Source organism: Spermophilus citellus, assembly GCF_964194105.1.
Source record: "Spermophilus citellus genome assembly, chromosome: 2".
Taxonomy (NCBI): domain Eukaryota; kingdom Metazoa; phylum Chordata; class Mammalia; order Rodentia; family Sciuridae; genus Spermophilus; species Spermophilus citellus.
In genome coordinates this window covers 77,493,168-77,565,256 of record NC_138183.1, presented here as the reverse complement: position 1 = coordinate 77,565,256, position 72,089 = coordinate 77,493,168, and positions in this window count along the sequence as shown.

Genomic DNA, 72,089 nt, shown 5'->3' with positions numbered 1-72,089 from the left:
ATCTATGCTAAGCCTCAGGCTAGCATCATTCTGAATGGAGAAAAATTGAAGGCATTCCCTCTAAGATCTGGAACAAGACAGGGATGCCCCCTATCACCACTTCTATTCAATATAGTTCTCGAAACACTGGCCATAGCAATTAGACAGACGAAAGAAATTAAAGGCATAAAAATAGGAAAAGAAGAACTTAAATCATCACTATTTGCGGATGACATGATTCTATACCTAGAAGACCCAAAAGGGTCTACAAAAAAACTACTAGAACTAATAAATGAATTCAGCAAAGTGGCAGGATATAAAATCAACACACATAAATCAAAGGCATTTCTGTATATCAGCGACAAAACTTCTGAAACACAAATGAGGAAAAACACTCCATTCACAATATCCTCAAAAAAATAAAATACTTGGGAATCAACCTAACAAAAGAGGTGAAAGACCTATACAATGAAAACTACAGAACCCTAAAGAGAGAAATAGAAGAGGATCTTAGAAGATGGAAAAATATACCTTGTTCATGGATAGGCAGAACTAACATCATCAAAATGGCGATATTACCAAAAGTTCTCTATAGGTTTAATGCAATGCCAATCAAAATCCCAATGGCATTTCTTGTAGAAATAGATAAAGCAATCGTGAAATTCATATGGAAAAATAAAAGACCCAGAATAGCAAAAACAATTCTAAGCAGGAAGTGTGAATCAGGTGGTATAGCGATACCAGATTTCAAACTATATTACAGAGCAATAGTAATAAAAACAGCATGGTACTGGTACCAGAACAGGCGGGTGGACCAATGGTACAGAATAGAGGACACAGAGACTAACCCACAAAGCTACAACTATCTTATATTTGATAAAGGAGCTAAAAACATGCAATGGAGAAAGGATAGCATCTTCAACAAATGGTGTTGGGAAAACTGGAAATCCATATGCAACAAAATGAAACTGAATCCCCTCCTCTCGCCATGCACAAAAGTCAACTCAAAGTGGATCAAGGAGCTAGATATCAAACCAGAGACTCTCCGTCTGATAGAAGAAAAAGTTGGCTCCGATCTACAGATTGTGGGGTCGGGCTCAAAATTCCTTAATAGGACACCCATAGCACAAGAGTTAATAACAAGAATCAACAAATGGGACTTTCTTAAACTGAAAAGTTTTTTTCACAGCAAGAGAAACAATAAGAGAGGTAAATAGGGAGCCTACATCCTGGGAACAAATTTTTACTCCTCACACTTCAGATAGAGCCCTAATATCCAGAGTATACAAAGAACTCAAAAAATTAGACAATAAGAAAACAAATAACCCAATCAACAAATGGGCCAAGGACATGAACAAACACTTCACAGAGGAGGACATACAATCAATCAACAAGTACATGAAAAAATGCTCACCATCTCTAGCAGTCAAGGAAATGCAAATCAAAACCACCCTAAGATACCACCTCACCCCAGTAAGATTGGCAGCCATGATGAAGTCAAGCAACAACAAGTGCTGGCGAGGATGTGGGGAAAAGGGTACTCTTGTACATTGCTGGTGGGACTGCAAACGGGTGCAGCCAATTTGGAAAGCAGTATGGAGATTCCTGGGAAAGCTGGGAATGGAACCACCATTTGACCCAGCTATTGCCCTTCTCGGACTATTTCCTGAAGACCTTAAAAGAGCACACTACAGGGATACTGCCACAAAGATGTTCATAGCAGCACAATTCACAATTGCTAGACTGTGGAATCAACCCAGATGCCTTTCAATAGATGAATGGATAAAAAAAAAATGTGGCATTTATATACCATGGAGTATTACGCAGCACTAAAAAATGACAAAATCATGGAATTTGCAGGGAAATGGATGGCACTAGAGCAGATCATGCTTAGTGAAGCTAGCCAATCCCTAAAAAACAAATACCAAATGTCTTCTTTGATATAATGAGAGCAACTAAGAACAGAACAGGGAGGAAGAGCAGGAAGAAAAGATTAACATTAAACAGAGACATGAGGTGGGAGGGAAAGGGAGAAAAAAAAGGGAAATCACATGGAAATGGAGGGAGACCCTCATTGTTATACAAATTTACTTATAAGAGGTTGTGAGGGGAATGGGATAACAAACATGGAGGGAAATGAATTACAGTAGATGGGGTAGAGAGAGAAAATGGGAGGGGAGGGGAGGGGGGATAGTAGAGGATAGGAAAGGTAGCAGAATACAAGAGTCACTAATATGGCAGTATGTAAAAATGTGATGTGTAACTGATGTGATTCTGCAATCTGTATTTGGGGTAAAAATGGGAGTTCATAACCCACTTGATTCTAATGTATGAAATATGATATGTCAAGAGCTTTGTAATGTTGTGAACAACCAATAAAAAATAAATAAATAAATAAATAAAGATTTGTTAGATGATTCTTTCACATTAATAGACAATTTCTGTTTGAAAATATAAACTTGAAAATGAAACGTTTTGGCATGAGGGACCACAACTACAAAACAAGGTAATTGCCCTCTTTAATTGCAATCTCTGGACAGCAGCCCAGAGAGGAACACATTCCACAGGGCCAGAGCTACAAATCAATTTACAGTCCTGGTGGTCTGGATGGCACAATAGATTTCCTACTTGCTACACAGTCTGTGAAAGCCAGACAGTCTTAATTTAAAGATACACTCTACTGAAAATCATTCCAATAGACTAACTCCTGTGATCCCAAGTGAAATGAATGTAGAAGTTGCTGAGAAAATGTTTGTGAAAGACTATGATAATTAAACACCTGATGAAAATGAGATATGCTTACTGTTTTCTGTAGCATGTGGAAGAAAGGCACATTTATCTTGGTCTGTTTGGTAAATAATTATTTGGCTATGATACTTCATTTTGAAGATTTTACAGGGCATCTTAGAAACTTATAACTGAAATAATAGAATCTGCATTAGCAAAGATATATTTTCAAGCCTTTAACATTCATCTAACTCAGGATAGGTGAGTTCAGACCACTAAGTTTTACTTTATGTTCATCACTAAATTCTGGCCACTACTTTTAATGTGAAACTTGCTTTCCACACCACCAGGGGTCTAATTCCTTGAATAGGTTTTCTTTGGGGTAAGATAAGATTACTTCAATTGGATGTTACCAGATATTCTCAGACTTGTCCTGGTGCCATTACCCTGGTGATGCCAATTTTCATATTATTCAATAGAATTCACGGGAGCATGTGAGAAAAATGGTACAATGAAGAGATGCCCTCATCAGCCCACGTTCTTTAGAATATGATATTGGCAGTTTCCATGAGTTAGATACAGATTTTTATCCACAACAGGAATTTATTAAGAGAGAACAGGATAAAAAGGAAATCGCCTACTGTATTGACTGCATTATTCTGAACCAAGGGAAAAAAGAATTTGAGCTTCTGTCCTGGGTAAAATAAGATTCATCTTTTTGAGGAAGAATGCTGAACTCTCAGTGTGGGAACCACATTTCCTAGTGGGAACTGACAATCTAACCCAAAGAGGAAAGCTGCCAACCACCCATTAGCCATAGTTCACCAGGAGCCAGACAAAAATTGGCTTTATTTTACTCCCATCCTCCCCAAGACACATCCCCATTTAAAACTAAAATTGACCTTCCTTTGATTGTGCTTAAAAAATTTCAGTCTTGTGGATTTAACCAGTCCAGCATGCTGGCAGGAAACAGTTCTCAGAAGGTTGCCCCCCAAATAACAGAAATTACAAGTTACTTGTGAGGAGTTTCAATAAGTCTCATGTTGACAGGCTACACAGAGATTGCAATAGATATCAGCGTCCTGCTATACCACCTGTTATTAAGAGTCTTCTATGTGCCAGTCATTTAGAAGTTGCTACACAAGCATACATACTTCCTGCCTTCAAAAAGTTGGTAGAATACAGACAAGTAAGCAACTAATTACAGTGCAATAGACGAACAATATAATGCAAGCAGATTAATATGTACCATTTTGAAACTCTCCAAACTACATCTCATGTGCAACAAGGACAACCAAACCCTTGCTACTCAAAGTGTTTTGCCCAAGCCAGGAGCACTGGAACCATCTAGAAGCATGTTAGAATGCAGAGTATCAAGTCCTACTTACTGACCCAGAGTCTATACAATATCCCCGGGAGTTCTACATTAGTTTTGAGGCTTGCTGCTTAAGAATAGTGTTATTCAAATTTTGGTACACTTCAGATTCACCTGAAAGGCTCACTAAAACACAGACTGTTCAGTGCCAACCCCAGAATTTTTGGTTCATTAGGTCTGCATCTAGAATTTGCCTGCATAACCACTTTCCCAGTAATGCTGATGTTTCTTGTCTAAGAACCATTTTTGAGAACCCCAGTTGTTCCATCTTCTGGAACTTGAGTCCAGAGAAAGAAGGAATTCATGACTACCATCCAGGATTGGGCTCTGAAATGTCTTATTGAGGCGATTAGGAAGACCACCCTTGGACTCTGATAACTTATACCTCCAGGTGCTTGTCAGTAGATGAAGCTTCCACCCTGTTCACCCTACCCCAGATTACAAGATATGGAAAGGGAGAGTATATTTCTTCAGTTCTTCACTTAATTCCAGTTCTGAAAACAGTGTAGGTGCTACTTAATATCATTATACTTTTTTTCTTTAGAAGAGCACAGTAGATCTCAGTCTTTAAAAGTCTGTGCATCCTTGTCTACGAATGGCAGAGTGAACACTGAGTCTCCTGGATTAGGCCACATGCACCAGCACAACTTGCCAGAAAAGGCTTGCAATGAGAAGGCATTGAACACTTGCCTAGCTACTAGTAAAATAACACTGCTACAGCAGAGTGGGGAGCTGAAGCTCTAAACCACGGTTCTTATGTGCAGATGAAAGAAAATTTAAAGCCAGACACAAAAAGTCAAGCAAGACAATTTTATTATGAGTGAAAATAAAGTAAGGCTCAAGTAGAGAACAACCAAAGAAACAATGTGGCTTCCAAACTTATTGTTGTTTGATGTTTGTCAGGAGAACTGGGGTCTAGTCTACCTTCTGCAGTATTCACCAATCAGATGTTTATCTTCTCCTTCACAACGGGGAGGAGATTTTTGACCCGAGTTGGTCCTCTATAGAACTGTCATGGCAACCATCAATTGGAATCACATCTAGAAGTCAATTCTAGCTTGGTCTGGCATTCCGAAAATGTTTATTTTGATTACTATTTAACAAGTTCAATTCATTATGTATAATGTAATATGATTTATGGCACATTAAGTGCCGGTTCTTAGAATGCATTTATCCTAATAGTTAAAAGTATGTGAAAATAAGAATAAGAAAAGAATATTTTTTACCTATATGAAGCAACTCTGTTCATCTAAGTATTATAAGTATGTTATGGTTTGGATTTTATTAGGCAATGCAGCATGGTCAGAGCAGAAAAGATTGAGCTATGAGAGCTTTAGCCTCATCAGTGGATTAATCCATTTGATGGATTATTAATTTGAGCTCACTACTACATGGTAACTGTAGGCAGGTGGGGTGGCTTGGAGAAAATAAGTTCCTGGAGACTTGTCCTTGGGGACCATAGCTTGTTTCTGGATTCTTGCTGTTTCTGTCTTAGAACCATGTAATGAATGCTCTGGAAGTTGTGAGCCAAAATCTTTCCTCCTCTAAGCACACACACAAAAAATGAACAAACAAAATACCAAAAACCAGTCTCAAAATAAAATAAGGGCTCAATCCCCAGTATCACACATACACACACAAAAAAAAGAAAAAAAAAGAAAAAATGTGTTTTTTTTTCCTTAAAATATTCTAGAATTGTCAGTTAAAGTGCTAAACCTCTAAAGTTTAAGAAGTGAAGGAGCTATGAACTCTGTTAATACATGTTTATTCAAACTCACTTGCAAAGATGATGTACTTTCTCACTTATGTACTTATAATCATTTATCTTATCAAGCTTTTGGAATCACTATCTTTGAAAAGATGAGTGTTGTCTATCCCTGTCTATATTCATATCTCTTTCTCTATATCTATCTATCTATCTCAAGAAATATGGATCTTTGTGCCAAGAAAAAAGCTCAGAACTAACACATCTCTCTCTCTCTCTCTCTCTCTCTCTCTCTCTCTCTCTCTCTCTCTCCCCCCCCCCACTCCCCTTAAAGGAACAAAACAAGGCCAAGGGAGAAAGGTTTTATATTATTTGCATAATTGCCTGCCTATGCCCTCTTCATTCTGCCTAAGCAGAACAAGCCCTATGTAAGACTAAAGGCTGAAACCGGCCCTTAAAGCTTCAATTAGTATCACATTGTTAGAAGTTGCAGCTGGTTGTTAAATGTTACTGCACTTTCCTTCTACCACTTTCTTTTCTACCACTGCTAATTGCCTTGATAAGTTTTCTCTAAAGATGCACCTTTGTCCTTCATCTTACTCAACAGCATGAAAAAGATAAGGTAAATCATTGAAAACAGGTAAGGAGTTATACAGGGAACTTTAATAGTATAAATTACTGTCATTTCAATTCTCTGGTGACCTTTGTATGTTTTATGCAAAGAATAATGAACAAAAATATCTTGGAGAAATTGTCTGAATTTGTCCCATATACATAGAAATTTTACAATGATACTATTAAGGGATTGGAGAGGGTGGTAAAGAGCAAGAGAGGACTAATTTCTGGAAAATCTTCTTATAACAAGTCCATTTGGCAACTTAGCAAGTAAATTTTTTTTTTTCACTCAGATGCCAAAAGAATCTGGATTTTAGCAAATTCTATGCTGTGGGTAGAATATTAGAATGAGTTGCCTCAGTATGTTCTTTTTACACAAGTCAATAAACTTAAATCAGAGACTGAGCAAACTCTAATGTTTCCTGGACTCCTTGTCCTAGGAGCTACCTATTTTCTCTGACTATAGTATTAGCTTTTGGGCTATCTATCCTTAGTTATGAAAAAACTGTCCACAAAATTTACAGCCTTATTTGCTTTGTGCTGTCCCAATGTGGGTAGAAGACCTAAGAAAGATTTAGAAGGATTGAGTGTTGTCTGAAAGAGAATAGGATGAATTTTGTAAGAGTTGACCCCCAAACCACACCCTCCTTCAAAGTAGCAAGTGATGTGTAGAAAGAAGAGAGGGGACAGGTTCCAATTCTCTATCCCAAACTTGGTTTTTAATCTCAGACCTCTTGTTATGTCAGTGAACCCAGTATGCTATAAGAAACCAGGGCAAGGGCAGTGAGTCTCAAGTCCCTTTAACTATTTATTAATTGGTTGGCTAATTGGATGGCTGATGATGCCCTAAATGATCCTCTCTTCATCTGTAAATGAAAATTAATATTACCTACCTCAACTGGTTGTAGGGGTCACACTTCTCTATGAATGTAAATATATCACTCATGGTGATCACTCTCAGTGCGTTGAAGTAAGTTTTGGGAATGCAGAGATTTGCAAAGATTTCCTTATTGCCCTGAGACTTTCTTAGAGAAAATAAAAGTAGATAATAAATGCATTGTGTTCAGTAGCAATAAAGCAGACCTTCAATAAAATCGCCTTTTATTGCTGTACAAGCTATTCTGGGCTAACTGTATTCTTAAAATCTACAAACACAAGAATTCATAGAGGGAAAAAAAAGTCAACTTTGGATCCCAGCATACATATTACTTTTGAAATGTAAAAGGCCTATGAAATTTTAAGGCAGTGATTTATGGCACATAAGGATTCTCAAAGCACTTAGAGTCCTAAGATCTCTCTCTGGATCTTACACTCATTAATTACCAAGAATATGACATTCCATCCCATAATAACCACTCTGGATATGCCTTTATTTGATGCGTGAAGAAGAAAAATCATCATTGATAAAAGTTTCATCTGTCCATTTCTTCTCATGTAAGGCAGCCCCTGAGTGGATCTCATAATACCCTTTTGCATCTTATTTATGCCTTATTAAAAAAGTGAATTTGGGCAATGTGATGTGTGTGTTGAGCAAAATGATAAAACCATAAGCTCTGTATAATAATTCCTGTAGTCTAAGGAATAGATATATCAAGGCATTTTGCTTCTGTGAATTATAATGCCAAGGTTCCCCCATGTGGCTTTTCCTTTTTTGTAGTAGGCTTGTTGATAAAGCCTAAACTGTTTGTGTTTTCCAGGGGGAGGAGATGAATAAGTTATTAGAACTGTATGGGCAAATCTTCACTCTCAGCAAAAAGTAGCCTATTTATGGGACAATCTTAAAGGGCAAGATATTTTTTCATTCTGACCTTTAATGGCACAGGAAAAAAAAAAAGCATAGAAAGTATCATGAAGAAAAGTGTAGATTTCACTTTGGTGCCAATTTGGACTTGTATTTGCATCTTTTCTCATTAGATTGAGTTAGGGATAATGAGTGCCTGGTTTCACCTTTGCCATGTTCTTACCTTTTTCCTCAATTCCTTTTAACAGGAGGTATCACTCAATGTGCATTGAGATCTTCTTGATGTGAACACAGCCCAGGTCTTTAGAGGGCACTGGGCCACGGTCACTCAGGTCAGAACACAATGTACCAGTTTCTAATGGCAACAGGAAGCTAAGAAAACTGTTTCTGTTTGGAACCGAATCAGAAACCTGAGGGAGTGCTCACTAAACATAATGACTGCATAATTCTCTCAGATCAAACAGTGCTGAGACTGAATTTTGGTGGGGAGAAGGAAAAAAGCCTGCCTGACATAAGCTAGAAGATTCATTTTTTTAAATTATTAATGCATATATTGTTATTTCTAAAATAAATTATACTTCAGTTTACAAGCATAATAAAAATAAATAAATCCACACTCAGATATCATTGTATTCTGGTGAATTAATTCAACTATTTAAAAATAGGTATTTGTTATTGTGGGTGAGACTGTGGGGAAAATGTCATGCTCATTCATTGCCATGGCAGCAGCCTTTGGGACAGATATATAAGCTTTTTCACTAAATCTGGACAGTTATACTATGGAAGTAATTCAAATTGAGGCATAAAGCTATAAACATTAAAATATTTATTGCTATATGACCTGTGACTATAAAATTTAAATGAACTTGTGAATCCAACAATAGGTGAATAGTTAAATCAATTTGGTAGGTTAACTGCGTAGGGTATTACAAAGTCATTAAAACTAATTATGAATACTATGTAACAGCATGGAAAATATTTATGATAGACTTAATTGAATAAAGCAGAATATAAAATTATTATGATTGCTGTAATTCCAACAACATTCAAAGACTGAAAGTGGATATAGAAAAATGATTTTAAAAATTTATGGCAGTTGGATTAAAAGTACAATTTTTTCAACATTATATTTATTTGAGTTCCCTTAAAATTATTAAAACTTTTTGGAGAGGTGGGAGAGATTCAAATTAGCTAAAAGCTTGAATGAAGTCAGTTACTTGATCTAAAAAAAATGCTCTTTTTCTTTGCAACATTTCAGTGTCAGGAGCAAGATATGTCTGCATTCAAACTATAATCGATATGTCTAGCTAAGAAATATTGGGCTAGTATTCCAACCTCAGTTTCCCATCTTAAATGGAGATGATAATCATACCTAATCTTTATAGCCTTACTGTGAAGATTAACACAAGTGAAGAGCATACTTAGTAACTGCTCAATATAGGTTAACTATTAATATAATTTCAATAAAGCAAAAGCATGAATGCCATTGGGAATTTGGAACTAAGGTTACTGCAGGAAACTGCTTAATTCAATTTTAAATTGCCAAAGTTCCTTAATTTAGAGTGGTGGGATGCAGTAGGAAACAGAGGGTAATTAAATGGAGGTGTCGATTGTAAAATGTCAGCAGTTTCCTACACATTTGTAAACCAAAGATAATGTTGACGAACTAAAATAGTCAAGAAAACTTTTTGCAAGGCTAATTTAACCAAAAGCATGATCTATGACAAGATAAACAAAAACGGAAATCTCTTTATACTCCATCTGGGAGTTGCTGAATAAAATTACAGATGCAAATTAAGCTCACAGTTTGAAAATGCACCCGATCCATTTTGGTTTCTTCCCACACTGCCTCTCCTTTCTCAAATCACCATAACATGTGTGGCCTTTTGTGATGACATTGATTAACCTCACCTGAAAAATGTATGGCTCTGTTGCTAGACACAGATTCATGTAAGACATTTACAGGTCAAAGCCCCTGGACAACGTTGCAGAATTGGGAACTGGAGATGCTTCTTTCTCAGTGATTTACATATAGTCTGAAGCTTGGGTTCCCACCACCAGATGGATGTTTATTTCTTCCTGGGTTTTAGGACACAGTGCTCAGGTCTCTACATGATTTGGATACATCATGTCATTCATCCCCCAGTCTCCAAAGTGTAGGCTTCAGACAGGCTTCTTGTTTTTCATGTCAGAGTAAGACATTAAATTATCGTAGACTAGTAACCTATTGCACTTATTTAGAAATCTTTAGTGAACAAAGAGTGTGTGCGCACAAAGGAGTGAGTAGGAGAAAGGGAAGTGTGATATTGAGAAAACAAGCAATTGTATACATATGTATTTGTAGAGACTTTTACCTCTTGGTTAGACAGAAATCTAAGAAATTTAATGACATTTGGTTGGCAAGGCTATGGGGAGAGAGGCACTTAGATAGTTCTGATGTAACTGAAAATTGATACAACCTACATGGAGGGAATTTGGGCAATAGCCATGAAAATTACAAATACGGATTGCCTTCCAGTCCACAGGCAGCCCCGGTTGATTGAGCTTTTCTCGTCACGTGGTGTCAGGTACCAATCACTCTGCCTGCCTGATGCAACCTTATGCATGGGTTGGGATCACACATATTCTTGCTCCACCCCTTACTCCCATCACATTCGGCACAAGCTCGCTTCTATTCATTCACCAGAGGCTTCTCTCTGGGCTTCAGTGCAAGCAGGCATGTGGAAGCTTCTGGGCTCCACTTCTGTGATACCCAGGAGCACTGGAAATAAGAGTTATCCTGAGAGGAAAGGGGCTGATTCTTGAACTGCTCCAGGGACATTGCCATTATTCAGTGTAGAGTGGAGTTTAGGATCAAAAAATGACAGGAGGTGGTTGTTTCTCATTGCAGACACTATCTTGCTCCAGAAAAATTTACACTTGCCATAGGATCATCTAACAATGTAGTAATTCCTGTCCATATTCTGTAGAGGAGATTCCAGATGGACGTAAAGGTAACATTCTCCTGTCAACTTCTAGAACATTCTGGATATTCTGGTCTCAGGGCACTAAACAAGTTGCGGGTACTTCTTATTCATCCTTTCCATGTTCTATTATAGTAAAGCAATTAGCTGGATGTCCTAAGGTGGGATAAATAGAGTCAGGTGAAGGGTTGCTGGGCTGAAAGAAGTGATGATTCCTAAGGTTGACTCCAGGGGCTGCAGTGATGTGGAGATGGGTCTCATAGATGGGAGAGGCTTCAGGAGACCACAGAGCTTCTAACAAATTAAGCAGATTTGTGTGTGTGTGTGTGTGTGTGTGTGTGTGTATGTTAAATGAGCTGAACAATATCATATCTTCCCCAAGTTAAGTGCAGTCTCATTTCTTGTGCTCCAGGAAGGTACATTTGGTAAGCCTTTGAGAGTCCCCAGGGAGCAAGGAATTCTACTTCTGAGGGGTTCTGAGACCTCTTTACCTTTGCCAGCCCTTCCCCAGTAGGTCATTGCACTGAGCTCACAGGTAGTCATTACCTGAGGATATAGACAAACCTACCACATGCAGTCTTAGGGGAAGCTCTGAGGTTCCTGTGGGTGTCTCTCCAGGGTAAAACTGCCTATGGGTAGATTGGCATTGGGAAGAACAAGCTCGTTCAGTTTGTGGGTTTTGGATTATTTTATTTCTTTCTTCTTTTTTTTCATAAGATATTTTTGGAGTAACTGTGGAATACCAGGCCCTGATGTTGGGATCAAGGCCAGCTACCTAAGTGGCAGGACCCAATGTAAATTGAGAATATGGAAATTCTTGTTCAAAAACAAATAAAAAGTTCTAATAATACTAAAATATACAACTTTTCCTTTCTTCTGCAGTCTCTCGACTTCTAAAGTCTTTAATTTGCTACTTAATGCTCTAGGTAAATACATATTTCATTTTAAGTTTTAGTATGAATTTTGTCATTTAGCACTTTATTTTGCAATTCCAGCTTTAAGGGCAAACATAAGAGCATTTAACTTGTATGTGGAAATCACCAAAATTATACTATCTGCATTCCATACTTGTGTATACATATGTACTCCATTTTTACCAGAAGAGTAGAAAATGTTTCACAAAAACAACTCAACTGCTTTTATTTTATTCTTGACATGTTTGTATTCTTAGAACACTACCCTCAGCTTATGGATGAGGAAGGAAGAACTGAAATTAAAAGGACTTTGGAGTTGTCCTACTTTTTTCTTTTCTTTATTCACCATTGTCAAAACAAGTAGTTGCCTAATATGAGAACATGAGTAAGAAAGGATATGATAAGGTTTATAGTTGTGTTTTATGGCTGCTGTAACAAATTAACCCAAATTTGTTGGCTTAAAATAATAAATTGATTATTATACAGTTCTAGAGGTCTGAAGTCTGAAATGGGTCTCACTGGGCTAAGGTCACGACATTGGCAGGTCTGCCTTCCTTCTGGAGGTTCTAGGGACAAATCCACTCCCTGTCCTTCTCCAGGACTTCTTCTTTCAGAGCAAGCTTCCATTTCGTTTCATTGGCATCTTGGGTGACCGCTTGCATCTGGCAGGGTCCCCACTTATTCAGTTATACACTTGCTTGTACCCACTTCTAGTCTCATGCAACTCTCATGAGTGGGTCCACCACAATTCTGTACTCGGGGGCACGCAGACACTCTGTGCAAATGAGGTGTCTAGGAATTGGGAAACCACATGTCACATGCATCTCTTTTACTCACACGCATGCTCCATGTCCCAGAACACTCTATGGAACAACACAAATACAAAGATAAAAATATTAAAAATGTCAAGATAATGACAGAAAAACTTAAAACCACACTGAGAACCCTTTGGAGGATGGGCTCTGTGAGACTGCACAGTTTCAGGTGCCTGTGAAGCCAGCCCTGCAGCATTGAAACCAAAGGCATCTTTCAAAAAGGTAATATCAGAAAACAGTAAGACAGGCATAAGTCAACAATGGAAACAGAATCGTGACTTTCACAAATACCTAATCATCCATTTTCACAAATCAACAAAAACATACACATACCTTCCCATACTGGTTGTTCATATTTACCATAATTCCCTCAAATATGGCTAAAAAGGAGCAATAAATGGTTTCCATGGTATTCTATGAGGGTCTTTTTTCAAGTGAAATTTGGACCAGTTGTTTGTTGATTAAGAAACAAGAAAAAAGCCTTAAACTGGAAAAATAATTTTCCATTTTATTAAATTTTAAAAAATTGAGGTAGAGTATGATAATTTGATTTATATTTACAAAGTATAATGATTAAATAAATAAGGCAATTAGCAATTACATCTTTTTAAACACTTATCATTTTTTGTGTGTAGGGAAACTTCAAACTCCTTTTTTCTAGTTCTTCATAAAATATAATAAAGTGGGGTACAGAGGCCACATGCCTATAATTCCAGCTACTTAGGAGACTGGAGCAGGAGGATCACAAGTTTGATCACATCCTGAGAAACATAGTGAGACCCCATCTGAAAAATAAAAAATGAAAAAAAATAATAACTGTTTTAAACTACAGTCACATTACTGTACTTACTATAGAATGATAGTACTTACTGCTGTTATATAACTATATGGAAGTTACTTTTAAATAGATAAATACCATAAAGTAAATTATGTAAGTTTCCATTCATTGGCAATCTTTTGATACAGGCTCATGGTTATTCCTTTGTGTATAGAAACTCTGATTGGCAGTCCAGATATTTCTCATATAAATCACACCCATGATGCATAATTTATGATTTCCAGTTCCAGTTGCTTGAAATGATCCAAGACACTTTAAAGACGTTAATGAACACTTACATACAATATTGGTGCAATCTGAGTTCAGAATCCAGTTTTACAATCTCCTCCCCAAGATTTTATAGTTACCCACACATAATTCAACAAAATATTTTATTTTGTAACTGGCATTTAGGGAGTCTTTTCAAAGTATTCAAGTGTATTTTCAAAGGGATAATAATTTTTTTTAAATTTACATCACATTGCTTTATATAATAGTTAATTAAAGTCCTAATTACCAAAATATGGCTGGCATAAATATTTCATTGAATAATCTGGTAAATACAAATACTATATAAAGTTTGAGAACCAAGAGAACTGACTTTGGTAGGTACATGTCTTCAGTGGGAAGAGTGAAACTCTGCAGAATGGCAGATATTCATTGAATAGCCATGAACTCTCAGAACTGTGCTAACATCATGTCTTATGTGAAGAGTGTCAGTTCTTCATGTCTTATACAGAGCATGGAAAACATTATTTTATTTGGACATGTGGTTGTGGGAAAATTGCTTTAAAATACTTCTATTTAAAATGAGTGTCTTTGACAGATTCCATTTTCTTAATTTTTTTTTATATAAAATTCAAGGTTACTAGTGAAGACTCTGTTTGTTCAATGTTGTTTTTAGGTGTCATTTTTTCTGTAACTACCTCCCTGCCCCCTGTGGACAGAGTTACTCCCTCGACTCTGACCTCTTATACCATCTGACATAGCATTGATTGTGTAATATTGAATTATCTGCCTTTCTGCCTCACTTGTATTTAGAAGATGTTCCATAAATATTCTATGGGCTTTTTTAAACACAAAATGGAGTTGTGCTCTGAGTCTCTCCTTTCCTAGTTATGTAACCTTACTATTTTGAATAACTTGATTATATCACCTATCTTTATTTGTATTGAGTCTTCATTCTTTTGCTAAGTGAAATTACCAGATCTTTCAGTGTAGACACAGTGCTTAGAGCCTAGAACATGGAAGATTCTTTATGTATTTGCTATTATCATTTCTTCATCTATATATATAAACTTTCATCTTAAATGTTATTTTGGATATATTCTCACTTCCAATCATTTTTTTTCTGTGTCTTTAGGGGCTGATTTGTAAGCATAAAGCAGATTGTTAGCCTGCTATTACTCTAAGCCCTCAATCGTTACTTCTGTAACTTATCTCAGTAATAAGTTTTTCAAAAATTTTGATAATAAATGACCATTTCAATGATCATTTTTATACTATGGTGAGAAAGGTACAAAAAGTAATAGTGTCAACTGGAAAAAAATTGAAGGGAAATAGCATGTTCCATTTATTGAAAAGTATAATGAATTTAAATATGCAGACTGAATAAAGTTCCAAGTGATCTATTCATTAAGTTTTGATTTCCACAGGATTAAATCTTTCCTTGATATTAAGTAAAACAAAGAAAAAGGCAGATGAACTCCTTAATTTCGGTGCTAATATTATGAGAAGAGCTGACAAATTTAATTTGAGCCATGGCCCTAGTCTAGAATTATCTATCTCACTAATTGCCTCTCACAGCATTAAGGTTCAAGGCACACTTCATCCTCATACACATCTATGTCAATCAGCTTTCCATCACTGCACAAACACCTGAGATCATCAGCTTATATGCAGGAAAGGTTTATTTTGACTTATAGTTTTAGAAACTTCAATTCATGATTGGTTGGTCCCATTGCTTTAGAACCTAGGCAGGAACTTACGGTGAATCAAAGCTGCTCAATGGCCCAGAAGCAAATGAGAGAAAGAAAAAGAGGTGAGGAGTCTTAGGATCCCCTTTGAGGGCATTCCTCCAGTGACTTAAAGACCTTCACCAGGCCCCACCTCGTAAAGGTTCTACCACCTCCCAGTGGCACTTTCCTGGGGACTAAGCCTTGTTAACACATGGTGGACATTCAAGATCCAAATTATGGCAACATCCTTGACACACTGAGCCTGGAACCACACTCCAACCTGTTTTTGAACATTACCCAGGCTGATTCTTTACTCTCCTGGCATTACCCTCTGGTTTAATTTACTCTTCCATCTTGAATATATTTCAGGTTTCTCAGCATGGTAACTTCTTACTTAGCTTATTTCCAAATTGATCTAGTTAATCATAAAGTCTAGCCACTACACAGTCTTATGAGGCAAAAATGTGCATTATAATTTCCATGCTGCATGACCATCAGGGTTAAGCATGGTAGAGTGTCCATGGTGGCTACAGCCAACTGCACAATTCTTGTGCTTTCTGTGGAACCCAGCAATGCTGATATTGGTCTGGTCACTGTTACCTGCAAGCACTCCTGGATGATTTTTAAGTCTTAGCTTATGACATTGCCATTAGCTAAGAAGCCAGACTGTATGATAAGAAGTCATAGGGAAGGGAGACAAGAGATGACCATGACCAGATTAAGTGAGTGGGAAGAAGCCATGGGAGTCAAGAGAAAAAACATTTTCTAAAGAAGGTGAAGCACCACCAGGACACTTGTGCGGTTCATGATTTTGCCACAGACTAATGCTACTTTGGTATTTAGGTTAGTCACAATCTCCATATTCTCAAACCCCCAAACTCAGGGTTTGAAATATATAAGTCAAACAAATCGTGTGATGGAGTATTTAAATCATGTTTGGTCCACAAAACCTAAGGGCCATACATTTAGACAGTATAATTAACTGTAGGGCAAAACAAACAGTGAATGAAAATAGCTCATTCCTCATTTGCATGTTGGTAGCAACCATCTCCTTACTTTTTGTCTATCCTGAGTGACAATTTTGTCTATTTTGAGTGTGAATTACCTTATGTTGCCAAAATAAGTTTTAAAAGACTAAAGATGCACAAATAGACCTCCGTAGGAGATTCTTCTCTGAGTGCTATAGGTTTCATATGAGCAAAAACTGTTTTAAGATCCTTGTTTTGAGAGGGCAAAAGAAATACAGTCCTGACACATAACAGGGCAACATTATGTTCCTAGATATAAAGCACTTAACAGAGCCAGGTGGGTGTGGTGGCCTGTAATTATAGCAAATCAGGAAGCTCAGGTAGGAGGATCACAAGTTTGAGATCAGCTGGGCAATTTTGCAAAACCCTGTCTCAAAACAAAATTTTTACCAAAAGGATTATAAGAGAAAAAGCTCAGTGGCAGAGTGCTCGCTTATCATGTGCAAGGCCCTGGATTCAATCCCTAGAACTGCAAAGTTAATAAATAAGTTATAAAGTACTCAAGTATAAAGTGTGATGAGGTGGGGGATGAAATAGAGGATGGGAGGACGGCAACAAACCCTTTGTTTTCCTCAGTACTTTGATAAAAAGTTGTCCTTCTGCCTGAATACTGGCAGAGTTCTATCACAGTTGCTTTGAGCCTCATGCTGTATCATCTTTGTAGGATATCTATACAATTCCCAGATATTTTCATTATACCTCCTTCATCAAAATCCAAACCCTTTTTAATACTCTTATTACATTACTAATCTCAACTTTCCTTTCCTGAGTAATTGGAAAAAAATAACTGTTGGAAATAAGGTGACTGTTATGTTTTAGATATTAAGTGTTCCCCAAAAGCTCATGCAAAGCTAATGCAAGAAAGTTTAGAGGTGAAATGTTTGAGTTATAACAGCCTTAACCTAATCAGTGCATTAATTCCCTGATGGTGAACTGGATGGTAACTATAGGCAGGTAGGTTGTGGCTGGAGTAGGTGGGTCCCTGAAGGTGTGCCTTTGGGGTATCCTTGTTTAGTGGTGATATCTCTCTTCCTTTCTCTCTGCCTCTCTCTGCCTCTCTCCTCCTTCCTGAAGCTGCTTTCCTTCACCACTCTCATCTGTCATGGTGTTCTGCCTCATCCTGGGCTCAGAGCAAAGGAGTCGGCTGTCTATGGACTGAGACCTCTAAAACCATAAGACCCCAAAAAAACAAGTATGCCTCTGAAACTGCTCTTGTTGAGTCTTTTGATCCAGATGCAAATCAGCATTTTTGCTGATTAAAACAGGTGAAAAATTATTTCTATTTGACAGGACACAGAGCTTTCAGTGCTATACCTAGAACAGTCCTGTGCAAGAAGGAATGAATTAGTCATCCTACATGAAAAATAAAAGGACCTCAAATTGAGATGGTAGGTGAGGTCTTCCTCTCACTAAATTCCATGAAATGTCAAGAAGGATATTTTTAAATGACAGTAAATTTGTAACTTGTTCAGGAAAACAAAATAAAGAGGAAAGAAATCCTGAAGGCAGCCAAGATCTAATATGAACAAAAATAGCTTAGAAATCTTTAAAAATCGGCTTAGAAGGAAAAGCCTGTAAGGGACAGAAAAAGCTGAGGACAATCTGAACTCAAAATTAAATGAAGATAAGAAGGTAGAAGAAGTTCCAAGGCAGTAATCAAGGTGTATAGTTAGAGATGAATACTCAAAAGAGCACAGCTATTTGCCCCTTCTATACCTTCACAAATCTATATTAAACACTGAGCAGCAGTCATGTGGCAACAGGCCACAGCAACTAATATGGGCACTGAGGCCAAGGAGAGAGGGCTGAGCCTCAAGAAGCAACTGAAGAAAAACTCACCTACCAAGACAAGTGCTAAAATCAATCTTAAGACAAGTGTATGTTCACACACACACATTCACACACACACACACACACACACCTGCACACATATAACTTTTTTTCATTCATCCACATAAATACATGCACACATATCCTGAATCAAGTACAGTTATTAATTAGGATACATTGGAAATATTCAAACCAAGATCAGGGACAAGGTAAGGTACACACTGATTCCATGACTACTTAGTATCATGCTGGAGTTGTCCATTAATCGAATAAATGAGGTAAAACAATTGTAGCTATTAGAAGAAATAAGTTATTTTTCTCAGATAGGATAGAATGCCTACAAAATGGTAGGTAATCAATCATAAAACTAATTCAAACAATAAAAGCTAAGTATAAAATTAACATAAAAATCAGTATGTTACATATACTAAATGATATATAAATAGAAGAACTAATAGGGGAAAAAACTCAATTTATAATAACAATGAAATCAATTCAACAAGAAATAAACCATGAAAACTGAGAACTAAACAAATGGCGTTCATGGCCTACATAACCTGTAAAATGCCTTCCTTCCCTCCTTGTTCTATTATGGACATCTCAACATCATCAAAATACCAATTCTCCCTAAGTTATCAATCTTAAGATAAATGTGTATCCACGCATACACATTCACACTCACATGCATACACATAAAATTAAAGTATCAAGAAGCTTTATTCTAGTTCTGACAACTTGATAATTAAGTCCATATTGAATAATAATAAAGATGCGACTATGAATATTCTGGGGAAAAATCTGTGAAGAGGCCTGGCCCTACTATAGTAAAATCCCATAAAGCCATAATAATTAAAACAGTGTAATGGTGCATGAGGAAATGACTAAACCAATAGTATGGAAAGTTTAGAAGGACAATCAGCATTGAATGCATATCTAGTGAAAATGAAAATGAAATATCAAAACATTGGATGATATTGGGACAATTGGCTAGCCACTTGAAAAAGATAAAATTAGATTCATTTCTCAGACCATATGCAAAAATAGAATCAAATTAATCAAAGATCTAAATGTAAAAAAGAAAAGTCTATAAATAACAAAAGAAAGCACAAGTATATTCCTGTATAATTTTGGTGCAGAAACTTTCTTACCATGATTCAAAATGTAGCTGCAATAAAAGATTGACAAATTAACTACATTGTTTTTGCATGTATGGCAAAACAAACAAATAAAAATCCTGCGAGAAAATCAAAAGGAAAATGGAAAATTTAAGAAAAATACTTGAAGCATACATCATAAATATGATGACACACCTAGTATATAAAATGTAAATGTTAAGAAATAAAAAATCAGCCAGTGCCTTGGGATACTCCTATAATCCCAGCGGTGGGGGAGGCTGAGACAGGAGGACCACAACTTCAAAGCCAGCCTCAGCAGCAGCAAGGTGCTAAGCAACTCAGTGAGATCTGTCTCTAAATAAAATACAAAATAGGGTTGAAGATGTGGCTCAGTGGTTGAGTGCCCCTGAGTTCAATCCCCAATACCAAAAAATAAAATAAAAATCATATAAATATGGTCCATAGACATACAAGACAACAAAATGACCTTTAAACCTGTGAAAAAATATTCAACTTTACTCACAATTAAGAAAGTCAAATACAAACTCTATTCACATAGCATATCTCATCCAAGAGATTGGCAAAATTTAAAAATTTTTATAATGTATTCTGTCGGAGAGACTATGAATGAATAAAAGATTTTATACACCGGTTATTGGTAGAAAAGAAAAATGGGACAATTCCTGTAGAAAGAATATGACAAAAACTACATACACATTTACCTTTTGACCTAGAAATTTTACTTCTTAGAATTTACTCTGAAGATACCCTTTAAACAATATGAAAACACATATGTGCATGGTCATTCATTCATTCAGCACAGCATGATTTGTAATTGAAAAGTATTGGAAGGAACCCAAATACCCAAACAGGAGGTGAGTTGAATCAACTGTGATATACACACATTGACATACTATGAAGCTATCAATAAAATAGAAACTTCTCTACAAATTGATACTGAGTGCCTTCTGTTAACTGAGAAAAAGCAAAGTGAAAAAAAATTGAAGAAGGGGTACAGGAAGGGAGGAATTGGGAAAGGCTGATCAATGGGTACAGTTAGGAGTAAGAAGTTCTGGTGTGCTAACGCACAGTGGGGTCACTATAAACAGCAACTATGTACTGTATGTTTCAAAAAGTTGGAAGAAAGGTCTGCAAACATTTTCACCATAAATTGATGGTAAATGTCTCTGGGATGGATAAGTGTAAATTGATTCAAACAGTGCACCATGTACATCTGTATTAAAACATCACATGACACCCCACTAATAAGTACAATTGTTTTGTTTTTATGTGCCAGTTAAAAATAAATTTAAATTGAGAATATAAACCCCTTCACCTGTTAATATTAATAACTTTTGGAATGAAAATAATATTATCTATAACAACAAAAAATTAGAAGAGAGCCATTGTTTTACATTTCTTCAAATCTCTTCAATGTCTCTGTTGATGAAAGGAAGCTGGCATCTCAAATCTTCTGTAGTCAATCTGTTTCCATATGTTGTTTTGGTTGAAGTATTTGGAGAACCCAAACTCACATGGAAATGTAGTTGAAAAAAGAAGGGGTATTTTAATAGCTTTTTCGGATAATTCTGGAAATTCTTCTACACCAAAATAAGTGGTAGCTCCTGAAAGATTAGTTGCAATGTGAAATCTGAAACTATATTAATGAGAGGTTTGTGGTTTTACATTAAAATCACATGGAGACAAGTACAGAGGGTAGATGATGTTAAAAAGGGGGGGGAGGAGGAGGAAGAGAAGGAGGAGAAGGAGTAGGAGGAAGGGGAAGGGGTAGGAAAAGAGGAAGAAGAAGAGGGAGGAGGAGGAGAAGGAGGAGGAGGAGGAAGGAGAAGGGGAAGGGGAAGGAGAAGAGAAAGGAGAAGAGGAAAGAGGAGGAGGAAGAGGAGGAGAAGAAAGATGACCATCTATAAGCCAGGGAGAAGCTCCTAAAACAGATCTTTCCTTCAGAAGAAATAAACCCTGCAGACACCTTGAATATAGACTCTTAGCCTCATTATCTGACAATACATTTCTGTTCCTTAAATCACTCAGTCTTTTATACTTCGTTAGAGCAACCCTAGCAAACCAGTACAATGAGGATAGTGAGGGGAGGGTGGCAGGGTATATTTGGGGTTATCTACCACTATTTAATGAGCTATGTTGGTCAGCTTCAGCTTTCCATATCTACAGTAAACACCTGAGATAATCAAGTTATGAAGATAAAGGTGTTTACTTTGGATCAAGTTCTGGAGGATTCAGGCCATGGTTGGTCAACAGTGTTGCTTTTAGGTCTCTAGTTAAGGAAGTACCTATTCACTTGATGGCTGTGTATGAAACAGAGACAGGAAGGGGAAGAGACCATGTTCCCACAATCCTCTTTGAGGGTGCTACCACAGTGATGGAAGGTTTCTCACTGGGTCCCACCTCTTAAGTATTTCACACCCTTCCAGAGGCACCAAGCTGGGGACAAAGCCTTTACAACATGGGCCTTTGAGGGACATTCCAGATCCAAACTATGGCACAAACCATGCCAAAATAAGCAGAGTAATAAAACTTTAAGTTTTTCTGGGTCAGGAATTCTGACAGGGCACAGTGGCAGTAATTGACCTGTGCTCCACCACCTCTGAAGTCTCAGTTGAGGTGCAATGAATGGTTGGAGGACTGGGACAACTTAACTGAAGCAACATGCTCAGGTATTTTTCAGATGCCATCTGTGGGAGCAGATGTGTCCAAGATGCTTCTTCATGCACATGTTTGGTACCTGAGGGTGGATGCTGGAGTATCTAAGGACTGGCATCATTATTCTTTCTATATACAGTTAGTTCTGGGCTTCCTTACAACATGGAGATTTGAGGTAGTTGAACTTATTATACACGTGTGGGCTTCTTTCAGAATATGCATTTCAAGAGACAGGAAATGGAAGAGCAAAACTGACCCCAACATCACTGCTACCATATTATTTACTTTGGTCTGGGAAGTCACAGGGCCAACCTTGATTCAAGGGGGTAGAGAGGTATATTCTACCTCCTGATGAAGAAGTAGCAAAACTTCATTGTGGAAAAGTATGTGGATAGAATATGTTATAATCATCTTTGGAAAATATAACGAGCCACAGGTAGAAGAGACAGGACAAGGAGTAACATTTCTCTAAAAATACCTTTTCTTTTAATGTAGTTTTTGTCTTTGGGAAGTATTTTAGTGATCTATTACATGGGTCAGCAAACAACAGCCCACAGACAGAATACAGCTTGCTACGTTTTCTTGTAAATAAAATTTTATTGGAACCCAGCCATGCACATTTGTTTATGTATAGTCTGTAGGTATTTTCATGCAAAACAAGAAAAGTTGAGTAGTAGCAACAGAGACCATGTGTTCCACAAAATCTGAAATATTTACTAGCTGACCTTCCACAGAAAAATATTTTTTACTGGTCCCTGTTCTACAAAGTAAAAATTAATTAATTAACTAAATCTACAGAGCTAGGAGGGGAAAAGCACTAAAAAGTTGCAAGCAAATAGTGACAAATAACCTACTTGTAATTCAAATGAATAACATTAACTACACTGAAATGGAGAAAAACAACTAAAGTAACTATTTGACTTAGTATGTGACTGTACCCCTTCAGTCTAGGGAGAAAGGAACATTGCAGATTAGTCTTGAACTCTCTTGTGGTGTGTGTGTGTGTGTGTGTGTGTGTGTGTGTGTGTGTGTTGATATTCGTGTAAAAAAATTCGGAACTTTGAGAATTGCAGAATTGAGAAAAAATGAATAAATGACTGGGAAAGTGTTGGTGACATGGAAAGTGCCGGACATCATTGTAGGAAAAGGAGGCTACAAAATGGAAGGGAAAAGGCTTGGGAAGAGCCTGTTGGGTTGTGCTGAAGTTGGAGGTGTCCATGCGAATCTCTATCTACCTGCACATCTACATATAACCTCAATCTCCTGTTGATATGCCTAGGATCACTTGACACCCAGTACCAATAAGTCTATTTAGAGCCCAAATAGCATTTTTTATTAAACATATCAGAGACTCCTGGGAGAAAGGGCAAATTCTAGAACTAAAGTAGGGAATAAGAAAAGCCTGAAATATCTTCTTGTGCCAGAAAATAAGGAAGTTCTCAACAAATAAGTAAATAAACAAACTTATCAAAAGGATGCAGGACAGTACTTTTCAAAACTATCAAATTTATCAAAAGCAGGGAAAGTCTGAGAAATTGTCAGACCAGAAGAGGTTAAAGAAACATAATGGTTAAATGCAGTGTGGTATCCTGAATGGGATTCTGGAACCAAAAAAGGACATTCGGAAGATTAGCGAAATTCAAATAAAGTATGGAGTTGAGTAAATGTATCTATATTGGCTTCTTAGTTATTACACAAAACTATAAAAATGTAAGGTGTTAATAATAGGGAAAATAAATGTGGGGTATGCAATAACTGTTATTTTTTCTGCTTTTCTGCAAAATTATTCTAAATTTAAAATATTTTAAAAGCACCTCAAAAAAATATGCTGGTTTGAAGAGACTTTCATTGACCAAATCCAGAATGAGATAAGAATGGATTATAGTCCAATTCATAAAATAGGAATCCACGAGTCCATACTAATGATTGATATTTTTAGTGACAAAGGAAGAACTTTTTCTCTCAGTGAAACTCCAATTGACAAGTGTGAAGGAAGAGTGAATTGGAAATTCACTACTTTCTACCCATTAGAGATATGACTGCTTCAGAGGAGAATCATCAGTAGGTGATAAATCTATTGGGGTTAGAGTTTGATGAAGACTGGCATTTGCATGGTCTTCAGTGTCTTCCTGGAGATTGCATGCTGTTTGCAATTGTGCAAAATTTTATAATGAAAAAAATTCAAGAAATATCTTAGATGGGTGATCAAACTTTGCATCTATGATGAGGGACAAAAGGACATACAGTGTGCATGCATACAGATAAAATAACCTGATTAGGACACATGAGCTTATGTAGCATTCCAACCAGGGAGAAAAGGATATATAATAATGCAGAAATATCAAAATCCAAACTGAGAAACATTGTATAAAACAACTGGCCTACATTCTAAAAATATATCAAAGTCATGAAAAGACAAATCAAAACCAAGGTAAAGAATTGCTTCTGATAATGGATAAAAGAGACTCAGCCACTGAGTGCAATACTAAATCCTGGGCGGCAAGAACAAAGATGTTGCAAAAGACATTAGTTAGACAACTGATAAAAAATGGAAATATGAACTGCAGATTAGATACAAATATTGTATCAATGTCAAATTTACTGACTATGATAACTGTGGATATGCAAGATAATATCCTTTTTTTTTTAGGAAAACACATTAAAGAACTATTGAAAGTTAAAAGACTACTACACATGCAATCCACTTTCAAATGGTTCAGACAAGAATATGAAAGGGAGTCAAAGAAAGACAAATTATAAACAAATTTGTCATATTAGCTGGGCACAGTAGTAAATGCCTGTAATCCCAGCAGCTCTGGAGGCTGAGGCAGGAGGATGCAAGTTGAAAGCCAGCCTCAGCAACTTAGCAAAGCCCTAAGCAATTGAGCAAGACCCTGTATGTAGATAAAATATAAAAAAGGGTTGGAGATATGGTTAAGTGGCTAAGCAACCCTGGGTTCAATCCTAGATACCAATAAGAAAAAAAAATTGTCATATTAGGTAAACCTGAGAAAACAGGTTTGGGATGTCTCTATATTATCCTTGCAAGTTTCATTTAGGTTTGAAATAAAACCTAACGTAGAATTGGAGAGACAAAGAATATTTTCTAAAAAGGTACATATGAACATAGCTAATCCAAAGTAAGTATTGAACAAATGTAAGCTTTATTTTTGTTTCCTAATTAATTTGATTAATTAAAAGTCATTGAAAAATGTGCCTACATTGAAGAAAAAAAAATTGTCAAAATTTTCTCTCTTTAGAAGGTAAGGAAAACAAACATTTGATATCCCAGTTTCTCCCCAAAGAAAGAAATATAAATATTTGAGGGTTTGGATCATAAACCATGCTTATATTGGCTTCTTTTACTTGGTAGCTACCAGCTTTAAAACCTCTGGAAGGAGATGTAACAAGGAAGTTTGTGGTTTCTTAAATAAATGCACTGAATAAATGGATTATGAACACACACACACACACACACACACACACACACACACACACAAGGCCTGGATTGCTGGCTGATGGGTCAAGTGCATGTAAGTGCAATTTTTGAAGAATCTATGACATTAATCCAAAAGAATACTAAATCAGCATTAATATTCAGTTTCCCTTTTATAAACTGAGAAATGCCAGGAAGAGACTTCTGCTAAATGAATTAGGGAACCTTTCTTTCCTTGCAGAAACCTGAAGGAGTTTTACAATGCTATTCTCTTTAAGCACATCCGTTTATTTGACCTCACTCAGATTAAAAGATACAGCACAAATTCACTTTCATTTGACAAGTAGGACAGGATTTGTGAGGCCAAAGCAACCTTAGAACAAAATCTCAGCTGAGACAGACATCATATATTCTGGATGTGTGTCTCTTTAATAACCCCTCCACAACAAATTACTCTTCCAAAACATCCTTATGTGAAATCAACTTAGATATGTGTTGTTTTTCTTTTTTGTTTTCCTCCTATGTAAATTAATAGGACGGCTCCTTAGTTCTTACTGAGGAGTTACTGAGCTTTTACAGTTACTAAATTCATGATGGAAAAAAATGCACAAAAAGCACACTTTGTTTCACACAAATATTAACTGGGTGACAAAGTACCAAACTCAGTCTTCCTTGCCACATCCATGGTCACTATTCCTAGGTTGGAGTCTCCTTGAAAATGAAAATGATGGCCTAGAACTCTATATCCTTATTTTGCATGTGCTGTGTCAGTAGTAAACCACATTCAACAGTGTAATTTTTGGATGTCTTTATTTTCTCAAACTGAGTACATTTCTACCAATACAGAACTACTCCAAACCACCATCTTTCCACACTTGGGCTAACATATCAGCCTCCAAACTGATCTCCTCCCTTCCAAACTTCCCCATCTATGGATCTGGTCCCATTCAGCATAAAACCTATCAGTAGCTTCATATTCAAATAAAATCTAAACCTGTGATCTCACTTCAAGGTCCTAGAAACACTGGTCTCTGCCTGTCTCACTAACTTCTCCAAAACCTCCCTCCTTCTTTCACAATTATCTAGCCACACCATCCTTTCTTCAAATGTGCCAAGCCTGCCCTGATTCAGGGTTCTGGCACTAGCTGCTTCTCTCACCTGGGATGCTACTGCACTTCAAATGGCTCCTGCTCAACACTTAGCTACTACTTAGCTATTACTTTGCAGCCTCAGTACGATTTTTCCTGTCCACACCAGGTAAAGGGGTCCCTCCTGTTATCAACTAATGCTCCTATTTTGTTTACTTCAAAACTTACTGCTATCTACAATTATGTATTTATTTACATGTTTATCCCTCTTCTTTCCCTCATTCCCTAAGAATGTCAGTTCCATGAACACAAAAATCTCTTGTAAATGGTTACCATGGTTTTCCCAGTATCCAGAATTGTTAGCACTTAATAGGTACTGACTGAAAGAACATATCACTAAATTACAATCACGAGTAAATCAATGATCAACTAATGTCCATTGTAAAATTATAATTTACTCAATTTTTTCTGGATTCAAAACCCTACAGGATACACACACACACACACACACACACACACACACATACACACACACACACACACACCTGGAGCTAGTATAAACAGGTTTGGCAAAGTTGCAGGATACAAAATCAATGTTCAAAAAAAGTTTCATTCATACACACTAAGAATGAACAATCAAAAAGGAAACTAAGAAAACAAATTTGTGTATAGTTTCATCAAAGAATATAAAACACTTAGAAATAAACTCAGCAAAAGAGGTTGAAGAATTAGGAATTAAAAAAGACACAAATAAGAGAAATAACAACCAATCTTACAATCCATTGGAAATATTGTAAGTATCCATACTACCTAAAGCAATCTGTAGATTCGATATAAATCCCCAAAAGTGTTTTATGCAGAAATAAGGAAAAAAAATCCTAAAATCCTGGTGGAATCTCAAGGTACCCTGAATAAGCAAAACAATATTAGAAAAGATGAACAAAGTTGGAGGCCTAACACATCCTGATTTCAAAGCATATTACAAAGCTACAGTAATCGAAACAATATGATCCTGACGTAGAGACAGGTACAGAGACCAAGTGTCAAGACAGAGCCTAGCAATGGGCCCTGGAGTATTTGGTCAAATCATCTTCAACAAGGGCACCAAGACAACATGATGGGGAAAGAACCATCTTTTCAATAATGCTGCTGAGACAATGGGATAAAAAAGTATAGAGTATAGATAAAAAAGTAAAAGTATAGAGTTGGACCCTGATCCTGTGTCATATACAAAAATTAACACAGAATAGATTAAAACCTTCAGTATGCAACCTAAAACTATTATGCTTCTAGAGAAAATAATAGGAGGGAAATTTCACGACATTGGATTTAGCAATTATTTTTTGAATATGGACTTCAATATTGTAGTTACCAGTGTCACAGCTATAATTCACACAAAGCATGCACCTATGGTGGTGAAATATTATTGAGGCTGGGACACAGTATTTTGTTCTTCTTGAGGACACTGTTTCAACTGCATTCTAGAAAATGTGTCCCTGGGGATTACTCAACAGGTTTCCTGTAAGGTACTCTGGATTGAACACAACTGATTTTGTTTTTACTACAAGGAACAGAGAGTCATAAAACTTTCTTGAGCTGAGGAAAAGCTGATAACATTAAGCATAGCATATTCAAAGGGATTATATGCCATTACACAGAATAGAAAGTGTGAGGAAATGGTAGCTTGGAGACACATGAATTTATTTTTCTCTCATATGAATGTAGGTACTCCAGGACCATTATCCGGATCCAAACTCCCTCCATCTTTCTGCTCTACCATGCTTAGCACTGGTGTCTATCCAAAAGGTCACCTCATGTTTCAAGGTAGCTGCTGGAACTCCAGCTCTCATTGACAACATTCCAGGCAGGCAGCTGGTAGGAAGAAAAATGCAGAGTGAAAGGACACGAGTCTTTGAAGACATTCTCCAACTTACATTTCATTTGCTAAAGTGAGGAAATATTGTGTTCCTCAGCTGGGCATATTGCCCAGGAAGAAGTGATAAATGAATATTGGGTAAACAATTAGCTATCTCTGCTCAGTTAAAAATGGTAAATTTAGCTGAATTAATGACAAAAATACATTTACTGTGATTGATTCACGGAATTGACTTTTATAGGTAGAGTATAAATGTTATTGACTCACTACATAAAATTCAAGTAAGATACTACATATTTCCTGAATTACATCTGAATGTGTTTTGAGCTGCAGACAATTATAAAATTGCACACTAAGAAGATCTGCAATGCTAATTAATAAAAATTAGCCAAGCAAACTGAACATTTCTTTAGGTCTCTAACCCAGAGTTCCTTAATAAAAAATGTGATTTAAATAAATTAAAATTACTGAAGAGAATAACACTTTTGTTTCTTCAGTGTCTTTTTCAAGAAACTATTTTGGGATTGTTTGCTTTAAGTCTGAGTGTTTGGTTGCACAGTGTCATGTTACAGAAATCAAGGTCTAAAACCACTCTCCTTCATGAGATAAAGCTCAAATAGTGTTCTTAATTAAAGCAAGTAAAAAATGAGCCCATACCTTGTGACTTACATGTGCAAACAAGGGTCATCTTATAAAATAAACTCAGACATCTGGATATTTTCTTCTAATGAGATAGTTATTACTTTTTCTTCCAGAAATGGAGGCCGGAGGGCAGTAGTCAGGGCAAGGCACTGTCTCAGTGGCTGGTTTACAAACCTTGTGGATTTTTTTTTTTTTTTGCTTCAAGATTAGCCAACTTGATCAATAATGCATTCGTCAGACTCAGCTCTGAATGACTTTTCATTGTTTCTAATAAAGATTTGCTGTTAGGTGTGGTGGTACATGCCTGTAATCCCACCCACTGGGAAGGCTGCGTCAGGAAGATCACAAATTCGAGGCCAGCCTCAGCAACTTAGCAAGTTCCTAAGCAACTTAGTGAGACCCTGTCTCAAAAAAAAAAAAGGGCTAGGGATGTGGCTCAGTGGTAAAGTGCCCTGGATTCAATTCCTGATACTAGAAAAAAAAAAAAAAAAAAAATTAGAGGTCATTGACATGAGTAATTTCAGCCAATCAACTCATCTGACTCCTCAGATGAAGGACTAAAGAGGCCATCTCTGGGTTCCCTTTCAGAATGACACTCGGTGATTCTATAATTCCTTTTGCCAACCCTCGACTCTAGGGCCTACATTTAGAAAATTCTTAACTTATGATTTAAAAATCTTTATTTCTCTTATTTCAACAAAAATGTAGATGATCAAAATCCACATTAACATATGTACACAGACTTACACACACCACCTATGTGTATGTGAATGAAATAAATGAGTCTACATTTATATTCAAGATACATGAGAAATTTAAACGAAGTTCTGTTAATCAAAACTTAAGGAGACTCTGAGTTAATTTATGTTACTTACCGTGGCGTCTAAAATCCAAACTTCTAAGTGGAAACGGAGGTAGGAAAGGAAATGAATATTCATGAAAAAACCACTCAAAGTCAGGCAATTTCTAGCAACTTCTGTTGTAAATCATCATCTTCTGTAAAGTGACCGCTCAAACAAATGGAATTTCTGTTAATTCAACTTTTAAATAGCACTGAGCTATTACCAACTTACTGCTACCTCTGTTCCAGTTAGCACTCCCCTGTAGGGCTCACTCTCAGTCTCCAAAACCATTAGACATACCTATTCTCAAAGGATTGTGGGTATCAAGTACCAGGAAATACAGCTTTCCCTCTGCTATGTGATCCTCAGCTTGACTCGTCTGAAAAGGTCTAAATGTATTCTAATACATGTGTTCTTTATAAAGCCTAAATTGCTGCATTCCAAATATTCTTTACCCATTTCCACTGAATTGCAACTTCATAAGCTCAGACATTTCAAGTAACCAGGTCTGGAGTAATAGGGTGCTGCTGTTACTGCTGCCCTAAGCTCTGTATTTTGAACACAAAAATCTTTGATACTTGAGATAAGTATTAAATTTATCTGAGAGGTTTCAATTTTAAACCAAATCAGTGTTTCATTTCTCACTTGCTGGATTTTTCAAACTGTTTACAGATGAAAAGAACTCTGTGTGCATTGAACCATTCAATCCATTTTGGTCGGAAGCATGATATTTTCGTTTTCTACCAAAAGTGCCTGTAAATCCCAGGGCAGTCTCATGCTGCTTTTTCTTTAATGTAAATTACCTCTGTGGACTGCTACTTAAAAAGTTCAACCAGTAGATAAATTTCCTCCATCCCCTCCAGTCTTTCTGAGGGTAATTTCTACAATCTAGCAAAACCGGCTAGCTATAATCAGATTTCTATGTTTAAAACAATATAAACAACCTGATTTACACTGAAAACCATGAAACTCTTAGGGAATTGTAGGCAGCTGAGCTGATCGCTCTGGGGGAACCAGTTGTTGTCATAAAACATACCCAGTTTCTTTCATATTTCTGAATTTCTGTTGACGATCACAGAGGAAAAAGAAAGAACAAAAGATGGGTTAATACTTAGTGAAAGGAAAGTGAGAAATCCAGAGACGGGTGAGCAAGAAATAAAGGATGGAGACCAGGTAGAGACCCACACAAAGGTTTATTTGTCAAAGCTGACAAATAAAGTCCATCCCTTGATAGAGTGGAAAGAGGCCTCGAGATGTTCCAGTACTCAGCTTTTGTGGAGTAGGGGTTTGGAGTTGTCTTGGCGCTGTGGGAGAGACTGGGGGTGCTGGCATCAGAGCTAGGTGGGTGGGGAATAGCATGGGATTGGCTTAGGTGGATGGTACCATGGGGCTTTCCAGAGCAAAGGGGTCCTGTCCTTCTGGATTGGCTTAGGGTTATGGTACCATGGGGTAGGTCACTAATGGGGGTGGGGGGAGTTCAGGTAAGAGGAAGTACAGGAAAGCAAAACTTATCTCATAATATGGTGGTTAACATTTAAGGTGGCTGCTCAGATGTTAAATCAAGACCCTCTATTTGGGTTGCTCTATAGCTAATACCTGCAGATCAGAAGAAGATAGGGAAGATGTCAATGAGCCTATTCAGATATCATTAAGGAAATATTTTTTTGAAATGTGGAAAAAGAAAATAAAAGCCTACAGAATTGTCACAGACTCATGGAACCCTGGTAGAAGCCCACAGTAACAACCTGCAGCTTCAAGACATCCTTTTGCCACATCCATGTCTCAGGAGTGGTTAGCAAGAAGCTTCTATAATAAAAATGGGTACATTTAGGAGTGTGTTTGGTTGGTCAGTGTTAATAATGGCGCCCATTTCTGCTTTGGGAGATATTGTGATTTTTTTTCCCCTAATGTACCTCTACTGCTTCTCAGATATCTCAACAATCTCTTATTTTAAAAAAGTTTGAGCAAAGCAAAAGAAAGTAACATTAGGAAAAGACAAATAAGATGGGCACTTTGTTATCACTGCATGAATCACTTAGTCTGCACCAGCTCTTTAAGTCAAATGTACTTTTCTCTCCCCCAATAAAAGGAGGAATTAAAATGAAATGCACCTTTAAACAACCCCCAACAATTACCTATCTGCTGTCTCACAGTTCCAGATAACTTTCCTTCCTAATGGATGGGGCTCATCTGAAATGCTCAATTGTGGCAATAGACATGCCTATTTTATGGCACTGAGGAAATTGATGAATCTACCCCTAAAGAGTTTAGGATGAACAAAAGCAGTGTTTTGAAGGTGTTATAGGACAAGAGCTAGAGAGAAAAAGAGAGGGTGCTGAGATAGATTGTGTTGTGGACTGAATAGTATCCCCTCAAAATTCACAAGTTGAAGCCCTGGCCCCAGAATACAGTCTAAAGACTGTAACAGTAATTGGAGATGGGCCTTAAGGAGGTAATTAAGGTTAAAGGAGGTCATCAGGAGAGAAAAACAGCAGGGATACATATGCACAAAGACACAGGAAGAAGCAGCCATCCATAAGCCCATGAGAGGTCTTAGAAGAAACTAACCCCCTACTGACACCTTGATCTTCCAGAACTGTGAGAAAAGTAATCTGTGATTTTAGCCACTCAGTCTATGATGTTTTCTTATGGCAGCACTAGTAAACTAATGGAGCTGTCTAAAACAGTTGAACATGAACTAAGAGAGCCTTAAAATTTTTTTTAAAGAAATGATTGGATATGATGTGATAAACGTAATTGAGAGGATCTTGACCCAGCTTTGAAAGACTTGCCTTCATGGATGTCATGGTTTTGATCTTAAGCGTACCCCCAATATGCATGTGTCAAAGAACTGGTCCTTTGATGGTGGTACTATTTGGAGCTTGTGGAACTATTACAGGTGGGGCATGGTGGAAATAAATTAGATCACGGGACTCATGCCCTTGAGGGGGATACTGGGACTCTGACCCCTCCTATCTCTCTTTCTTTCCCAGTTACTGCAATGTGAGCAGCTTTGCTCCACTATGCACACTCCCTGCCGTGATGTTCATTCAGCCTCACCACATGCCAAAAGCAACAGGGCCAAGTGACCAGGAACTGAAATCTCGGAAACTGTGAGCCAAAATAAATCTTTCCTCTTTAAGTTGTCTCAAGCTTTTTGTCACAGCAAGGAGAAAGTTGACTAACACAATACACAAGATTGATGAGAAACCCCAGTCATCAGAAGTCATTCCTTGTTCCTGCGCCGGAGAAAAGCAGAGAGCTGCCTGCTTCTAAACCCACCCTGAATCCCAAGCACAGAATGTTCAGTGGAGACAAATTTCCCTTCCCTGTCATTTTCCTCAGTTGAAACCCTGCTGCAGTTTTTTAAGGCTTGGCAATTGGCATTCTTAGAAATGGCCTGAAGCTTGTCAATTCATTCCTTAATTCACAGAACACCTATTAGGAGGTAATAGAATCTGACAAATTGATTGGCCCTAATAAAGCCCCACTCTGGAAATAAAAGTGATTTAATCATCAGTCAAATGTAGAAGGTTAAGATGAGATATTTTCAAGTTATCAAGTTATAAAAATTAGGATGTCAGAATTCATCTTTCAGAGAGAAAAAGCTTCCTATTTGGGTTATCATAATTAGTATTTTAATATTCTTACTTGTAATTTTACATACATTTTCTATGCTATGAGAAAATATTATATTTATCCTGACCCTCTTTTTTCCCAAAAAACTTAACTGAAGGATCACTATTATTTCTTAATAGTGATCCTTCAGTTAAGTCTTTTAAATGAGTGGGGTAAGTCTTGGGTCAATGGATCAACCAAATTTAGTGAGAACATTTTATGACAACAGTACACCTGAGCCTTCCCTTTTTTCCAGCCCAAAGTGAGCACAGAGCAGTTCTAGAATCATCCTGTTTTAGCAGGCAGGCTCTGAAGGTAGCATTCATACTCTTCAGCAGGCAGGTTTTCTTTTCATCTATTTATTTTTAAAAGGTATTTCAAAAAAAATTTCCTTCTTTTACTTTGCATGTGCAAATGATATTTCCTTTTGAGGAATTTTAGCATCAGATCATCTAGACATTTCTGATGGTATGTGGATTCTCATAACCAAAGCTCCTGGAGATGCACGTATGGACTGTGCACTACACAGATCTAGAGGATGTCATTCACAAAGTGGATCATGTGATGCTCATGCACAATCACTAATTTTTTAAATGTTAGCTGCTATTTCATGTTTTAACTGATACATTTTTGGAATTGACTTATATCTGGGACAGACCTGCTTAAGGAGATGTCTCCATCTCAATTCAAAAAATGATTCTTGATTCTTTGAGGGTGAATTGTTCTATTTCTCAAAAATACTTTTTATTTCCCACAATTATAGCTTTCTTCAGAATACATGCATATACACGTAGGGAAAAAAATAAAGCTCAAATAGTACAGAAAGTTAAAATTTTCTGAAATGCTACTTTTGAATAAGTCCCCACTTGGACACATTGTCCAAGTTCCTACTAACATGATCAATATTATTTTTATATTCTTCCACATATTTCTCATAATCCATAAAATCATTAGTTAAAATGGTAGTGAGGCATGACTTTTTGTTTTGTTTTATAAAAAATTGGTTCCTCTCATGCATTATATATATATATATATATATATATATATATATATATATATATATATATATTTCCTTCCCTGATTCTTATTTAGTGATACATTCTAAAAATCCCCTTAAGTTGAACATTAAAGATCCATTTCATCTATTCTAGTAGTTGTATCCCATTCCCTTGTATGGTATACTAACTTTTACTTATTCTTCTTTTGATAGATATTTTTACTTTGGGTTTTGTTGACTGTCACAAACAGTGCAACACTAAATAACATGTATATGTTTCTTTTTACATGTATTGGTTATTTCATTCCCAAGATTGGTGTTGCATGTATTTTTAATTTAAGGAGATATTATTATGGATCCAATTTCCAAGCATGCTAGGATTCATACCCAGGCTTTCTATTTTATTTTAATGATCTCATTGTTTATGTCTATGTCATTATCATAATTTATCATATGAGTTTATCGTATGTTTGAGTATTTGGTACTTAATATTTGAATATTCAATAAGGTAACTGTTACCTCTCCTTATTTTCCATACTTTTCTCTACTATTCTGATACATTCCCAAATGATTTTCAAGATCCTATTATCTAGTTCCAACCATTTATAAATCTATAGATAATAATATTAAATTTTATTTGATTAATTCATTTTATATAATGTTTTGAGTTTTTAAATCATCTCATGCACAATAAGAACTTCTTTACAAGTGGCTAAATCTTGCTTATGTCCTTCAGTAGATTTTATATAATTCTTCATGTAGGTCTTATATTTTTCTTAAGTTTGTATTTAAGTCTTATATAGTTTTTGACAAATTTCTTTGAGTTAGATATAGTATACATTTCCTATATGGCTAGATCATCATCACTGTGAACTTGCAAATAATTTTTCAATTTCATGACCAAGTAAATTTATCTCCCAAAACAGGACTGACAACTATTCTGGTTATCAATAGTAATTGATACTGTATAATAAATTATAACAAAATGTTCTGACTTAAAACAAATACCATTTGATTTTATCTCATGAGTTTGTGTGTCAGAAATTCAGGAAGAGCTTAGTGGACCAATTCTTTTGTTGACATGATCTCAGCTACCATCATGCAGTGGTATTCACCTGAAAATAGGGCTGATGTGGAGGATTCAGGAAGGCATCCCCACAAATTTATCATCTTTTCAAGGATGGCTGGAAGATCGCACTTGACCAGGATATCTACTATGTCTTCACTCCCAGGGCCTATTTACATACCTCTCCAGAAGGATAGCTAAACTTTTTTTTTTAAGCTCAGACCACCAAGATACCCAGATAGAAGTTGCTAGTCCGCTCAGAAGACCAGGCTAGTGACCACTATGACATCACTTCTGCCACACTCTGTTGGTCCATCCCTTGTAAACCAGCACAGATTCAAGGGGAAGGTGGAAAAAGCTTAATTCTAAATGGGAAGAGTGTCTCAAATTTTCTCACTATCTTTAATACATAACATCAATCCTTTACTTAACCAAATAAATTAGAGGCAAAAACAAAAATTTACTTCCCACTTGTTATCATTTCCTAAGAAAAAATATATTTTAATTCACACAAGAAAGTAGGTTCAGAAAAAAAAAAATATATATATATATATATATATATTTTTTTTTTTTTAATTTAAGAAGTTAGATTTAGGAAATAAACATTGTGTTTTATTCCTTGTTTAATATTTTTCCATGGGTTGGTGGAATCTGCCCAGTTTATAGAATGATGGGGAGAGCTGGGAAATCTTGTTTCCCCAAGGTTTCAGCCACCAATTGAGTAGTCTGTGGAAGTAGTATTCTATGGAAGATTTACGGTTTCAAATGTGGATCTTCTTCTATCTCAAACTTAACAAAGTTTTTTCTAGCCTATATAGAAATGAAACCAAAATAAGGGCTCAAATATAGCCCTTTTCTGTGCTGAGTATGTCTGATAGTCTCAGGATAATCTGATCCTGGCCAGACCTCCAATACCATATGTTAGCTCAATGCACAAGAATTCTTTACAGAAATGGATGAATGTACCTCTAGATCCTCTAAATGATTCATGACCTTGTAGAGACTACCACTACCACTTCATATTTTACCTACTGAACACAGGTACTGCACCCAGTACAACGACATAAACACAATCCATATGAAAACAAAACTTAATCATTGGAGTGTCCCTGAGTTAAATAATGTCATGATGGTTACAGCTAGATAAATATCTATGAAAATATGAATACATAATCCTATCACTAAAGCAGAATATGAGGAAATAGATCAATCTGAAAAATATTCTGGGAACTATTATGACTTTAGTAAGCAACATTTAGATAAGAGCCTCAGATTCTTTATTAATCACGTAAAACAAAATGTAAGTTATTAATATAATAAACTGGATGAGATCACCCAAAGAGGATGATGTAGATTAAAAAGAAAAGTCACAGAACCAAACTCAGAGTTTTGGGTAAATAAGAAAGAAGCAACCAGCAAAGAGTTGAGAAAAAATACTCAGTGAAAAAGAAAGCCCAACATGACCGGGTCCATGGATAAGTTGATTCAAATAAGAAGATGGTTGAGAACTGACTATTGGGTGTGGCAATGCAGATTGGTTGAGAGGACAAGCTGACCATTGTGGACAGAAGGACAAATGGACACTGTGAACAGAGCCAGACCTATTAGGAGGTTTGGGAACAGGAAGCAGAGAAACAGAGCAGCTCAGGACAGAAATGTGGGCCCAGTAAAGTGTGTTTGTTTGTTTCACTCTTTGATAGAAGTCATTTCAGCATGTTTCTATACTGATAGGAATGGTTCATATGGGATAGTGAGCAGAGAGAAATTGGAGGAAGAAGATTGTGGTGCTCTGAGTAAAGAGGAAATATAAAACACTCAACATGGAGAAGGAAAGAGTCAATAGGGAAACACAGTGAACTCACCAAATAGCTGAGCCAATGTAGGGTTGCATGGAAGGATTTTAAATGACATCAATCAGTAGGTAGTGTTTTTCTCTGGATGCCTTAGTGCAGCCATGGAGTAGACCAAGTTGTAATAAATCCATTTAAGAGTTTCACTAGGAGTGAAAGGGGCAAGAGAATCAGGGAACAAGGTAAGCATCTCATATGCTTCTTCAAGCACAGATGAGAAGCAATTTTATGTTATAGTATGAAATTTAAGACGGATGAGTAGGTTACTGATGACATGTGCACATGATGATGACAACGGACACTAATAAGGTAGCATTTTCAATTTTAGATTTGATTCTTATCAATGATATAAAAGTTAATCATAGACGAGAAGAAGTACTGCTCTCCCTTTCCTAGCCATGATCTACATATTGGTTTTATCCCACCCTCAACTCTCAAAGTAGTGAGAACAACATTTCTCCAAATGAAATTTGAGGAACCATTATTATAAAGAGGGACAAATGTTTGAGGACTGTCCATACTGTTTTTCATACATAGCAACTGCACAGTTTTACACTCCTGCCAACAGTGCACAAGGTTCAACACTCTTCACGTCATTGGCAACACTTGCTATTTTCCAGGATTTTGTTTTTGTTTATAATGGCCATCCTAACAGGTGTAAGATAATGCTTTACTGTGATTTTTATTTGCACTTCCATAATGATTAGTAATATTGTACATCTTTTTTATACACCTGTTGGCAATTTCTGTGTCTTCTTTGGAGAAATGTCTATTCAAGTCCTTTGCCCATTTTTAAGTTGGGTTGAGATTTTGCTATTGAGAAGTAATACTTCCTTATATATTTTGGACATTGATCCTTATCAGATACATAGTCTGCACCCTTGTTTATTCTTTCATTTGCTGAACAGAAGCTTTTTAGATGGAAGTAGGACTACCAGATGAAGTAGCAGTCCTATTTTGAGCACTTAGAATTTTAAAAAAATGAAATCAAAGAGATATTGGCACTCTCGTGTCCATTGCAACATTATTCACAATAGCCAAGAGGTAGGAACAACCTGAGTGTCCTTTACCAGATGAATGAATTAAGAAAATGTGTCATATATACAATGGAATATTATTCAACATTAGAAAAGGAAATCCTATCCAATGTTACAACATGCATGAACCTTCAGAATATTACACTAAGTGAAATAAGCCTATCACATATAGAAAAATAATGCATGATTCCACTCTTTGGGGGAATCAAAAATGGTCAAAAAGTACTATGGTGGTTTCCAGATACTGGATGGAGGAGCAATGTGGAGTTGCTCTGCGGCGAGTGTAGAGTTGCACACATGAAACATGAAAAAGTTCTAGACATCTCTGCCGCTTGTACCAATAGTTAGCAATGCTGAACTGTACACTTAAAAACTGTTAAAAGAGTGGACCTCATATTATTTGTTTTTACCACAATAAAATATAGGGGGAGTAGATTGGTAGCAAATAATAAGTGTTTACAACCCTTGTCAATGCAAAGCCCTAGGGTATAAATCTGGCTTTACTTAAGTTTTATTTTCTTAGATTCTTGAACTGATTAAATGCTGTATATGTATAATGATATGTTATAACCAGAAACCCACAAAACAAACCCAGTAATTATATTTTGTGATATTTCTTACTTTGATCAACTCAACCGGACAAGAGGAAAAAGCATTTTTTGTTTGTTTGGTTTTATTTATTTATTTATTTTTTTAGCTTTGGAATCTACCTAGCTAGTCTTAGCACTGCTTGTCTACAACGGCAAAAGCATGCATTGGAGGTTTCTGCATTTGAGTAGTGATTTCAAAAATATCACTGGGTTTAACACTGTCTTTCTTTTCTTGCTGTAAAAGTCTTTCGCCAATCTAGACAAAAGTTCTCTCCGGTCTACTCCCATTGCCACTCTTACCCCAGCTCTAAAAATAACATCAATGACATGTAAAATAGTTCCCCCCCACCCCTTGGTGTGTTTTGGTTTTCTTGGTTCTCTTGTAGTCAGCTTGCCTGGGACCAAGCCTTAGCCTGGTCTGGTGCTCGGGTAGGAATGCGGCGCGCCACCTCCGGGCGCGCGCCACCTCCGGGCACAGCATTTTCAGACTCCCATACGATTGCAAGCTCCATATTTCCCCACCTATGAAAGAGGAATCGGAGATTTTCTAATGATACAGACAAGCAGTGGAAGAAGCCCAGACACCTGGTTGGTGGCTGGAGAAAGAGCTGCCTAGAAAAGCCGTGCAGCCTGACACAGGAGCAGGGAACAAATTTTTATTGTGCAAAGCCGCAAAAATTTAGGGGTTTATTTTTTACCGCAGGATTGTATTGCCTACTCTAACTGGCAGAAAAAAGAAGTCCAAGTGATGTGGTGCCCTAAGTGACTCTTAATGTATTTTTCTTAAGGAGCCGCCTAGGATTCCATGGTTTTTAAATCCACACGGCTTTGCCAGAACCTAATTACTCACTGAAAGGTTGTATGAAGGACCCCAGTCTTCCCAACCTTCCTCCAGAAACTTCTATGGCAGCCAGTATAGGAAAGGATCATCCTTTAGCACTGAACATTACAGGACTTGCCTTAACCCAGGTGGCATGTGGCATTATTTGCTGACATGTGACATTGGTTTCATGCCTATTAAGTCTAAAGAAAGGAATTTTTCTTGACATACAGAAAATCTGAAACCAAAGAGATTATTTCCCCATATTACTAAAGTTAAAAACTTTCAAGAAAGTTCAGAGATAAGCACATGATATTCATATATTTACAATTTATCCCAATGGATCTGCATCTCAGTCCCAAGGTGATATGACCTGGTTATTTCTTATCTGGAACTTTTTATTTCTTTATCACTTTTAAAGAAAGAGCTCTTCTTTTAACCTTAGATTTAAAGTGGATTTCTCATTAGCTGTTTTCCGTGGGCACATTACCAAGTACAGACAAAATGTAATTCTTTTCAAGCACAGACATCAAATAATACAAAATAAAACCACAAGCCATATGGGATGGATCATCATTTCTAGTTGGTACACTCAGTATATGATTCCTGTTCCTCAAACGAGTTAGCTGCTTTCGGGAAAAGATAGAAATGGAGGTTGCTCTTCTGCCAGTTCCTAGTAGGACATTGTCTGTTTTACAAAGAGTATCCGTGCAACAAGCCTACAGATCATCTGTCCCACTGATTATTGTGAAGTTTCCCAGTGTTGACACATTTTGAGCTTGACATGAACACCTTCAAAAATAAATGGCCAATTTAAAAGTATCTCAGTGATAACCAGCTGTGAATAATAATAATAATAATTCCTGAAGTCACTTTAAATTGAAACTCAGTCATTTTTCTAAAAGTTTGACTTTGTTTTCTCTCCAAATTATGTGTTTTTCCTCTTCGGCATGTTCTATTTCTGACCAGTATCTGACATTCAACATCATTTAAAAGTCCACTCTGATACAAGCGTACTGCTGTGACTGGATATATGTAATATCTATTCTTGAGTTGCAGTGTGACTTTAAAAATGATTTAACTTCTAGGTTTTAGCATTCAAACCTGCCAAAGAATAGACATCTTGCTAAAGAGAAGGCACTGGCTTTATGTCATATAAAAGTAGGTCTGATTTGTGTTCTGCAGTCTACTGTGTGATGCTGAGCAGGACTCTTAATCTTTCGGAATCTTCAGTTTCTCTTGGTGTTATTGTGAAGTAAAAGAGCTAAGATGATATGACAGATCCCCCACTTTAGTGCCTGACACATTGTAGATGCTCAACAAGTATTAGTTCCTCATAAAGCAATAGGAAGTGATTGGCCTGGAAGTACCATAAAACTGCAGAGAAGGATCACTGAGAGTTCCCAGTAGGCCCCTATTATTGGAAAAATTAGAGGTGAATTATTTCTGATCATGTCTCCTTTTTGTCCTAGGAAAAAAAAGAGGCAGAATGTGCAAAATGTGTTTGTAAGCCTGGTTTTGCAACCTCTAAAGTACTTCCAAGGATCAGATTTGTTGTACACCTGAATGGCTACCTGTATCTCTGTTATTTAGATGGGGATGAGTGTCCTGAGAAAAGAATACAGATCAGTCCTGCTTTCCAAACATCAGAAAGAGGAGGCAAACTCCCATCACAGAGATTACCTAGTAGCAACCCACTACAGCCACGACCAGCCATCGAAACCTCATAAGCCCAGGGAGCACACCTTCACTCCAAGTTCACTAGCTTCTGGACCTGCTCAAATCAAAGCTGCTGAATTTTCATGGCTTCGGTGCCTTTAAAATTAAATCCTTCCAGCTATGAATGTTTAGAAATGCAGGTTAGCTCCTTACACTTAGCAGAAGTTTTAGGAGGGAGGGCTGGGATTGTGGCTCAGTGGTAGAGCACTGTCTTTCATGTGGGAGGCACTGGGTTCAATTCTCAGCACCACATAACATTAAATAAATAAAGGTGTTGTGCCTATCTACAAGTAAAAAAAATATTTAAAAAAAAGAAGTTTTAGGAAGGAAAGTTTTGGAGGAAATGAGTAGAAAATAGAAGCAGCAACCCAAGAGATCTGACTTGATGCCATCTCCTATTTGTACCCTTAGTCCAGGCTGAGCACTGTGGATACCTAAATCAGGAGAGGAATCTGTAGAGTTATATTTTCTGTCCCATCACCTCCTAGTGCTTCTCCAGAAGGCCCACTTAAATACCAGCCTTTCCATTACACTATGCCAGACTTTTCCAAATGAATGTCATCTCTTTCTTCTCAAAATTTACCTTCAGATTGCACACACTTTTTCTTATAGGAAAGAGATACGACAGAGTGAACAAGAGCAAGGACCTAGGAGTCCAGCAGTTCTGAGCTCACATTTTTCCACCACCCTACACTTGCTACACGAATCAAGCTTGCTGTGTCTTACTTGTATTATCTTTAAATGTGAGAGATGACATTACACCCACTTACTGATTCTAAGCATTAAATAAAATCATGCATGGAAAACACTAAGCAGAGTGCCTGGCCCATACAGAATGCTATGAATATTGTGGTGGTTGTCTTATTAGTGTTGTTGCTATTGTCATTATCATTTTTATCTCTTTTACTTTATCTCAACTCGCAGAGAATAGGGATAAGGCTCCATGCTTGCATTGCTTCCCCTGGAGGATTTGACTTAGATTCATCAAATTATGTTATGTGCATGTACGAATATGGCATAATGAATCCCACTGTTACGTATCATTATAATGCATCAATAAAATATATTTTTAAAATATGCTCAGAAAATGTTTGTTGAATGACTTTAAATGAGATATCCTTTTGCTTTAGCCAGGATGCTTTGGACTGTAACTGATGGAGACCATGATCACCTAGCTGAGGCAAATGGAAAAATCTTAAGAATAACCGTGAGTATATCTTATATATTAAAAGGAGCAACCACAGCTTCAGCAAGGCAGAAATTCACCTGGATCTCTGGAGCAATTGGAGCCAAGGACTTGCATATGACAAGAACCCCACCCCCGACTCTTATCTCTGTCTCTTGAGTGTCCACTTTGGTTTTTCCTTCACATGGGAAGGAGAGTGACCACTAAGGAATCCTGTTTTACAAATTTTGGTTCCCATCTCAAGAAACACAATCTTCCTTTCACAAAAGTCCCTCAGGAGGATTCCTACTGGCTGAGTTCCAGCCATACATCCATTTCTAGACCAATTACTTGTATCATGGAAGATCAGGTGGCTCCTGAGCAAAATATGTGGCGATAACTGGGAAGGAGGCAGTTCCCAAGAGAGGAGAATGCTATTCCTGAAGGCAAGTAAGGGAAGGAACAGATTTTACCACCTGGTTGGGCCTTAAACTGTGATCACAGTGTGCCAGAATGTTTTCAAAACAAAATTAATTCTACTATGCTCTATTTTTGTGTCTGCATACACAAAGTATTTGAGGGGTGACATGACAATAAAAGTCCATAAGGACACACAATGTTAATACTTTTGTAAAAATGATGGCATGTGCTGAAACTTTTAAAATATGATATTATCTCATAAAAAAACATGCAAGCCAACTTGAATGAATCACTGACTGAAACAATATGTGTATGTATAGTGGATCCACATAATTCTGCCATCAAAAAATAAAGTGTTCCAAAGTTTTCATACTGGTAAACATCAAAAAGTGATAAGAATTGTATTTTCCTTCTGATTTTTTTAGAGTATACATTTGATCTAAATTTGTTGTTCTGAATAACAGTCATCTACTATAGGTTTGAGAAATAGAAAATTAATGAGAGGAATGTATAAACCAGGAGAGAAGAGGAAAAGTGGATTTTATTTTGAGAAACTGATGTGACTCCATTTTTGAAAATAAATAAATAATAGCAGCTTCTACCTCAAGGCCTGTCCTAAGGAAGGGGGTGTGACCCTTGTCCTTGGAAAAACCCCCAGAGCACTCCTAAGCATATACCCACCCTGCTGAGTTGTTTGTCTACAAATAACATGAGAGGTCTGCGGCGCCAGGTGTCCCTGACTCAATTAGGCTAGGTGAGGACCCATAGCAACCCCCTAGAAACCACCAATCATCATGAGACAGGGAAAATACCTGGGATGCCAGATGACCCCCCAGTAGTTTACAGTGGTTGATAACATGTTGGGAAACCATGTAGTTAAGCACGTACACCCCTAGTGGCTTAAACCAATCAGTTCAAAGGAATCCCCCTCTTGTACTAACTAATCACCCCTACCCAACTTGTTCCTTCCAGTGAATGTGCTTATCAATGTTAAGAGTTGTTGTTTGACTTTCCTACGGTAAGGAATGATTTGCTGTGTGATGTTGTGATGCATAGAGTATCCCCCCAAAACCTATAAAATCTCACTGAACAAAGGACCTGGATTCACTCCCTGGGACCGCTGCGTCTGAAACAGTTGTGACATCAGGCTCGAGCTTGCAATAAAGACATCCAAATCTTAGCAGGAAAAATTTAGCACTCAAGTTGTGATATGTAAAGACAATTTAATAATGGGCCTGTTTCCTATTTATGAGAGGGAATGGGAAATCTCAAAGAAGAGTGCAATGAGTCAGGACTGGTAACAATGGTACACTGTCATCTTAGTACACTTGCTAAGAGGAAGGGAGAGTGTGTTGCAACCAGAGACAGAAGATATCAACAGATAACACCACTGCACTTCCCTTTGGCCAACCTGCAGGGAGATGGACATGGAAATAAACAGTTGGCTTCCTCTTTTACCTGCTTTGATCTCCTGCTAGGGCTCACGTTGAACCATCTAAGCAGAGTCCAGAGGGTAAGAGGGCCAGTCGATGCACAGGTCAGCCTCCTAGGGCCCAATCAGGGTGGCGACAAGTAGACATTGGGTTCAGCACACCAAGGCATGATCCTCTTATACACGTGGCCCTTTGTCTGGGTCTCATCAACACATTAGCCCTCACTCATTCAGTCACCCCAGCCACAGATTTAGTCAGAGATTTACAGGAAAACCAAAACCTCATATAATTTAATATCCTACAGGCTGGAGAGAGCTGAGAACACTCCCTGCTTGAGCCCATCTATTTAGCAAGGGCTGTTTCCCTCCCTCTTTCCCTGGAGATTGGAGGTATCCACAGAACACCATTAGTGCAACCTCAGCAGTTGGGCATCAGGCATCTGGCTGCTTCTGACAGCTCTGAAGGACAATGGCCCTTGCGGCCCCGGGCCCACATCCTACCACGTCCACATGTTCTATCTCAGTGTTTTGTAAGGCAAGCTCCACTGCCCAGCTTCCAGGGATCACATCCTAACCCCTGCTCCTGTGGTGTGTGGTGTTGACAGAATTATGGCCTCTTTGCTGGGAGTTTCTGAAACCCCCCCACCCAAGGGAAACAAAGGGATTACAAGTCAGGGAGTGCAGATGGGCTGCCTTATGAGTCTCGGTGTCTCCTTATGTGGACTCCAGAGGGCCTTTTTGCAATATGAAATCGAAGCAGCAAGTGTGTCCAACATAAATTTTCCCATCTCTTGGGGAAGCATTGAAATCGTTATTGTGAAACTAACATGTGTATTACCAGACGATAACTTGCCGCAGCCCATCAGCATTTGCTGAACTCTAAGAACGGAGAAGTCAGCTTTACTTCCCTCTTTTCAAGTAGCCTTCTTGGCTGAATTCACACTAAGTATAAACAATAATAATACCCATTTCCAAATGAACCTTGTGGATAACTCTGTCACAGAATCAGTTTACCATTTTGGTCACAAATCAGATGAGACTCTATACTCAGGAAAAAAGAAAAATAAGGAAAAGTGATCCTGATGATAATTTACACAGCATGTATGTTGGATCCTTTGACCTTCCCAGTGGTCATGTGAAGCAACAGCTAGGCATTGTTATGGACTCTGTTTTAAGATTTGAGATTAATTGGCATTTTTCAGTGTCATGGAGTTTCCAAGTGGCAGTGCCTAGCATGAAACCCACATGTTTGGCTGTTAATGGCATGGCCCTTAGACTGCTGTATGCTGCATTTTATGAACTAAAAGTAGGGTCATACCAGCACAGCCTTCCCTGAACAAGAATGTTACCAAAGTTCCCTTATAAATAGACAGCTCAGCTTCTACTAATGGATTAATAGATTAATAATAGATTAATTATTTCAGGAAATGTGTTCTCATTCTTTAGGCTTGTTTGTACAATATCACCAAAACAAAAATTCTTTATATTGCTTGAATGTTTTGTCTCATCAAATTCTGATATTTGAGAACAACTTGCCAGGCATCTATGATTATTAATCCCAGGTGGAGAATACAGTTGACTGGTACAATAAAATTCTTTTTGCAATTTACCTTGGTCATGGAATGACTTAGTTAAACAGACCTTCCATGATGTGGGCACTGACTTTCTCAGCATAGGCAGAATTTCCAACCCTTGAAAACTCTAACCAAGAGCGCTGGAGAAACTTCAGCATTTATTCAGACTTTGAGAAAAAACTATTTCAATGCATATCACTGGATGAGATGATGTACACAATATCACCTACCCAGAACCCACAACCAAGCAAGTCATTAGATGAAAATTAATCTCAATACTTTTATTAGGGTTTTCTTGTCTGGTCAACGTATCCTTTTACTTTAACTCAGGAGGAAAAAGAAACTTAGTGATTTATTCTTTGTCTCTCTACTTTAAAAGGCAATCATCTTCACTAAGATATAATGGATTGGCACGGAAATATATGATTCAATAATAATATAATACTAAAATGAATAATAATGGCAAAGAAATGTGTGTGCAAAGCATAAATTTACTAGAGGTAGATTTATTTTTCAAAATTGCTTCTTACTCTCTACAAATTTATCAGACACTAAAGCAGTCCTGAATTTATTAGTAAATGTGTGATTTAGTTTGCTCATGATTGAGAATGAAGAAAATGTGTCCTTATAATCTTTCCTTGGTGATGAGAGGTCAACGGGGGAATTGGTTCATTTTGTTACAGGATTCCATTTCTGTCATGGCATAAATCATGCATCTATGGTCAATGATAAATTCTGTTTCTTGGTCCTCTCTTTCTGTGTGTTGTAAGATACAAGCTATAACTCAGCATGCATATATATATATATATATATATATATATATATGCAGTATGGTAGGTAAGGACCTATTCACTTGTGCCTGCTCTTCTATCCTACTAATATGGAGAGACATAATTCTTAGTCAAATCATTATTTAGAGTATATGGTATAGAATAGGCATTATTATTTAGATCTGAGATACAATACTGTTTGTACAATTGTGCTGACTTTTTAATATAGTGTCATCATTCTTAGGACTAAAAACGAACTCATTTTACTGTTTTCCTAAAAAAAAATTGTCATTAATTTTTTTGAAAATTTTTGAAAAATTTAAAAAATAAAATAAAATAAACAGAAGGAGGATTTATACCTATTTCAGGAATTTGAGGTTAACTGAGTATCTATAAATTCAAGTGGTGTGTGTTATGGGCCAGGAGAGACATAAACTCTGTTCAAAAGGATAAGATAGCATAAGACATGAGTCAGGAAGCTTAAGTATATATATTCCTACATGTATATATGTATCTGTAATGCTGTAAGATTATGTGACTTAGGAACATAAAACCTAAGAGTCATTGATTCTGTTTCACCCTGTGAGAGGTGTAGAACTTTGACAGTCCTATTTCTCATACCTCCTTCCTTTCTCCTTGATGAATAGGCCTACACTTTTTTCTTTCAACAACCTTTTTGGCACTGTGCTTTGTGGAGTTGAAATATCCCTATGTGTCCTTCAAAAAATTATTTTCCCAATAATTTCCCATTGAAATTGGTTGGCTCATTAAGTAAGCTTATTGCATTTTTCTCTCTATGGCTGGGTTTTTTTTTTTTTCAATATAAGCTCTTTACCCATTCACAGTTTGTTTTCCATCTTGATATTTCTGGAATAGCTCCACTCTGTTTCCAGCTTCATCTGCTTGCTAAATAGGCCCAGAATATGAGAAAAAATATTCAATGTGAAATTGTATCCCAGAGAATAAACAGGAGCAACTAATTAAGATAATCAATTGTACTAGAATTTCAATTTTTGAAAAATAGTAGGGTCTAACTGGGAGTCTACTCACAATGATAAAGTGGGTGGGTAGGTTACCACCTCACCTTCTCCTGCCAGAACCCATCTATATCTATTTTTTCCTCTTATCCACTGCTTGTAAAAAAAAGAAGAAGGTTAACACATTTAGAGAGAATACATGAGAAATGACTTATGTACAATAGGTCACATCACTATCACCTGAAAATGGACCCTTTGTTCTTTTTCCTTCCTCCTTCTCCTTCTTTTCCTCCCTTTTCCATCACCAAGGTCTACACATGCTAACTCCCTATTATCTTTTAAATATGTCCAGTTTTTTCCATCCCCTGTTACCATCGACATCTAAGTGGGCACCATAATCTTGTGACTGACTATGGCAATAACTGCGTCCATAACTGCCCCCGCATTTTCCAATCTGCAACCAGAAATGGATTAAACATAAACCCTGACACACTTCTCCAATGCTTACAATCCTTCAGTAGCCTTTTTACTCTTTCTCTAGTGTCACTTCCTGTTGAAAATTTTAAAAAATAAAATAAAATAAACAGAAGGAGGATTTGTATTTATTTCAGGAATTTGAGGTTAACTGAGTATCTATAAATTGGAGTGGTATGTGTTATGGGCCAGGGGAGAAATAAATCCTGTTCAGGAAAAGGATAAGATAGCATAAGAATGACTCAGGAAGCTTAAGTCCAATGTCAAGAGGAAAAGCAGACATCACTAAGAAGTCACCCAAAAGTCCACACTGATACAGAAGGATGGAGGAGTCCAGAATGAATATTGCGGAGAGAGAAATGGGATGAATGGGTTTTCCAATGCAGAAGACTATGTGAAAAAAATTTGAGGAAGAATTAGTGACAATTTTTTTTTAGGAAAACAGTAAGATGAGTCAGTTTTTAGTCCTAAGAATGATGACACTATATTAAAAAGTCAACACAATTGTACAAACACTATTGTGTCTCAGATCTAAATAATAATGCCTATTCTATACCATATACTCTGAATAATGATTTTACTAAGAATTATTGTCTCTCCAAATTAGTAGGATAGGGGAGCCGGCACAAGTGAATAGGTCCTTACCTACCATACTGCAAGTCAATAGATAATGTCCCAAACTGGAAAAATAAAATAAAATTTGCATTTTAAATATGGTATTAAAATATAAACTAAATATGTAACAGAAAACTAAAACTTATTTTAAATGTTTGCCTCTGTGTAATTTTGGTTTGGGGTGGTAAGAAAGAAGACTTTAGGTTTTCACTAAACTTTATAGCACAATTTGACTTTTAAATATTATGTTCATATTTTAGTGATTGAATCTAGAGGCACCTAACCTCTGAGTCATATCCCCAGCTCTTTTTATTTTCTTAAATTTTGAGAGAGAGTCCTGGTAAGTTACTGAGGCTGGCTTTGAACTTGCGATCCTTATGCCTCAGCCTCCCAAGTCTCTGAAATCACAGGCATGTGCCACGGCACCTGGTCTATGCTCATGCATTTTTTAATTCAAATAAATATTTAAATGATAGGAATAGTAAAATATACTGCTAAAATATTAACAAGTAAAAGCAATATTAACATCAGGAAAAATTGTTTTAAACTAATAAATATTATTATAACAATGAAAATTCTAGCCAATGATTAAAAGAACAACTATCACATATTTATTATAGTTATATACCTGTATTCCTTTAAGAACATGGATTCAGAATAAAGACAGTGAACATTTATAGAATTACATAGAGAAATTTGAGAAAATACACAAGCAATTTGAAAGAGGAAAATGTCAGAGAAATGCACACACTTAGCTTATGACCCATCAACTCCTGGGAATTGACCATAGGAAATGGTTGGTGCATGATTAGTCATAGCATATTTATTGATGTTGGCCAAAAACTGGAAAAAGTTAATGCCCATTTATCAAGAGGTAAATGAATTAATTAATTGTGGTATATTCATAAATAGAAAGCTATTCAGCAATAAAAAAGAGGTAACAACCGAACACTTTACATCCATAAAATAAAACCTTCATTCTCAGTGGGGAAAAAAAAAGCCCAACACAAAAAACACATACTATATGATTCTTTCATTTGAGACTGATTTGAGATTGCAGGATGAACAAAACTAATCTGCAGTGACAGAAAGCTGATCATTGGTTTCCTGGAAATGTGGTGGAAATGGGGAAAGAGGGAAGAGATTGTAAAGGTCACAAGGGAATTTGGGTGAGTGACAACAGTCTTTACGGTTTGATGTGTAATTATATACTTGTTGAGATTCATTGAGCTAGCTGTGCTATTTAATTATATATGATAACTTGATTGGATCCTAGGATGCCCAGATAGCTGGTTAAACATTTCTTCTGTGAGAAAATTTCTGGAAGAGATTAATATTTTATTGGTTGAATAAAGTGGATTGCTCTCTCCAATGTGGCTGGGTGTCATCCAGTTTGTGAAGGTCCTAAATAGAGCAAAAACACTGACAAGGGAGAACTTCCCCTCTGTCTGACTGAACTGGCACATCAGTCTTTTTCTGCCTATAGGGCTCCTATTTCTCAGGCCCACAGACTAAACTAGCATCTACACATTTACACCATTGGCTTTGGAGCCCTAAGCATTTGAACAACATCACTGGACTTCCTGGGTTTCCACTTGCAGAGGGCAAAGAGTGGGACTTTTCAGCCTCCATAAACACATGAGCCAATCCTCATATGTGAGCCTCTGTGATCACATGAGCACATCCATATATATTTACATAAATCCAGACATATGTATAAATAAGTATATATTTAGTATAAGGCAATTTATGTATATTTAGTAGAAAGCGTGTTTATATATCTATAGCAGGTACATATATCTATAAAAATGCCGTATTGCATATAAATTATAGTTAAATAAATTTGGCCTTTTAAATTTGAGTTCTAAAGGAAGCACACAGGGTCTATCTAAGGACTTCCAGCCTAAGGCCTGGGAACCCATATCATATTCGTGGGCAATGGGAACTGTGACTTTAAAGAGAGAGGCTACTTTTAGAAATCCAGTAAAAAGAGGCATAAGTGCCAATAGAAAGGGTAAGAAAGCTTTCCTCCCAGGGGAGGTGACAAGAAGAAAGTGTCAATGGCATAAAATCCACCTCACAGATCATACTGAAGGGAGAGAAGAAGCATGATCCAGTCAAGCTACCAAGCAGTGATTTTAGCAGCAATAGCAAAGTAAATTTTTAATTAGTTTCTGAGTATATTGCTGTAGACTTCACTGAATTCATTATATTTCATTACAATAATAATATGATATACACATGCTCTACCCCATTGTGAAACCCATGCGTTCTGGGGAAAATAAAATGTATACCTATTTTATGGTCTTATAACAGGACATGGAGAAACATACATAAGACTGTAGATACTTAACTACTCTTAATCTAAGTTCCTCATTTTAAAAATCAAATATATTAATCTAGTGATTTCCCAAATCTCTTATTAATTTTATATTCTAAGGTACAGTTACTCCCTCTAAAAACTCTAGGAGGTAATGGCACTCAAATTTAAAATAATAAACAATAATGAAACATTTGCCAGGCTAGTACTTGTATACATGGAAAACTCAAGTAGTTAATCAAAACCATTATAATAATATAACATCACATAATTATTTTTTTAGTATTATCATAAAAAATAATACCATAATATTTCATTAAAGTGAGTGGAGACAAGATAATTATACAAATATAGAAACACAGTATAACTTCCGTACACCAGCAACAGCTGGTTAGCAACTATAAAGTGATAAAAATTAAAAGGACTACATTTAAAGTAAGAGGAATAAAAAACAGTAAACATGAATGGCCATAGGAAGAAATACTTGTAAAATCTACAGAGACTGCAACAAACCTTCCAGAGAGCTTTGAAAGATTAAAGTAAAAAAAAAAAGTTGCAAAATAATCTGTGTAGGAAGTCTAAACTATCTTGACGCACATCTCCTTCCAGCTGTCGTCATTCTCTTCTGTTCCTCCCTTCAGAGGCTAAACTTTTAGAGTTGTCAGCACTGCCCAACTCCATTTCCTTCCTTCTCATTTACTCTCCAATTGGCTACAATCTCTTTTGTGCCCTCTCTGAGCCACCAAAATGGTCCTCTTTGATGTTACTAACAGGATACTTGTTGCTGAAAACCAATGACAACTCTGCAGTCATTATCTTTCCTGATGCCTCTGGAGCATTTGATAATGTCAAATTTGTTTCTTTAAAAAACAAAACAAATGAACAAACAACAACAACAAAATTTCTTGCTTTTTTTCTTCTGCTTCCAAGATACTACATTCTCCTGTTTTTCTGATCCCCTATTCCAGCTGCTTGTTCTGTCTCATTTTGTGACTCCTTATTCCTCTGCTTGCACCTCAAATACTGGTGTTCCTTGTACCTTCTGCCATGTTTACTCTGCATACCTGTGTGAGAGGTCATGTACACTCATAACTTAGGACACAAATTTGTATCTCTAGCTCATTTCATTCTTATTCAGACTCCAAACCAGCACAGCTGGTATCCATCAGATATGCAGTCTTGGGTGTGCCACACATATCAAACTCTACCTGTACAAAATACTGTATTTTGCACTTCACACCCACTTTTCTGGCTTTCTCTCTCACTGAATGGAACCAACATGTGCTTGATTTCTCTGTGTTGTCATCTGTGATTCCTTTCTCTTCCTTATTTTATATACCAAATCACTAATTTATGCCAATTTTACATCCCAAGTATCTTGATTCAGCTGTGTCTCCCTATTTTTCTGCTATTACTGTAGCTCAAGTCAGCATCATTGCTTTTCTTTCTGATTTATTAGGAAAACTGATAGCCCTGCCACAGTTTTTGCAGATACTCCCAACTTAGCTTTCATATTGCAACCAGACATCTCTTTCCTGTGAAGCTGATCAAGTCACTTTCTGACTTAAACTTTTCAATGATTCCAACAGATCCACAGGGTAAATTTCACATTCCTTGACATTTTTTGGCCCCTCTCAACTTGGCCCCTGTCCAGAACCAAACCTCTATAGGCTGCTTTAGCCACACAATTATTTTCAACTTCTCAAATGCATCAGGATCTCTTCAGAATCTTGGATTTCCTGGATGCATTTCCATCTGTCTTTAACATTCTTCTTCCTCATCTGTTTGCCTGTCTACCATAAGCCTCATGACCAAAGTTAGTTGTCACTCATCTAGGAAGCCTCATTGACTCCAAACCTGGAGTAGATCTTTGACATAACATCTCCAAGCACCTTGTGTCTCTCTTCACATCACTCAGGTTTCACTGGGTTGTCTGTGCGCTATTCTTCTGTTTCCTGTTCTAGGCACCATGAATATGAGTGCAAGAACTACTTTCATCTATTACACTGCTATATCTCCATTGCACCATTTCTAAATATGGTAGGTATTTGACAATTATGAAATGAAACCATTGAACAATGTAGAGATGAAAGCTGTAATACTGGTATAAGAACAGACAAATCAAAATGCAGAACAAAAGCTCCCCCACCCAAAAAAATATCTTTAGGACACAGAGAATTTAATAGAAATTAATGAAAGGATTCCACTATAAACAAGTGAGCTAAAGTAAGAATTTCTTATTTAGCTTCCACAGTTGGGGTAGAGAAAAATTTTCTAAAAGTAAACTATATGAATAAATGTCACAAAATTACTCAATTTCATAATCATATGCATGGCTTTTAATCATAAATAATGTGAGCCAAATTAAAAGACAAATTTAAATCTGGGAAATGAATATGTTTACTAAATATGACAAGCAAAGGGTTAAAATATTTTTATAGAGTTTCCTCAGGTTTTTAAGAAAAAGATGATCCCAGATAAATGGGCCAAGGACATAAAAAGACTTAACAGAAGGAATACAAATTAATAATGATCAAAATAATGTGTCCAACTTCAATTGCAATCAAAGAAATTCAAATTTTATGATGACACAAAAAATTTTAACCTTCACATTAATAAAGATTTTTTAATGATAAAAATTCTAAGCATGCAAAGAAGTAGTGAAACATTATTATGGATATAAGAAATGCTACAACTTTCTATTAAGTATTGTTCAAAATGAATCAAGAATTCTTAAACCTCCTAAGAATCTAGAATTCTTTGACCTTTGAAGAATCAAGCCTAAGGAAAAAAATCCAAAAGGTAAAAATATAAATATTAATCACAATGTTATTTATAACCAGGTAAAATAGAAAAATATTAAATGTTAAACAATAAAAACTGGTTAAATTCTAGCCTATCCACAAAATAGAATATTTTGCAACCCAAACTAGGCTGGTAGGTACTAAGTAGGTAAGTAGATAGATGCAAAATTGCATCGAAAGTATTTATTACCTTTGGAAAATAACATATGCACGAATAACAAAAAAGATATCAAAGAAAGAAATATGTTAGCTATTGTGATGTTTGATCTGAATTGTCTGCTTGATTAGATTAATAATGCCTAAGGTTGAGAGACTTCTGGATATATCTGTGAGGGTGTTTCTAGGAATGATTACCATGAATTACAGCAAATTGAGAGGGAATCCCATTCTAAATATGGGCAGTTCAGTCCAATAGGTTGAGGGCCGAGGAGGAGTTAAAAAGATGGAAGAGTGAAGAAGCAGAAGCAGGTGCAAGCTCAATACTTCTTGAGTGGGTGCTTTGATTGCTGCTCCAATTGCCTGAGGACACCAGACTCCAGCTCCTTTATTCTTCCAAAGTGAATTCACACCAGCAACTTTCTAGGGAGTTTCCAGGCCTTCATTCTGGAACTGGGCCTGCCACACTGATCCCTCTTATTCTGGGGCTTCAGCTTCTTGGACTGAGAAGCTACTGGTTCCTGCAGCTCTCCAGCTTGCACATGGCCATTGTGGGACTCTGCAACTTCTGGTCACGTCAGCCAATCTAATAAATCCCCTTTTATAATCACACCTACATGGTCTTCTAAAAACAATTACTAACACACATATGCTTCACTGTAGACCAAGAGATTATGAGAGATCATATTTTTCTTCTTTATATGTTTCATTATTTGCACATTTTCTGTAGTAGTACCACTTTGGTAATATATCAAAACAAAACTAATAAAAATAAAGTATGGCAGACTCTAATGAATCTATTGTCCTTTCAGAAACATCAAGACTGCTGGAGCCAGATATTCACTTTTGCATAAAAAAAGTCTTTGGAGTGTGAATGTGGATGAAGCTAGAAAGATGTCTACAGGATGTCCTGCACTGGTTGTTGGCACAGCCAGGGCTCTGGAATGCTGAAGAGGGAGAAAGTGGGTATTCCTGAGGCCCTGGTGCAGGGTCTGGCGTGGGGAAGAGAACACTGGTGATCCTCACAGGGGCCCAAATGTCCTAGGACCAGAACCTGCAATTATAGACAGTGATATAAGTTATAGAAATTACAGACAAAGATGTAGGTTATAGAAATTATAGACAGAGATGTAGGTTATAGGAAACATGAGCTTATAATATCCTATAGAATATTAGAGACAAAAATTCAAATAAGCTTGAGATGCAGTTTCTAAGCGGCCATGTTACACACCTATAACTCCTGGGTAAAAGTTCAAGAAAGCCCAGATCATAAAATAAAAACATGGGCCAGGAGTGGTGGTGCATGCCTGGAGCTGGGGAGGCTGAGGCAGGAGGATTGCAAGTTCAAAGCCAGCCTCAGCAATGGTGAGGTGCTAAGCAACTCAGTGAGACCCTGTCTCTAAATAAAATACAAAATAGGGCTGGGGATGTGGCTCAGTGGTCGAGTGTCCGAGTTCAGTCCCAGGGCTCAAAATTCCTTAATAGGACACCCATAGCACAAGAGTTAATAACAAGAATCAACAAATGGGACTTTCTTAAACTGAAAAGTTTTTTCTCAGCAAGAGAAACAATAAGAGAGGTAAATAGGGAGCCTACATCCTGGGAACAAATTTTTACTCCTCACACTTCAGATAGAGCCCTAATATCCAGAGTATACAAAGAACTCAAAAAATTAGACAATAAGAAAAGAAACAACCCAATCAACAAATGGGCCAAGGACATGAACAAACACTTCACAGAGGAGGACATACAAACAATCAACAAGTACATGAAAAAATGCTCACCATCTCTAGCAGTCAAGGAAATGCAAATCAAAACCACCCTAAGATACCACCTCACCCCAGTAAGATTGGCAGCCATGATGAAGTCAAACAACAACAAGTGCTGGCGAGGATGTGGGGAAAAGGGTACTCTTGTACACTGCTGGTGGGACTGCAAACGGGTCCAGCCAATTTGGAAAGCAGTATGGAGATTCCTGGGAAAGCTGGGAATGGAACCACCATTTGACCCAGCTATTGCCCTACTCGGACTATTTCCTGAAGACCTTAAAAGAGCACACTACAGGGATACTGCCACATCGATGTTCATAGCAGCACAATTCACAATTGCTAGACTGTGGAATCAACCCAGATGCCCTTCAATAGATGAATGGATAAAAAAATGTGGCATTTATACACCATGGAGTATTACGCAGCACTAAAAAATGACAAAATCACGGAATTTGCAGGGAAATGGATGGCACTAGAGCAGATTATGCTTAGTGAAGCTAGCCAATCCCTAAAAAACAAATACCAAATGTCTTCTTTGATATAACGAGAGCAACTAAGAGCAGAACAGAGAGGCTGAGCAGGAAGAAAAGATTAGCATTAAATAGAGACATGAGGCGGGAGGGAAAGGGAGAAAAAAAGGGAAATCACATGGAAATGGAGGGAGACCCTCATTGTTATACAAAATTACATATAAGAGTTTACGAGGGGAATGGGATAACAAACATGGAGGGAAATGAATTTCAGTAGATGGGGTAGAGAGAGAAGATGGGAGGGAAGGGGAGGGGGATATTAGAGGATAGGAAAGGTAGCAGAATACAACAGTCACTAATATGGCAGTATGTAAAAATGTGATGTGTAACCGATGTGATTCTGCAATCTGTATTTGGGGTAAAAATGGGAGTTCATAACCCAATTGATTCTAATGTATGAAATACGATTTGTCATGAGTTTTGTAATGTTGTGAACATCCAATAAAAAAAAAAAAAAAAACATGGTGGGCTGGGGATGTGGCTCAAGCAATAACGTGCTCACCTGGCATGCACGGGGCACATAATGAACATAATATAATGACTATAAACCATGTAACATAATGAATACAATAAAAATAATATACCACTAGAAATACCAATAAAAAATTATTGACCGTGATTTTCTTTGAAGCCAATTTGGGTGGCTAACAGGCAATAGTATACCATTTTACACATTTTGAATGTTCTGCCATTTATATATATTATCTGGTTAATAAAATATGTAATTTCAATGAAAAGAAAACATTATATCACAATAAATAAAAAGTACCATAAAGTAAAATTAATATATTATAATTTGTATGTATTATAGCCTTGCATTTATTGAAAGGGAAGATGTGCCAATATTAGGTGTTAGAGATGAAAATCAGAGACTTTCTTCTTTATGCACTTGGAAAGTTTAAAAATGAAATTGAAACATTCCTCACATTGAAACATTTCCTTATGACTCAATGACACTTAATGCCACATTTATGCCCTCCCTAAAATCTACACCCTTTTAGAAATTCTGGTGTCATAGAAAAAGTGCTCAACTTGGGGTCATTATTTATAGTCTCAGGTGCTCATCATTTTCTAAATCTATCTTATCTCCAGTGTTTGTTCTCACCTGGATATCTCCCTAGAATGGTCTTGGGATCAAATAAGATAATGCATACAAAAATATTTTTAAAGAACATGAGAATAAAAGAAATTACTCTTTAGATTGTTTTGTAATGAACAGTTCAAACAGTTCATAGGGAAATAATATATATGTATGTGTATATACATATAAATATATATGTATATATGCATATATATTTGTCTCTGCAGGTTTTTTTCCTCCTGTCCTGTATCTTGAAGTCAGTATACTAAGAGTAAGCTGAGAATGGGGAGAAGGCAGAGATTAGAAAAGATTTTCTAAATCCCACAGCAAATCTACTTAAAGAACCAAATGGGTGGACCCATTCTGTCTGATTGCCCTTCTTTCAGAGGAAGATTGAATAAACAAGATGGGGAACTGCTCCTGTGGTTTGTGTGACATGGGATTGTCCTTAAACCTGAACTGAAAGAGGCAGTGAGTGCATTAGCCAAACATTTAGGGGTGCAGGCTGCTCTTCTATTCTGAAGCATAAAGGATGCTGGGATCCTCCGCTGTGTCTTTGATGCAGCAGTGAGGAAACCCAACTTAGAGGATCTCAGCATTTTAATCACAAATATATGGTGCTGTGGGAACCATCACCTAGAGGCTGTATTGGTCCAAGTGATACCACTCAACCATTGCAGATGTGAAAGACCCACGTGGCTTTTCCTGGGGTTGTGTTCTGGATATGTACAGATAATCACTGGAAGGAAAGAATATATCCATGGTCCAATAAACACTAAAATCTCTACATTAAATAAAATAGATGCTTACAGAAAAAAAAGATCCCTGGAGGGGCATGAGTAAACTTTCTAACACCTGACCACAGGTTCTCTCAACACATTCTCTCCCTCAATCCTCTCCCTTTCTTATTTTTTATTTAAGACCTATTAACAATCATATCTTCAAAAACCTTGAACTAAGAACATTGAGCAAAGCAGGCAGAGGCTGCTTTAGGCTAAACTGCTCTGAATCCCCCACAGCGCATTCAATAAATGGTGCGGGAGTTGATGAATAATTTAGCCAAGTCAGAATTAGCTGCTCTTTCATGACTGCCCCCTTGAAGGGTTTCCAAAGACCATGTAAACAGATCTATTGTTTTATAAATAATTTAAACAAAACATATGTGTGTACATGCACACACATACCCCCAAAATACTCTCATTTTCTTTTAAAGACAAATGCACCCACAGAGAGTGTCCCCTGTGCTTTTAAATGCCACTACAGAGAAATGTGTCACGAGAGCAAGTTTACTCACTGAGCACTCCAGTGGGATCTTTAGACCTCATTATTTCTCAGCACAATTAAATCTTCCTTAGATTAAATTGCACATTTTCTGGACTTCCCAATCAATTTAGTACCCAGCCAACTTTTAATGTGCCATTAGATAAGACCCCAAAATAAATGTAAAGGAAAATATCCTTTACCAATGCATTCATAATGCTCAGCTTTATACAAAAGTCTCCTTCGACACATGCTATCCATATTATAAGGAAAGACTTTCAAGGTTCTTTTCTCCAAAGGAGAAACGGAAGGAATCGATAGAATTAGCACAAGAAGGGCTTTGGCTGGCAAGAAACTGAAAGGTAAAAATGGAAAGACTTTAAATAAAGAGGATGTGGTTTTTGACAACCCAGACATATTGGCCCAAATTATAAAGCCAAGCAAAACGGAGGAAATTTCAGCTCTGAAACTACAACACTCTCTTTATGATGCTCCAGAGGAAAAAAAAAATACAATGCCATCTCTTCTTTAATTCACCAACCACTGCATATCCACACTCTCACCCAAGCCTGTCTCTTCTCCGAATGGTTCCTGCAAAGACAACCATCTCCTCCCCCAGTTATTTAGTTATATCTGAGAGTTTCAGCACTTGAAAGAAGAATGACTTAAAATTTACCCGGAATTAGTGAGCAAGGGATACTGGAATCTAATGAATACTCATAGTCAAGTCTGGTTTCAACCTGCCAGGGAAGGCATCATCAGGAAAATGGCACTATAGCTTAGTTGGCAAGAAAGAGGACTTTCCATTGCACACAGGTGTGGAAATAAAAGTTGAAGTTGTCTCACCAAATATGTTTTCTTAAACAGCACCGTGAAAACAGGCCAAAAACCTTGCTGACAACTTTAAAATACGAAAATCAAAAAGCAACACAGTCTCCATGTACTGTGTAGCACAGATGAATCTCCATCTTCAATTATCATTATCTAAGGGTAGCTTGGGTTCTTTGTCTCATGAACTTGAACAATAAAATCTATGGACACAAGGGTGAGTGCAAAGTAACAGAACATATTAGAATAATAGAAAGTAAAGCTCCCAAAGAGGCAGTTTGTCTAGGGTGTCTAGAGTGGCTATTGTCTAGGAGTTTCTATAGATCTTTAGGTTTAAGGAAGTCAACACCCTGCCCAATCCTGGGTAAGGCATTCAATATCCATGAAGTATTCATGCTATTGTTAGTCCAATCAAAATATCAATCAGGACTTTTTTCTTCTTTGGAGACACATGGACCCCCGTCACACGGGTCCTGATTTTAAAATACCCTTTTTTGTGAGTTTCTTAGCAAATATCTACTGGTGCTATTTGTGTTCAACCACCCAGGAAGTTACCCAGGGGCCCATCCCCTATCCTTTCAGCCTTATCTCTTCCTCCTGACATTATAAGTCAACCTAAATCTATCAAGGAAATGTCAGTACAACCTATTGTAAAGTTGAAATGTTTAGTCAAACAATTCTGTGTGTGTGCGTGCGTGTGTGTGTGTTTGTGTTTGTGTGTGTGTGTGTGTGTGTGTGTGTGTAAGAAAAATAATTATGGGCTGGGGATGTGGCTCAAGCGGTAGCGCGCTTGCCTGGCATGCGTGCGGCCCAGGTTCGATCCTCAGCACCACATACCAACAAAGATGTTGTGTCCGCCGAGAATTAAAAAAATAAATATTAAAAAAAAAATTCTCTCTCTCTCTCTCTCTCTCTCTCTCTCTCTCTCTCTCTCTCTCTCTCTCTCTCCTCTCTCACTCTCTCTTTAAAAAAAAATAACATCTTTAAAAAAAAAAAAAAAAAAAAGAAAAAGAATTAGTTTTGCTTCTCTTTTCCCAGTGAATTCTCAGAGAGTGGGCAGATAGGCTTCCGTAGTATTCTGTAATTCTCTCTCCCATTGGATTGCATGACTGCATTGAAATTTTTCTTTTCTCTATAACGCAAACTTCTGGAAGGAAAGGGTCATGTTTTGGTCTCCCCTCATGCCTCCCAAGTATAGAGCACAATGCTGGGCATGTAATAGGATCTTGGAAAGTATTTATTGAGCTGACCCAAATTGAACTGAACCTATTCTTGCAACAAGTAAACGCAGACTGCCACTGAAGTAAACACCCACAGGCTCTGTCTAGAAAAGGTTGCTCTCTGTAAGACACAGCACAACTGACAAGAAATCAAAGATGAGCCTCTTCCTGGGACAACTCATGACTTCCAAGTTAAAGCAGATGTTAAGATCTAAAGACCCAGCTGGTAGGAGTCAAGCCCTGTGGAAAAGGGGAATAGTTCCCCTCATACCCCGTGGCACTACATAAACACACATCACTGTCTCCCACCCTGACTGCTTCACCCTCACCAACCTGGATTTGCATGGCTTTTCTCTAGAAATAAATGTTATCAAAGGGGTTGGAAATGTCATCTGTTCCTGCCACCAGTGGCCATGAGCTTCTTGAGCCCAGGCCTCCTTCTACATCTGTCCAAGGCCTTACTGAATGAACTCACACACGGGTGAGTTGAAAATGAGAGCAATTATGCTTGCAAAACATTTAGTCCTCCTTAGAAAAGAGAAGCTCCTTTTTAAGGCTTGGAATTTTAGAGGCAGATTTTTATATAGTTTGGTACAATTCAGTAATGTTCCAGACAGGAGGATGTTTACCCAATCCCATAGTCTGTCTTTTTTAACATAAATACACCTTTTACCATTTATGGCAACACTTCTAAAATTCAAGAAATGAACAGATTCTCTGTCATGAAAAAACACATTTCCCCTTGAGCCCCTGGTATTAATTTTATTTTAATGTCACTTTAATGTCATTTTATTTAATGACCTTGGACTTACAGATATAAAAATGCTTATGCTTATATTTCTTGAAGAACTAAAAAAAAAAGCTTTAAATTAAATACAAACAAAACTTCAAGCCAATAAGTTTTCAATTAACAATCTTAATTTGATGTGATGGATGGTACTGCTCTGCTGAGCAGCAAGCTGATCACTGCTTGCCATCTGAGCCCAGCATCATACGTATATTATGGGTCCTTTCAGGTTTTGCAGGCTTAAAAAAGTAGATGTCACATGAGGACTCACTTCTCTATATTGCATTACTGAAGAGCTTCCATTTATAAAATGTGCATCATTTACATATTAAATCAGCCTCTGTTATTTTCTTATTAGCTAGAGATAATTAAAGCAGTACCACTTGGCAAGAAAGATACAGCAAACATGAGCACAAACACAGGCACTAAATTCATCCAAATGATCTATGTACCTGTCAGGATTTCTTTTAGTTTCAAAAGAAAACCTAACTTAAAGTGGGACATAATGGAAAGAATCCCTGACCATCATTCCACTTGGACTCTAATTGGATCGCAAGTTTGTCCTAGAGGCCAATGGAATGGGACGTGCCCATCACATGGAAGCTAATGCCAGGATCCCTGGAGATGGTTCACGTCACTCATGCTGTGCACCTGAAAAAGAGGGATGATTCTAAAAGAAATCTGTGGTACCCTTATCAAGAAAGAACGAGAGTAGATGTGCCAAATTACCGGTAGGAATCCAAATATCCACTACATGCTTTCACTTTTTCTTTTTTGAATTTGTTCTTTTTAGTTAAAATTGACAGTAGAATGTATTTTGACATATCATACATATATGGAGTACAACTTTCAATTCTTGTGGTTGTACATAATATAGAGCTACACTGTTCATGTATTCATATATGAACATAAGAAAATTATGTCCAATTCATTCTACTGTCATTCCCATTCCCATCTCACCTCCCTTCCCCCCATTCCTCCCTGTCTAATTCAGTGAACTTCCCATTCCTCCCCCCACCACTATTGTGAGTCAGTATCCACATATCAGAGAGAACACTGGACTTTTTTTTTGGGGGGGGAGGGACTGTCTTATTTCCCTTAGCATAACAGCCTCCAGTTAACATGAATGCAAACTTTTAAAACTATTATAAAAAATTCTCATATTCTGCAATAATAGTCCTTAGATACTCCAGAATTTCTCAGGCTTCAGTTTGAGAAACACTAATTTAATTAGAGGGTCATAGGCTATCAGAACTTAAACCTTAAAACTTCAAAAAAGAGGGCTCACCTAGGAGACTAGAAGAGGAAGCTATTGTTGTCTTTCAGATATGTTGATTTTGCAATTTATATATTTATTTATATAAATAGACTTCCACCTCTCTCTTCCCCCTCTTTCTTATCTCTCCCATGAAGTAGGCTATCACCAAATTTAAAACTCACATTGGGATTGTCTGACTTGAATTATAGACTACATTGCATTGACAAAATCCACAGGGGGAGGCATATTGAAGAGGTAGTTGTCCATCCAGAAAATCAAGGGAATTGAGGTCTTGTTACTGCCAATCTGAAGAGAGGTAACATAGATCAAGGAAACAAAGAGAGATTTCAAATATGAGCCTTATGTCAAAAGTTATAAAAGCAGATATTCTATATAAAGGTGGCAACGTGACCCTCTGGAGAAGTTGCTTCTCTAATGGGTAATACAATAAAGCTATAAGGACTACAGTGATTTATTTATTCAACAGTAGTCAATAATTATTATAAGAAACACATGGGAAGTCAACTGGACTATGACATAAAATGGCCTCAATAAGTGCACCCATGGCTCTTCCCCAGGTAAGTGAATTGACTTGGACAGGTGTACACAAAAGGACAGAAGTGGGGTGAAATCTTTGTTCTCTTCTGTGGGTGTCTCTTTGTACTGCTACTCAGTCTTCTGGGAACTGGACCTAAGTTCACTCATTAGCCTTTGTTAATATGTTGGTACAGCCATCACCACATAGAAACCATAGGACCTGGATTTTACTCAGGGGACCATCTAGGTCTTGCTTCCATCCTTTGGTACTCAAGCAGCAATGTCCTTGGATCACACCAGATGGAAATGTGCTATTCAGTGGGTCTATTCCTTTGTGCTTGCAACTTTCAACAATACACATAACCCACTGTGTTTCTGGATTCCAACAGGGTCTCCTCCTGATAATGCCAGTAACTATCTGAGTGACCAGGTAACTCAATGCATTTGTTGTCTAATTCCTTTGTGTATAAAAGAAGACACTGATCTCAACTCTAACACATACAGACACACACACAGACACACGCACACACACACACAAGCACACACACGCACACAAACAAACACAGATCTAGTGGAATAATAAATAAAGGAGATTGCAGATAAGAAAATGATTTTGAAAAAATAATAGTAGTGAGCAAACATGAAGCTCTATTCAATTATAAAAGTACTGCTATGTTTCCCTTTCTCTTTCTTGAACTATTGTTGATATCCCAGTGTTTCCATGTTTCCATGTCGAAGAGTGTGTAAATTCAAATTCACAAGATTGTGCATGGCAAAGGTAGCCAAAGCTAGAGCTCTGTGGTGATCTATAGATATCGGTATGTATTTCCCATAGCCAGTCTCACAGAAATGTATTTGTATGTATAGCAAAGCAGGGAAAAATTGAACTCAATCTGTATGGTGACAATTACTGCTGCAATATTATTATTTTATTACTATGCCTTAATTAAATTCTTTTTACTGGGACTTAAACACCATGAAAACTCAGACAGATTGAATATAGCAAACCATTAAGTCACCCTTCTTTTACTCATAGGATTCTGTTTTAGGACACAAAAGGGACAATATTATAAAGTAATTACTACTTTCAGGAGCAGTGAGTAATACCAACCCATCACCCAAACATCAGAAACTGACAACATCATTTTGTTATGCTCTGTGGCTGCAGGCTACTTTTACTTTCCCCACCCAAGACTAAAAATCCAATAATGTTTTTCATAATGGGGGTGATGTGGCCTGAGAAATATCTGTTTATGAATCATGCTAAGGAGTGAACATGCTCTGCTACACAGAAGCAAACTGCTTTGCCTGGGAGGAAAACATGTCCTATGTTGTGTTAGCTCTGGGCAAAATATCACAGGTACATCATTAGCCAGTGAGAGCCTGAGTGGACAGCGCAACATCATCTGGTTTTGATGTTCCTTCCACATCAGAGTCCTTGAAATGAGTATCCCAATGGCCATGTGAAAGGTACCGTGGATTCCATTCACAAGCAAGGCCATTAAGCAAAGCAGTTCAAGTTGACTTATGTCTTGGTTAGAGACTTGCAACTCACATCATAAAGAATGGGATTCCAGAAAACTAAAATCTAATTATAAAATTAGCCAGCAGAACATTAGCATGATTCCTGTCTTGGGGTCAAGTTCCCCCAGCTAAGCACAGCCTCTAGGGAAAGCATGAGGTGAACAATTTTCCTATGCAGGGATCTTCCCTTCCACTTACGCCTACTCTGTGGCCCATGTTTTTTTTTTTTTTTTTTTTTTTTTTTTTTTACAAGCATACACCCCCTTCAGGCTTGCTCTTGGCCAAGTGCCCCAGACAGAAAACAATCTGATAAATGTATTAGCCATTCATTCATTTATTCCTTAAAAAGAACATTTATTGAGCTGTGTTCTAGGCACTGGATTAGACTCTTAGGATTCAAAGGCTTATATGATAATGTCCTCCCCAAAACTCAGAGTCGAGTGTAGTATTTAATAGGACTCATCTTGCTGGAAATAGAGGTTGGATTTTAAGTTGGGAAGAGGAATGTGGCAAAGAAAAGTAGGGCATTTAAAAAAGTGATAAAGAATGTTCAAAACCAGCTCTGCCAAGGCCTGCCTCCTCTTTGTTCCTTGCTTCTATTGTTCACCAAACCATCAAATCACCTCTAAGAACCCCTGACCTTCCCACTCAGATCCTGCCTTCATATTCTTCTTTCAACAACTCAGCATTATTTGGCTTCTTTTAGGGCCAGGCACAGTGCTCTGTGAGTACTTCAAGGAGCTGCCTGTAAGCAGTTCACTGTGTGGGTGGGCAGAAGGTCTCTACGCACGTAATCACTGTATCATTAGTGAAGTGCAATTAATATTGGAGGTTGGTGCACAAGCTGAGTATGAGAGTGGGAGTGGAGAAATTCATTCTTACCACAGGAGTTTTAAGAAATATTTTCCAGAACAGATAATATTTATTTACTTATTTTTCTTTTGCCCATTTTTTATTGGTGAAATATCATTATACATAATGGTGAGATGTGTTGTTGCATATTTGTACATGCTGTAATTTGGTTAATACCATTGCCCAAGATGTCCCCTTTCCCTCACTTTCTCCCCCTCCCCCGGCTCCTTTCCTCTATTCTGTTGAGCTCTCTTCAATTTTCATGAGATCTGCCATGCCCAAACCCTTTACCTTTCTTTTCCTTTTATTCCTCTCTAGCTTCCACATATGAGAGAAAAAATATAACTCTTGAACTTCCAAGTTTGGCTTATTCCACTTAACATAATGTTCTCAAGTTCCTTTTATTTTCCTACAAAGGACACCATTTCTTTTTCATTTATGACTGAATAAAACCTCACGTTTTCTTTATCCATTTGTCTGTTGATGGACACCTAGGCTGGTTGCACAGTTTGGCTATCGTGAATTACACTGATTAAACATGAGTGTGCATTGTATCATTATAGTATGACGACTTTAATTTGGTGAAAAAATACAGAGAAGTAGTATAGCTAGCTCATATAGAGGTTTCTTTTATTAAGGAACCTCCGTACTGATTTCCATACTGCTTGTACTAATTTGTAATTCTACCAACAGTGTGAAAGTGTTCCTTTTTCTCCACATTCTCTCCAGCATTTATTATTATTTGTATTCTTGATGATTGCCATTCTGAGATGGAATGAGATGAAATTTCAGGACAGTTTTGATTTGCATTTCCATAATTGCTAATGATATTGAACATTTTTCATATATTTGTTGACCATTTGTGTTTCTTCTTTTGAAAAGTATCATTCACTTGCCTATTTATCTATTGAGTTATTTGTTATCATGTTAGTTTTGTGAGTTCTTTATATATTCTGTATATTAATCCTTTGTCAGAAGAGTAGTTAGAAAAGATTTTCTCCCATTCTGTAGGTTTTCTCTTGACATTCTTAATTAGAACAGATAATGTTTAAACAAAAATTTAAAGAATGAGCAGAAGTCATACAGCCTAAATGGGTAAGATGACCTTGTATGTAGGACAAAGGCATTACATTTGAAAATCAGATTTGGCCACACAAGACCCAGCTTCCTGCTTTTGGCTGTAAAGTGTCCCTTTGAATGAGAATATGTTGAATTCAACCTACTTCATTTACTTGTGTGATGAGTCCCTCAAGCAATTACTTTGAGATCCGTGGTCTGTTGGTCCTAACCTGAGTCCATCTGACCAAAACACAGTCAACGGACTTTGTCAACCACTCAACTCTTACTTAATTCTTTTTGTTTTTGTTTTAACAGAACTGCTTATTTGATATTTTATATTTTATCACAATTGACTTAATACTTACATAGGTCAATTTTTACTACATATAGCCATGATCCAAAATGAAGAAAAAATGTTAATCAAAGCAGTGATGAACTGCTTTCTCAATCTTAGAAAAAAAGAAGTCCTGCAGGGAGCTGGTCCAAAAGTTACCACATCCCACCTATCTCAATACATGTCAAATGCTACCTTTTCTCATAAAATTCCACAGAATTCTATTTCATGTGTGTGTGTGTGTGTGTGTGTGTGTGTGTGTGTGTGTGTAGTGGTACTGGATCAACCAGAACTCTCAAGTCTCCCCCATTTTTATGCAATGCAGTCTGGAGGGCATGCTGATTGCGACAATGAACAGACAGCTTTCAGTAACCCAAATGGAAACATCAGGCTTCTACTAACCATGATTCCAATTTTGCATCAAAAAGACCTCATATCCCAACAACTGACAGACCAGACTGCAATAAGAATCTGGGTCCCAGGTTGATCTCACTGCCTGAAGTTATATTTAAAGATAGATGCATCTGAAAACATCTGAGTAGCAGTCTATAAGAAAAATATGTATGTATATATATATATATATATATATATATATATATATATGTGTGTGTGTGTGTGTGTGTGTGTGTGTGTGTGTGTTATATAATTTAAAATACATACTTTCTCCTTATTAAAAAAAAGATCAGATGGATGTGCTGAAAGACTTACTATGTTCCTATGAAGACCTAATAGAAAGTTACAATATATAAAGAGAACAGCAGAATTTAGTAGTTTGCTAAGTTTGTGTGGCTCTGTTTCCCTGATTAGGTCTGGCTACACAAACAGTCTGACTGACATGGTTGACTTCAATATATCCTCAGAGTTGAATAACACACTGAATCCACTATCACACTTTCTTTCCAAAATCAACAAAATGAGTCTCCTCACTTCTTATTGCTTTATTTACTTTTTTAAAAACCACTTCTTTCATGGAGGGAAGGAATTGGATGGTGGTTTTTGGTGTTTTTATGAGCTGTGGAGAGCAAAGCAAAAAGAATAGTAGATTTGACAGAGAATGAGAATGAAATCCAAATAATGGCTGAGAATGGGAAGTGAAGAGGGCTGTGTTTGTGTGTGTGTGTGTGTGTGTGTGTGTGTGTGTGTGTGATGACCTTAATAATGGCTATATATAAGAATATTAGAAGAATACATTAAGATTCTAGAAGACTAATTTTAATATTGGATTTCTTAAGGAGTACTTTTTAAATTGCAGGGAAGGTGAGAGTATGTCTGAAAATTGTAGAGATTCCAGAAATTCTGCCTGATTCATTTTTCCAGAGTATACTTGTTCCCTGTAATATTAGTCCCAACTATGTGGTTAGAGCTGCCAATTTGGAAGCTCTATATAAAGCCTCAAACTTCATACTGCTGCCAAATTCAACTACAGACCAAAGTTGTGTCTACATGACCAGGTAGAAGTAGGAAAAAAATCAGTTGGTGCATTTTTCCTAAGTCCATTTATGTCAGGAAAAGCAGGACCCTACAGGGACAGCCCTGTTATTAAGTAGATATCTAAACAAGGCAGTGAGCTGGACCAACTCAATAGTCACACCCTAAGGGAGACAGAGAAACAGGTTGATTTGCATAAATTACAACCAAGGAATAAAAGTTATACCTTGATTAAGTACTTTCATTTATAATAAAATTGAATAATGAAGATAATTATGTGTCTTCTAGCTGTTCTAATATATGACTGCCAATAATAATTTTTAAATGTCATTGAAAGTAAATCTCAAGTTACGGCATTTGTAAGGTTTTTTTTTTCTTTCTAATATGAATTATTTAAACTCATGCATTTATGTTCCTCAGTACAGTCTTATGTTGCGTCTTTTGCCATGGTTTATTGAGTTTTCTCTAATGTTATTTCTTATCTTCACAGTACTTTGCTCTGAACATTTGAAAGAACTGTGTTCATCTACAGAGTAGCATGCACCAACCAATAATTCAACTTATTTGTTCAACTTTATTTGAACTGAAGAATCATGACATCCATATTTGAAGGATTTCCCCTGATAATACAACTCTTTATCAAGAAACATGACCAATCATGAGAAATAAAAAACAGAGATCCAAACTAGAAACTGTTTGAACTCAAATCGTGACTCGTACTCCTGACTCGCTAAATACAAGGTTAAAGAAAAATATATATGCTTAGGGCTTGTCTTTTCTTTCATTGGTATAATTTGTAATCTTAACATAAGACTTTAGCTTTATTTACAAAAGTAAATAAAGCACAGTGTGTAATGAATTCTCCTCTACTAGGAATCTGAGAAGACCATCTGGAAGGAAGCGTGTGCATGAGTCAGTGGGTCCCAACAGCTGGCGTCAGTGTGCAAACCTTCTGCCACTCTCCTTTGGATTTTTGCTGCTAAGTTACTCTATTTCTAAATACACCATCGCCCCTTTAAAAAAAAGCTTACAACTTCTGGCTTTTCAAAACATCTTTGGGTTTATTCTAGGACATCCCAAACCAAAAAAAAAACAAAAAACAAAAAACAAACACACACACACACACACACACACACAAAAGGAGTGATCAATAAATGCGAGAGTTGCAACATTAACCGCTTTTTGGTTATTTTTCCAATAAACATCCAATTTCTGCATTCTGGAATGAAGACATCCTAGCTCACAAGAAAGACTGAGGGCTCTAAATTAAGAAAGATAATGTATTGAGAGACAAGTGTTTGCTAGCCTCCGTTTTCTTTTCAGTAAAATTGGGGCAATTGTGCCTGCCTGAAGGAGTTGACATGCAGACCATTGATTTTCTGATGGCCTGGAATTTGAATTCAATGAACTCACCTGCATTTTTCCTTTCTCTGTTGGACGGGGCATCAGTGGAGGCCAACATTATACATAGCAAAGAAGTAACCAGTACTCACCTTCCTTTTAAGAAACAACCTATGAAATCATAGAGACTCACTGCCAGGGGAGAAGTTAGCCCAGGGGCCCATTCCAGGCAGGTAGAGCACTTTCTTGATCACTGAAGTCAGAAGGAAAGGGAAGACTGACGGAGAAGAGAAGTGCTCCTGAGAACCCAGGAGCACATCAGAAGAAAACAGTCTCAGGAAGAAGCAGACCCGTGTTAGTTTTATACCCAGCGCTTTACAGGAAAGAGAGGGAATATAAAACAAAAGATGCAGTCCCTGCCTTTGAACATTTATTACTTCATGGAACGAAAGCATTGAAACCATAGAAAATGAAGTAACAATAGATGAGATTCATGAAGTAGAGAAATGAGGTGAGTTAAGTGAATAGATAAATGGATAGGTAGACAGATGGATATCAGCTATTGTGTGCCATGAATTCTAATAAGTACATTACATATACTTAATTTTAATCTTCACAATAACCTTGTGTATTTATACCCATTTTATAGATTCACCAAAAACCAAGGCTTGAAGATACTTTAAAAACTGATGAGAGCCAGGTGTAGCGGCACATACCTGTAATCCCAGTGGCTTGGGAGGCTGAGGCAGGAGGATCTGGAGTTCAAAGCCAGCCTCAGCAAAAGCAAGGTGCTAAGCAACTCAGTGAGACCCTGTCTGTAAATAAAATACAAAAAAGGGCTGGGGATGTCGCTCAGTGGTTAAGCGCCCCTGAGTTGAATTCCTGGTACCCCTCCCAAAAAAACCACCTGATTAAAGATACGTGGTTAGTAAATGACAGAGCTGGAATTTGAATCCAAATGTGACTCTATGTATGTTCTTTCAGAGCTACGAGCAGGGCAAGCCGGGTTACTCCTCTTCACTGTTTCCCCCGCTGAGCTAACAGTTCTTTCTAACTCATCATGTAGATCCTTTCACACTGCTACAGGTAGCTCAGTGTCAGGTTTTCGACTCTATTTATCCTTATGATTGGCATCTTTTTGTTCTTTGGTTAATTTTGTTGCAACTGTCTTTTTCATTTTTTTTTGTGATTTCTTTTTGGAAAAAGCTTGTTCTACATAAGTAAGTTAGATTAAATTGACTCAGAATCTTGTGTTCTATTGTATCATGCCCTGCATTAAGATAATAAGTCTTAACAGCAATCAGAATCCAAAAACGGAACAAAATTTGTTGCCAAATACATTGTTCATATTTTTAAAATGCCACATATTATCAGAAAACCAGATAACCTTTCACTGTCACTGTGATGGATTCAGAAATATGGAGAGCTGGGATTCAATGGAGTTACTTAAAGTCTGAGAGAAGTAGGACAGAAGCAAGGACAGACTTCCCACATACTTACTAAAAGTAAGAAAGACAATGAGTTGGCAGCAGAGAGGAATTAAAAACCAGCAGATGAAAACAACTTTTAAGCTTGAAGATAAATCAAGCATTGTCAAATTCATTGTTAAGTTTCATTTCCTTTATGCATAAGGAGGTTTGGGGACCCCTATTTTATACTTGTTGAATTAAAATCAATGTTTACTTCCTTTTTTGGAGGGTTTTCCTTTTCTTCCTCTGACAGCTTGCCTTCTAGG